The 70,218-nt window shown below is 45.1% G+C and overlaps 3 protein-coding genes across 11 annotated transcripts in view; 1 reads left to right on the forward strand and 2 right to left on the reverse strand.

Annotated features, from left to right (window-relative positions):
• Window positions 1-287: 287 nt before the first annotated feature.
• Window positions 288-7,204, reverse strand: DPH3 (diphthamide biosynthesis 3). Of its 2 annotated transcripts, XM_036078093.2 has the most exons (3): window positions 6,952-7,197; window positions 6,128-6,202; window positions 288-2,225 (listed from the first exon to the last, which is right to left on the reverse strand). In XM_036078093.2, exons 1-3 carry the CDS (start codon window positions 7,057-7,059, stop codon window positions 2,160-2,162), a joined length of 249 nt encoding a protein of 82 aa, XP_035933986.1. In that variant the 5' UTR covers window positions 7,060-7,197; the 3' UTR covers window positions 288-2,159. The 2 variants fall into 2 exon arrangements, with proteins under 2 accessions (XP_035933986.1, XP_035933987.1); XM_036078094.2 differs by lacking the exon at window positions 6,128-6,202 and having other exon boundaries at window positions 6,952-7,204.
• A 166-nt stretch (window positions 7,205-7,370) lies between these two features.
• OXNAD1 (oxidoreductase NAD binding domain containing 1) lies at window positions 7,371-48,329 on the forward strand. Of its 6 annotated transcripts, none has more exons than XM_036078085.2 (9): window positions 7,372-7,745; window positions 13,964-14,079; window positions 16,099-16,225; window positions 16,509-16,572; window positions 29,697-29,803; window positions 39,182-39,323; window positions 45,951-46,193; window positions 46,985-47,093; window positions 47,751-48,329. In XM_036078085.2, exons 3-9 carry the CDS (start codon window positions 16,107-16,109, stop codon window positions 47,903-47,905), a joined length of 939 nt encoding a protein of 312 aa, XP_035933978.1. In that variant the 5' UTR covers window positions 7,372-7,745; window positions 13,964-14,079; window positions 16,099-16,106; the 3' UTR covers window positions 47,906-48,329. The 6 variants fall into 6 exon arrangements, with proteins under 6 accessions (XP_035933979.1, XP_035933978.1, XP_035933977.1 ...); XM_036078084.2 differs by having other exon boundaries at window positions 14,027-14,079; XM_036078086.2 differs by lacking the exon at window positions 13,964-14,079 and having other exon boundaries at window positions 7,371-7,745.
• A 12,353-nt stretch (window positions 48,330-60,682) lies between these two features.
• The window catches only part of RFTN1 (raftlin, lipid raft linker 1), a 191,714-nt gene continuing 182,178 nt past the window's right edge, over window positions 60,683-70,218 (reverse strand). For all 3 annotated transcript variants that reach the window (XM_036078081.2, XM_036078080.2, XM_036078079.2), the window contains exons 9-10: window positions 67,999-68,080; window positions 60,683-62,060 (exon numbers count right to left, since the gene is read on the reverse strand). In XM_036078081.2, coding sequence (XP_035933974.1) covers window positions 61,665-62,060; window positions 67,999-68,080 — 478 coding nt within the window. In that variant the 3' untranslated portion in view covers window positions 60,683-61,664. The remainder of the gene's footprint in view (window positions 62,061-67,998; window positions 68,081-70,218) is intronic.

Raw genomic sequence — 70,218 nt, forward strand, 5'->3', positions numbered from 1 at the left:
AAAAACCGAATTACTCACCTAAGAATGTCAACTATCTTTGCCTTACTGCCACTTGACTCAAAGCTTTTTCCCCAGGAAAAATAAAAATACGGAATCAAAACCCATGTGGCCAAACTGTAGAAACAGTGGCAATTTCTTTACCATTTCAAAACTCTCCTGTTCATACCAGAAACCTACTTACAATTTTCCAAAACAGGTTAAAGACTTCTACCTCACATAAAATCACATCAAAACTTTTTAATACAAAAATGTTGGTATTTAGGGGAAGAAAACTACATGAAAACAAATTGATTTGAATTATGACTTTATTTAGTATGTCAATAATTTATTCTGGTAATAAATTAGTATGTACAGCAATCAAAAGTGTTGGGTGCTTCCCAGGAAAACTGCTTCTGAATGTGTACACTAAAATATAAGCAGAATTCCTTTAAATAGTTGACTTTATTTTCCAACTCAGAAGTGTGGTAACATCAAGTTACTAAAGAAGCATTGTCTTTCTCTGAATAGTTCATGATTTAGTTTTGAGTCTATAAAGGTTTCAATTACCATTTCGGCTCCTGCAAGTTATAAAGCCTGAAATTATAATACCGACAGTTTAAAAATCACCTGATTTGGTCTCCTAATTGTAGAGGTGACGAATCCACTGGCCTTGCCAAAGACTACAAAGCTAGTAAGAGACAGAGCCTGGATTACAGATCAGTTCTCAGAGGTGGTCTGAAATGTCTGGTAAGGTACACAAGGCACAGAATATTACACAGAACTCTAGTCATATCTGAAAGACCCTGATGTGAGACTGATAGCCTACCTTTATAATTCTTTTTCTCCAGGACAACATCTCTCTGTAAGAGTGCACGTCTGGTTCGGTTACAGCTTATAAACACTGGTTAGATGTGTCCCCAGGGACACATTTATTTAGAACAGGCATCTTATCTTCAAGTTCCTCCTCAGCAAGAGTTGTAGCAGCTCTACCTTTCAGGGCTGGTGACTCGATTCTGAGGTAACCGTGAGAGCGCTGCTGCCAGCCAGGAAGCCTTGACATGGAGCCTCCTCTCGAATGCCATTTCATTAGCCTTATCTAAACACAAGACCCACATACACAAATCTGATCTGCTCTGATCTGGCAAAGCCATTCATTCAATTTACTAAGCTGGCAAGTTTTTCTCTTGTTCTGCTTCCAACTTCACTTCCTTTGGCTGCTTTTCTTTTCATCTTGTCCCAATTTTCAAGGAACATGAAGAATATGGATAAGGAAACTCCTGATTCTTTGACCATTTCACTTTTTGACTTTTCTTTTTTTTTTTTTAAGGTTTTATTTATTTGACAGAGACACAGCGAGAGAGGGAACACAAACAGGGAGAGTCGGAGAGGGAGAAGCAGGCTTCCCGCCGAGCAGGGAGCCCGATGAGTGGCTCAATCCCAGGACCCTGGGACCATGGGACCTGAGCCAAAGGCAGACACTTAACAACTGAGCCACCCAGGTGCCCCGTGACTTTTCTTTCTTACTTTTAGCTCTGGAAAAATTGTGAGCTCAGTATATTTTCTCTGCAATACCATGACCAGAACTCAGTGTAGGAAATATAATGGAAATGGTATGCTACGCAGAACGGGAACTGAGTTCTAATGAATGCAAGACTGAGCACACTGGCTTGGTAAGGAAACTGAAAGCACAGTGGGGACAAAGCAACAAATTTGTTTAAGTTTAGAACGGCAAAGTGGGTGTCCAATTTCAAAGAAAGGACTAATTTTAATAATCTTAATAACTAAGCCAAAACATAATTCCCCTTTTTATTAAGGAATACTAATGACTTTGAGGTAGGTGATGCTGTTATCAGATGAGGAAGAAATCAGGTGTAAGACATAAAAATAATGATACCGAGAGAAAGAAAGCACTGATTTGAAATGATCTTCCTTTAAATTCACATGGAAAATTGAGAACACTTCAATTCAAAGTTCTAAGCACAAAATCCAGGCATGTCACGTCATGGACTTGCTTCTTTAATTGGAGATGAACTCAGCAGCCAATGGTAAGGAGCCACACACTAATGGCAGAGCCAACTACGGAATGGTTGTCCCCATGAAGGAAGCCAGTGACTTTGCATTTGATTTTTCCAGTTTGGCTCATTCCCAAATGTTCAGGATGTGGATTCCTAAAGTCCTCTTCAGCATTTAACTAATTCTTTGTGGGTGGAAGGGGCTGGCACTGTTTCTCCACACATAAACTGATCCTAAGACAGAATAAGAAATTATATTAATCATTGAGTGTGTCACAAATGCATCAATATTAGACTTTAGTTTTGTTGCAGAATCAATCTAGCTGTTAAGGTTTAAAAAAATTTTTTTTTCAAGGTTTATTTATTTTTTAGTAATCTCTACACCTAACGTAGGGCTCAAACTCACAAGCCCGAGATCAAGAGTCTCATGCTCTTCCAACTGAGCCAGCCAGGGGCCCCGCAGCTTTGTTTTTCATTGCTATATCACTTCGTCTTTGTTCAAAGAGTCAATGTCGGCACCAAAATTATAATCTTAAAAATGCTTCAGTTTTTAGTCCCGAATTCACACTTAAAGCACCTTATAAACAAGCATCCACTTGTCAAATATCACATTTGTAAAGATATATCACACCTTTTTTAAGTTTCTGTATTAATTGCTACACTAAAACTTCTCCACTTCAATATTCGGTCATTTGAATACCTGTCCTCCTCAAGGTAATTACTTTTCTAACTAAAAGGGATAGCTCTTTATGTTTCCTTACACAGATAATCTGCAGTGTCACCTACGTTGTAAAGGAAATCCAATCTCTTGATTATGTATCCTGGCTTCTGTCTGCTACCACAGGCCACCTCTGCCTTCCAGGTTACCCCTCATCTCGCACGCTCTGATCCCCAGCAGGGTCAGCCCATATTGTGTCCACACTCTCACACCCACCCAGCACCTGGAGCCTCCTCCCCGACCCCAACTTCCTCTTTGGAATTTATGGTCTGTTGATCAGCACACTGCTCCATATTCTCAACCTCTTCTTTAAAACATTCCTGCGCCTTCTTACTCTAACCCAGTGGTTCTCAAGAGGTGGTGGGAGAGGTGTGCTGATGTTGTCTCCAGGGGACACTTGGCAATATCTGGAGGCATTCTGAGGAAGGGCTACTGGCGTCTAATGGGTAGAGGCCAGGGATGCTACTAAGCACCCTACAATGCACTGGACAGCCCTGTACAACAAAGAGTTATTAAGCCCCAAATGCCCATAATGCTGAGTTTGAGAACAGGCTATCCCCTAAGGACACCATTTCCCTATAACCTCCTAAGTGGTGGTCCTGTGTTCTCTCAGAGTGCCGGTACCACAGAGACTGGAGGAGGGGCTGGCTGCTCCTTTCGGCCACTGTTCTCCTTCCCTCCCTGAAACCCACCAACTTTGACTCTTATGACATGACATGTATCATCACTGGTCCTCTCTGTGTTTTCTGAACCTAAAGTCCATGGTCAATTATCACAATCCCTCGTCTCTTACTCCCTCCTACCTACTTGACAAAACCACAACCCTGGTTAAATTTAACCTCCTGTGTCTATATTCACCCACGTAGCTGGATGTCTACCACCTTAAACCCTCTCCTGATCCTCTATCACCACCAGTTACTGCCCCATGTCTCTACGCCCCTTTGCAGCAAACTCCTTGAAAGAAACATCTATGCTTGCTGCTTCCTATTCTTCTCTTGTTCTCTCCAGTAAGCCTTCCACCAATCAGGCTCTGTCTCTATTACTTCATCAAAACTGCTCTTACCACCATCCAAATGGCCTCCCCATTAAAGCCAGTGGTTAATTTTCAGTTATCTATCAGTGGCATTTGATAAAGTTGTTCACTTCCTCCACCTTTTCTCATCTGGCTTCCAGGATATGGCACTGGTGGTTTCCTCCTCCTTCCTTTTCGTCCAGCTTTGCTGATTCCTCACTTCCCTCCCTGACCTTTAAATATGGGGAGCGACTGAGCTCAGTCCTTTCTTTTGTCCATCTCTATCTAGATTCACAGCCCTGGTGATCTCATCCAATCTCATGGCTCTAAATGTTATATATATATATGCTGATAATTCCCAAATGTACAGCACCAGCTGATCTCGCTCTTTGAACTCCAGACTTGCATATCCAATTGCTTTCTCACCTGCTCTCCAACTGGATCAAAAACAGACCTCCTGAGCTTAGTGTGTCCAACTCCTGCCCCTATACCTGCAGACACCTCCCCGTCAGGTGATGGTAAATGCATCCTTCCAGTTATGAAGACCACAGATGTTGAAATCATTTTTTATTCCTCTCATATCCTATATTCAATCAGTAAAAACAATCCTTATCCTTTAAAGTGTATCCAGAATCCAACCACTTCTCACTACCTCCAGTGCCACAGCTTGGTCACAGCCATCCATCTCCTCCTCTGGCTCGTCTAAGGGCCTCCTCCTGTTACCCTTGCTTTATTCCTACCCTTGCTTCCTCATAGTCTACTCTGAACACAGCAGCCCGAGGCACTCTGTTATAACTTAAGTTGGATTGTAGCGCTCCTTTGCTTGAGAATCCTTCAATGGTTCCCTAAGTCATTCACAGCAAAAGCCAAAGTCTTTAAAGTGACCCACAAACACCTCTGTGATCTGCCCCACGCCACTACTTTCCTCCTGGGCTACTCCCTCACCTTCATCCACTCTGCTCTGGTCACACTTGCTGTTCCTCAATAAAAACAGACACGTTCCTGCCTTAGGGTCTGTCCACTGAAAGTTCCCTTTGCTGGACTGCTTTTTATCCCCTAAGGCTCACTCCCTCACCTCTTTCAATCTTTGCTCAATAGGGCCTTTCTCAGTAAGGCCTACCCTGATCACCCTATTTAAAATTGCAACCTCTTCTCATACCAGCACTCCTAATCTCCCTTACCCTGTTCTCTTTTTGTTCCAGAACACATTTTGATATAAGAATAAATCTGTAAACTTCTAAATTATAGCATGCTTCTCCCATGAGACTAACTGCCTGGTGCTACCTGCCCTATACTCATTTTAGAGTTCATCCTTAAGAATGTTAAGCTCTGTTATATGTCAATCATATCTCAAAAAAAAAAAAAGGCGGGCGCCTGGGTGGCTCAGTCGTTGAGCGTCTGCCTTCAGCTCAGGTCATGGTCCCGGGGTCCTGGGATCGAGCCCCGCGTCGGGCTCCCTACTCCATGGGGAGTCTGCTTCTCCCTCTCCCACTCCCCCTGCTTGTGTTCCCTCTCTCGCTGTGTCTCTCTCTGTCAAATAAATAAATAAAATCTTAAAAAAAAAAAGGAAAAAATACTGTTAAGCTTCTTACTTTTAAGACTCCATTCAAAGTACTGACCAAAAGTTGGGGTAGAGGTGGGCAATAAGAACATTTGTTTTCTACTGTCAATATCCTTGAGTGAAAAACAGTAAGAAAATTAAAGACCAAAATGAAATTGTAAAATAGCAGCTATGACATATCTCAAAACAAGATAATGCAGAGTTCTATCTGTAGAAGCCAAGTAAGAAATACTATACAACTGTTCCCTCCAAAATAAGTCTAGGAGCTCTGAACAATTTTAATCACTTATTAAATAAAGGAGGAATACAGACTGCCAATTAAATAACCTTTATAATTATTTTTCTATTTAATAAGTAATCAATAATTTCCATTAATTACAGTGCAGTTTTCTTTTTTGCCTTCTCGACAGCTAAAATGAGTTAATTTGATTTTTAAAGTTGCAATTTACAATACAGCTGTTTATTAATAGTTTTATATATTTGTTTTAGGAGTGGGGGAAAAATTTGTTTAAAAAAATACATAGCACTCACCTAACACACTATTTTTTTTTTTTAAAGATTTTATTTATTTATTTATTTGAGAGAGAGAATGAGGAAGAGAGCACATGAGAGGGGGGAGGGTCAGAGGGAGAAGCAGACTCCCTGCTGAGCAGGGAGCCCGATGCGGGACTCCATCCAGCGACTCCAGGATCATGACCTGAGCCGAAAGCAGTCGCTTAACCAACTGAGCCACCCAGGCGCCCTCACCTAACACACTATTAAGAAACGTTCTCCAGCACTTACAGATTGCTCTAGGTCCTTGCCTTGCAACCCTCCCCCACACCTTTTAAAATTCAACTACTTACCTTGTCATAAATCACTTTTATAATGAGAGAGCAGCTAGGACACGTTGCCACGTCTTCCCCATTCTCCAAATCTTCCTACAACAAAATCAAAAGCCGTTAGGTATTGTCTTCCCTTTGCGATTTCCTCCTTCCAAACTCTTTCCACCTCTATGGGCAAGCTCCTTTGCAGCTCACGTCCCTACAAGGTATGCGAGGGCCAAAAAGGCCTGCCCAGAAAAATACCAACTCCATTTTTCCTGCCAAGCGGTACTTAAAAATACCCAGGAAGAGGGGCGCGTTGGTGGCTCAGTCGGTTAAGATCCAACTCTTAATTTCAGCTCAGGTCATGATCTCGGGGTCCTGAGATCGAGCCCCACCCCAGTTCCGTGCTGGGCCTGGAGCCTGCGTAAGATTCTCTCTCTCCTCCCTCTGCTCCTCTGCCGCACCTCCCACCCCCACCCCTTCTCTCTCTCTCTTAAGACCAGACCAGACCAGACCCGGGAAGGTTAGCCAAGGTTCATCGCCTCAAAACCCCTGAGAAGACAACAACGTGTCCCTGCCTCCAAAAAACTATCCCAGGAAAGGAAGTGGGACCCTAAGTGGGAAAGAATGGCAAGACTTAAGCTCCCGCCATCCAACCTTTCCCACGCCCACTCTCCACCCCTCGGCCGGACTAAAGGCCAGGACGATATGCCCACTGACAGATCAAAGAATCAACTTTATGGGGACTCAGAGACAGGATAAAGAGGGCGTGTGAGCCGCAAGGTGACGGAATGGCGGAAGGAACGAGGAAGAGCAAAAACGCGCCTGCTCCGACGAATGGCCGGGCGGGACTCTGAAGTTACCTTGGTAATGCAGAAGTTATCCCCACATGGGCAGGGGTAGAAATATGCCTCCGAGTCTTCGTCATATTGGAAGTCCTCGATCTCCACCTCGTCGTGAAACACCGCCATTGCCCCAGGGGCCAGCAGAGGTTTGGCGCCCCCGCCAGCCGACACAGCCCCGGGACGGTCTAACTTCGCGGGCACTAGTGCCAGCCGGGTGTCGTCAGCCCGCACCGGCTCGGGGGCTATCGCTTCCGGCGCATAGACAATGACGCAACCCCGGCCTCGGAGGCCAAATGGGTGACCGGGTAGCGGTCACCATGGAGATGGCGGAGCTTAGGGGGCGGAGACTCTGTCTGTGGCGGCTCGCGGCTTTGTACTGTGTTCCCGACTCCGGCTGTCGGAGGCACCGACCAATAAAATGTGGGGATAGCTCGCGCTGCTGTGACGTCATGCCACCGGAAGGTCTCCGGCGAGGGTGGCGGAGTTCCGCCAGGTCAGCTAGCTTAGGGTCTCGCGGCGCCGGCGGTGCCGAGGCCGCTTTTTGCGGCCGCCGTTCTCAAGTCCGCGGAGCTTAGAGAGGCCTGGAGCTGGGTCCGCGGAATCGGTGGCATCGACCCGGCCCTCGACGTCCTTGGGGAGAGGAGGGTGCTCCTTTGCTTGGTCTCAGGCGGCGGCCGGAGCAGCTCTGCCTCTTGGACCTCCCTTCCTGCGTCCCCGGTGACGGACGAAAAGTTCGCTTGGAATTTTGATTCACCGAGTGACCTTGAGCTCAGGGCGACGCATACCTTGTAGGGCTGCACTCGGCTATTCAGGTACATCCCTGGCTCTTCCTCACCCCGGGTTATCTTCAAATACCCTAAATTTTGTTGTCAAGAGGACCAAGAGAGTGAAGGCAGATTGAGTTCTAGTCCTATGTTTGCCAAGCATATACCATTATTAATGACAGTGATTTGTAAAATAGTAATAACATCACCTTTTATTATTGGGAGTTTGCTATGTACCAGGTATTGCGCTAAGAATGATTCTTACGTCAACCCTGGGAGTTTAGGTGCTATTCCATATTATTAATCTCCAGACTGAGATACAGAGAATTGGGTATCTTGACTAAAATCACCTATTTAGGAAATGAAGATCCTGTCTGTCCCCAAAGCCTCGAGACAAATTAATTTATTTGAACCACGGTTTCTTCTTTGTAAAAGGAATGGCATCAGCAGATATTACCATGAGGCCTCTGTATACGTTGAAACGAAATGCAAATAAAAGGTGGTTTGTCCTGAAAGCAATGCTAGTGCCTGTTTTAGTACAACCAGATTCCGTGGGGATATTGCTCCATCACCATGCATTTATTCAAATTTAGGTAGAGAAGGAATGCAGTGCACTGAAACAGACACTTTTGAGAAATAGATCTGAGGTCAGAATCTGAGTGTTGGGAACTAGCTCTGGGAGCTGGATATTTACATTTTTTTCCAAAGATTTTATTTATTAGGGGTGCCTGGGTGGCTCAGTCGTTAAGTGTCTGCCTTCGGCTCAGGTCATTATCCCAGGGTCCTGGGATTGAGCCCCATATCGGGCTCCTGGCTCAGCAGGAAGTCTGTTTCTCCCTCTCCCTTTGCCACTCCCCCTGCTTGTGCTCCCTCTCTTGCTATCAGAATAAATAAAATCTTAAAAAAGAAAAGATTTTATTTATTTATTTGAGAGAGAGAGCACACTAGCAGGGGTGAGAGGGAGAAGCAGTCTCCCCACTGAGCAGGGAGCCCAACGTGGGGCTCAATCCCAGAACCCTGGGATCAGGACTCCGAGCCAAAGGCAGACACTCAACAGACTGAGCCACCCAGGTGCCCCTGGATATTTACATTCTTTGGGCCTTATTTTCTCTTCTAACTAAAAAAGGGTTGGATTAGAGATGATACACACGATGACATACAGATCTAACTTTTGCATGGAAATTATGAGATTTACTGGGTTCACAATTATATATACCATATTTCTTTTATATTTACATGGTATGTTTCATGTAATACCTACATGTATACACATTCCTATGCTTATTTATGTACACATACTCAGGTTTGCATGAAGCTACCAATTTTGTGCATACTGAGTTGAAAGCTCCACCTGGTTTGAGGCTTGAAAACCTAAAGGCAGAGAGGAGTCTTTGGGAGAAAATCAAGAAGTTACATTTAAGAAGTTTGTGGAAGGTTATCCCAAAGGCCTCACATTTTGCATAATTGAAGACCTACCTGGCAGTTAGGAAACACTTGTTAAACTTGTTGAGGCTTAACTAGGATGATTTCCAGTGTGACTGGGCAGAGGAGAAATCCCAGCAAAGCCCACCCAGCTCCGTGGCTGCTCCTTGTATCTCTGTAGGCCCAGATACTCCCCAGGTAGTCCCTTGAAGACAGGAGAACAAGTGAGAGTCTTCCAGGGTCTGTTCTGTAGTCCTAGTGATCATTTTGAGGTTAGAAATCATCTTTAGTTCTTCAGTGTTTCTCAGCATAACTATCTACAAATTAAAGATGAGCCCTTTTTTGAATGTATAGAAATGAGTGCATTCATATTTGGTTCTTGGAAGTATGAATTGGTAGACCTTTTAGAAAGCAATTTGGACCTAGCAAAAACAATTTGCTGGGGAATTTTAAAATTTGAGGTTAATAGCCCTGGAAGTTACAGGAGTTGTTGGGTAAAATTTTTTTTATAATATTTTGTAATTTTCCAACTTTTTTGGAGTATGTATTACCTAAAATGGAAAAAGAAAAACTAGTGAACCACTTACTAATAATAATGGACACTATGTGTCCAGCACTCTATCAAATGTTTTCTATGCATGATGTCATTAAAACAGCCCAGTGAGGTATAGGTATCATTAGTCCCATCATCAACATTGGGAAACCAGGGGCTGAAGAACTTAGCTAAGGAGGCAAAGCTGGTAAGTGGCAGTAAATTATGGTGAGAACTCAGATCGGTGAGACGCCAGAACTTAGGCTCTTAAATAACTTTGATGTCATCTGTGATATGATGGTATTGAAGCAAAGCTAGATTAAACATAACAGCCCTGAAGCTCTGCAGACTGCTGAGATTGGCTGCTAGAACAGTGCTGGTGCCCTTGAAACCTAGATTTGGGAGTCTCCTTGGCTTTCCATACTGCTTTCATCCTGCCTCTGTGTGCCAGAGGTGATTCCCTGTATGGTTCTGCCCAGCTTGAGTTCATGCTGTGCTGAAGAAAGTAAAACCATAACCAAACATGTAATGCAGGGTTTTTTTTTTTACTCCACCCAACATTTTTTAATAAAGCATTACAATGACATTTTTTAATAAAGCATTACAATGACTACCCAACATTTTTTAATAAAGCATTACAATGACATTTTTTAATAAAGCATTACAATGACTACCCAACATTTTTTAATAAAGCATTACAATGACTACTAAAACTTTACTTTTACTCCTAAAAGGGAATGGAAGTGTTTTGTAACAGCCATTTTTGGACCTTGAGAGTATGACCAAAGCAGATTTACTAGTTGCTATAGGATCATTTGCAATCACAAACTTAAAATTCAAAAAGAAGTCAAGTCTGTTGAAATGCACCATGAGGCTTTGAGTGAGGCTCTTCTGGAGACAGCGCGGGCTTCTATGTCAAGAACGTATCTGTCAGAGATGTTCGGCGTGGCAGTGTGGCTGGTGACAGCAAAAATGACCCACCCGTGGAAGCAGCTGGCTTCAGGGGCTCAGGTGATTATCCTGAACCATCCAGGCCAAGTCAGTGCAGGATATGCACCTGTGCTGGATTGTCACACAGCTCACATTGCTTGCAAGTTTGCTGAGCTGAAGGAGAAGACAGATCGTCGTTCTGGAAGATGGTCCCAAGTTCTTGAAATCTGGTGATGCTGCCATCGTTGATATGGTTCCTGACAAGCCTATGTGTGTTGAGAGCTTCTCTGACTCCTCCTCTGGGCCGTTCTGCTGTTCGTGACATGAGACAGACGCTTGCTGTGGGTGTCATCAGAACAGTGGACAAGAAGGCATCTGGAACTGGCGAGGTCACCAGGTCTGCCCAGAAAGCTCAGAAGGCTAAATGAATAGTATCCCCAATACCTGCCACCCCAGTCTTAATCAGTGGTGGAAGAATGGCCTCAGAACTATTTGTATCAGTTGGCCATTTAAGTTTAATAGTAAAATGGTTAATGATACAATGCATCGTAAAACCTCCGGAAGGAAAGAAGAATGTTTTGCCGACCATTTGTGGTTTTTTGTGTATGTGGCAGTTTTAAGTTATTAGTTTTTAAAATCAGTACTTTTTAATGGAAACAACTTAATCAAAAATCTGTCACAGAATTTTGAGACCCACTAAAAGTCTAATGAGAGAAAAAAAAAATTCTTATTTTTATCATAAAATGTTAACACTGCTGATCTGGAAAGTAATAGTGACCAAAATTCTCAGCATGTGATCGAATTTAGAATTAGTTTGTAATTCTGAATAGAAACTGTGTTTTGTGAATGCTGTTGCATATCAGGCTGAGGGGAGTTCAAGCCACTGCGTCTCTAGGTTGTTCGGCGGGGAGCAGAAGGCAGGGGTTAATGGTATTGACTTGATTTTTAGTAACACTCCTGCGTGCCAGGCACTTGCATAGACATTTGTGCCTCTCAGCAATCCAGTGAAGTGGTATTGGCATTCACATTTAAACATTTTAAGAGGTGACTCGCCCAAGATGAAAAAGTAGGAAGGAGTCGGACCTGAGCCCAGTTCCACCGATTTCAGGTCAAGCACGATTTCAGGTCAAGCACTCCGTAACTTTGGTACCACTAGGGTTCCCTTACCAAATGCCAGATGCTGGGAGCCCCTTTCTTCCCTCACTGACACTTAGGGTTCTAAATCAACAGGTGCCATGATAGTTCTGTGAATTTATTTTATTTCAGTGTATAAATGCTCTTGGAGGCATTCTTGGTTTCTCGCTCCTCTCTCTTCTTTTTTTTTTAACTACTCTCACAACTCATCCAATCTGTTAGCAAATCATAAGGCTCTAATTCCAAAATATACTCCCTATTCATCTACTTCTGTCATCTCATAGCTTTATCCTGCTCTCATCTTAGACTGGAGCCTTCTTTTTTATTTTTTTATTTTTTTAGACTGGAGCCTTCTAACTGGAGACTCTTGCCCTCTGTGATCCATTCTTTACATAGTAGCTTGAGTGCTCCTTTAATGTAAATGTAAATTAGGTCATTGGGTCAAATGTAAATTAGACCCTTTAATGTAAACCTCTTCTGTCTTATTCAAACTCTTCAGTTGCTTCCCATTGCCCTTAGAATAAAGGCCATACTCTTTCCGTGGTCTGATGTGATCTGGCACTTGTCTACCTGCTGGACTTACCGCTTGTCACTGTCACCTAGCTCCCCGCTCTCCAGTCATACTGGCTGTGGTTCCTGTAACAGAGTAGGCTTGTTTCTGTGATTGGGCCTCTGCTGATGGCTCTGTCCTAACTGTCTGCTTTGCTGCCCCTTCCTCATCCTTCAGGTCTCAGCTCAGATATCTCTTGAGAGAGACCTTTCCTGATATTCCCCCATTCATTTCCTTTATCATACTCATTGTAATCTCTATTTGTCTCATTAATTATCTGTTTACTATCATTGGCTGGACACACTGTAATAAAAGCTTCATGATGACAAGGGCTTTGTGTCTAGTTCTTTAGTGTGTCTCCACAGCCTAAAATAGTGCCTGGCACCCCAGCAATTCTTAAATAAATTGAGTGTACTTATTGTACAGAAACCAGTATAGTTCGTTTTAAATCTTAATCTGTCGCCTGCAGTAATTTTTTTTACTGCTTAAGTGGATACGTTTTATTTATTTATCATAAGATAATTTTCTGTTTCAGAAATAGAGTTAAGTAAGAATTTTTTGGTTGAGGTAAGGCCTGTGAGGATAGAAACATTGATGGAATATTGTTTCCTGTATCATTTTAGAAAATCCTTAATGTGTGTTAATTTTCTATAGCTAATCAAGTACTTACATTGAATATATGAAACTATTGGATGTATTTCAAAAGATGGGTAGATTTTTGTCTTTTATTTTTGTTTTTAATACCTTATTGCTTTGGGGGGCCCTTTGAACACAATTTGATAAAAATACCCTTTATTTACCAGTAGGTGGCACTCTTGGTCATGGTTACTGGCATTCAAAAACCAGATTTTAGAATTTTAAAGAGAACAGCTTTTAAAAATTAACATTTCTTTCTTTTCTTTTTTTAAAGATTTTGTTTATTTATTTGAGAGAGAGCGCACGCACCGCCCGCACGGCAGGGAGGGGCAGAAGGAGAGAAGCAGACTCCCTGCTGAGCAGGGAGCCCAATGCAGGACTTGATCCCAGGACCCTGGGATCATGACCTGAGCCGAAGGCAGATGCTTAACCAACTGAACCACCCAGATGCCCCAACACTTCTTTATTTTCAAGTTCAGTTGAGCAGTAGACCCTTTAAACAGCATAATCACCAAAAAGTCTATCTTATTTGAGGACAATTTTTTTTAGCCACGGTCATCTAAAACACTGAGCAGAACAGTGTTACCATATTAACTATATATGAGTTCAATTTTGTCAGGGAACTTGGCCTTAAGTGACATGTAACTATATCATTCCAGCCATTGGTCTGGTCTTTTTTTTTTTTTTTTAAGATTTCATTTGAGAGAGAGAGAGAGCAGGAGCGGAGGGGATGGGCAGAGGGAGAAACAGACTCCCTGCTGAGCAGGGAGCCCGACATGGGGCTCGATCCCAGGACCCCAGGATCATGACCTGAGCAAAAGGCAGACACTTAACCAACTAAGCCACCCAGGTGCCCCTGCTCTGGTCTTTCATGGGGTGGGTATCATAAGGAACAAGAGTTAAAGACAGGCCAAGGAAGCTGAAAAAGGGAAGCAGTAAGAGAAACAATCAGAAGGGACAAGTGGAAACACAAGGGGGAAGAATTGATGGGAAGGAGGTAGTGAAGAGTAGACTTGCTGTGAGGTGATGCTTGCTGATTATAATGAGCCTTTCCTTTTACAGCCGAGAGTGCCTTTTCACTGTTTCCCAGAACATGGTTCTTACATGTCGTCTCTGCCATTGCAGGAACTTTGTGAGAATTTCAGTATATGACTCCTAAAATCTCATGGACTTCTAAAGTAAGTTTCGCCTTCCTTCTTTCAACAATGAATGCACCATTTTTGGTTTAGTACATTTAAAGGAGAGAAACTACATTTAGTAGTCATACATGAGGTGAAAGGTCTCATGTTTTTTTCATTTACTAGAGAGAAAAATGGTGAGCAGCGTGTTTACCCACAATAGTGCTACGACATACTATGATAGGAAATAGATCTCTTAGTTAGAAAGCAGTGCCTTTTGATATGACTTGGTTATAACTGACTTTATCATCACTTGATTATTTACTTTTATTTGTTTTCTGTCTCTTTTTTTTTTTTTTTTAAAGATTTTATTTATTTGTTTGAGAGAGAATGAGAGACAGAGAGCATGAGAGGGAGGAGGGTCAGAGGGAGAAGCAGACTCCCTGCCGAGCAGGGAGCCCGATGCGGGACTCGATCCCGGGACTCCAGGATCATGACCTGAGCAGAAGGCAGTTGCTTAACCAACTGAGCCACCCAGGCGCCCTCTGTCTCTATCTTCTAAAACGTTAGCTCCCTAAGAAGGTCTTTGTTTCGTTTATGTCTGTATCCCCAGTATCTGCAACATAATGGACTCTTAATAAATATTTGTCAGATGAAGGACTAAACGAACAAATATGGAGTAGGAATGTAAGCACACTTAGCTTGAATTTTTCTAACATGAAATTTCTTACAATTAATTTATATAGTTCCTTCCAAAGAGTTCAGAAAAAAGGGTGTGTACATACATTTTCATCTATTCTCTAACTAATATAGGACAGCTATATATGGCAATGTAATGTGTTAAATGTGACCATCTGAGAGAAATAGTCAAAAATTGGCAGAGGATAACAGAATGGTAGGAATCAAAAAAATGTATCATCTGACTCACCGTCAGTGCTTTTTTTTGATAAACCTATAGGTTTTAGAATTTAAATGTCGGGTAATCTTTCTGGTTTTTCTTTTTTTTTTTTTTTTAACGTTTTATTGAAACAGAAGTACATAAATCCTTGGAGGACAGCTTGATTAATTTTTTTAAGACTTAATTTTTTTTTTTTAGAGCATTTCTAAGTTTACAGTGAAATTGAGGGGTACGTACAGAGATTTTTCCATGTATTCCCTGCCTCCACACATGGGTAGCTTCCCCATTATCGGTGTCCCCCACCAGAGTGGTACATCTGTTACGGCTGATGAGCTGCACTGACACATCATAATCACCCAGAATCTGTAGTTTACTTCCCTCTTAGTGTGGAGTGTTCTGTGGATTTAGACAAATGTATAATGACATGTATCTATCACTATCACTATGGTATCATGCAGAGTATCTTTAATACCCTAAAAATCTTCTGTGGTTCGATGAATTTTTACAAAATGAAAATACCCATGCAGTCAGCATTCAGATGAAGAAACAGCATTGCCGCTGTTACCTCCCCAAGGGTAACTGCTAACTTGATTTCTAACGTGGGAGATTAAGTTAGTCTGTTTTTATACTTTTTATGACTGGACTCATACAATATATGCTTTTTTTGAGTCTGGCTTTCACTCTTTTCATTCAGTGTGATATTAGTGATGCTCATCTGTGTGACTGCACGCAGTTGCCGTTGGTTTATCCACATGGCCGTGAACCTCGGACAGTTTGCTGCTTGCGCTTTATCTAGCAAGAAATACTAAAGACTTACGTGGTGCTCGTTGGGTGGAATACAATTATTAGGCAGTTATAAAATCTCTCCTCTCCTCTAATAGTGTAAGATCAGTCACATGAGCTTGGTTAGTGATTTTGGAAACTAACAGAGGGTAAGGATATTTGATGGCACCACTAAGTACGTAGGTATGTACTATGGGGGTCGGGTGAGTCAGCTCTAAATAGTGGCAGAAATTTTGTCAGGGTGGAGTTAGGCCTTTTAATTGCTTTGTTTGTTTTGTTAGAGCAGCTCATATGGCTACCAACAAAAATCCAAACTCTTCTTCATTGGCCCCTGAAATTGTCTGATATTTCCCTGCCTTTTCTTAAAGTATTTTAACTTCAGTTTTATGTTTGCGCAGGAGGCACCATGGTCTGTGCTGCTGTCGCGGTCCCTGGGCTGTTGCGAAGCTCTGCTGGGACCGTCTGCACTCCGGCTGCCTCGCTGAGGCTGACAGCCAGCGCTTTGCGCCACCTGACTCTAGCGAGGTGGGTTTCTGGCCCTCAGTGTCATTTGAGGTGATTCACAGACCTGACCTGCTGATGGGCGTGGGAGGCTCATCAGACTCCTGAAGGCGTATCAGAACATCTTGCCTAAATAGGCATGCCATCTGGAGACCGTTAAACTTGAGTTAGATGTGCAGGTTTTCACTGACCACTTCCTAGGCTCCGTAATGTTAGAGTGTACTATGAATAGTCATGATATTATAGGGGAAACTAATTATTTTTATGAGGATAATACATAATAATCTAATTTTGCTTTCTATTAAAGCATAATGAAATCCAAAAGGAAAACTGATCACTTGGAGAGAACTGCCAGTGTCGTTCGTCGGGAGGTTTGTATCTTTGGGCTGTGGCAAGCTTTTCTAGGCTGGACAGTGTACACAGTAATGACCGGCTCATGGAGAAGGCCACAGATGAGTTCGATCCCTTTGAAGGACAATCCGGGGAAGTTTGTTATTTTTTTGTTTAGAACTTTTCGGATAGGACTTTGAAAAGATGACAGCAAAATACTCACATTTTTCCTTTAAAACAGAATAAATGGATTAATTTTTTTTTTTAAGATTTTATTTATTTGACAGAGAGAGAGACAGCGAGAGAGGGAACACAAGCAGGGGGAGTGGGAGAGGGAGAAGCAGGCTTCCCGCGGAGCAGGGAGCCTGATGCGGGGCTCGATCCCAGGATCGAGCCGAAGGCAGACGCTTAACGACTGAGCCATCCAGGCGCCCCTAAATGGATTAATTTTTGATGAAGGGAGTATAGCAGCAACTGAGGGACCTACCCTCACATGTGTAATGTTTAGAGTTATATTTTAAGGATAGAACTTTGACAGCCTACATTTTATGAGTAGCTTACCTTTTCCTTTCTTTCTAAATTTTTTATTTGTTTCTTTTGGCATCATGTCTCAAAGTCCTTGTTCTTATCCCTACTTTAGAACAACTTCTTATTTCATCAAAGGAGAAAGCACTAACATCTGAGAAAGGAAGGTGGATGAGCTCTTGTTACCCTTCCCATGTGCAGATTTTTTTCCACCATATTCAGACCCTAGAAAGCTAACCTACCACTGAAGGGCTGTCAAGGGCTGGGAAATAAAGGATCCTCACCCTTTACCTCAGTGAGTAATCCCATTTTCTTTTACAAACATAAATTGGATATTGGATTTTGCTTTTTGAGTGATTCTTCACATATTTAGATATATTTAGCTTAGTGTTACAGTACATTCAAACTAACAGTAAGAAAACTATTATACACTTCTGTAAACATGGTCAGACATCTCATTGTTGCAGGAATTTAATTTTTAGTATTAATAGTAAGATATACTTTAATGTAAAAGACTATTGTGTAGGCTCCATTTTTCAAGCTAATACTAAAGAAAATTGCTTTGAGATCAAGAGTCATGTGTTTGTGGATTCAGTTTTAGACCAATATTTTTTTGAGATGTCTGTGTAAAATTAGTTCAGCATAATAGATTTATGGATGTGGAGGAAAATATACTTTTCCCAGTGATGATAAATCTGAAAGTACTTTTTTTCTTTTTGGTTTGCTCAACATACAAAAATGCTCATTCTGTAAATGTGTGATTTTTTAGGATTTCTTTTTAAAAAGTGAAATCTTAGGACGCCTGGATGGCTCAGTCAGTTAAGTGTCTACCTTTGGCTCAGGGTCCTGGGATCGAGTCCCGCATCAGGCTTCTTGCTCAGCGGGGAGCCTGCTTCTCCATCTGCCTGCCACTCCCCGTTTGTGCGCGCACCTCTCTCTCTCTCTCTGACAAATAAATAAAATCTTTTTTAAAAAATTAAAAAAATAAAAAGTGACACCTTGCTGGTTTTGAAGAAAAAGCAGTTTATTTAACAAACTTGGACTACACTCTTTTCTGTTGTATTTTGAGGCAGGTAGAATTAGAACAGGGTTTGGTATACTTTCTGTAAAAGGTCAGTAAGTATTTTACTCTTCATGGGCCATGTTGTCTTAGTTACAACTACAAAATTCTGCCTTTGTAGTGTGAAATAGTCATACGTAACACATAAGCAAATCTGAGCAACTCTGTTCCAATAAAACATTATTTATCAAAATACCCAGATTTGGCCTGTGGATCATAGTTTGCCAATCCCTGAATTAGAGTAGCATTTCAGAATTTCTAGGACAAAATTATTGAGGCTGTTGGGGGTTATTTTGAGTGAAGTTTTTTGTTTTTTGTTTTTTTTAAAGATTTTATTTATTTGAGAGAGGGAGAGAGAGTATACAAGCAGGGGGAGGGGCAGAGGCAGAAGTGGACTCCTCCCCGAGCAGGGAGCCTGATGCCAGGACCCTGGGATCATGATCTGAGCCGAAGGCAGATGCTTAACCAACTGAGCCACCCAGGGGTCCCTGAGTAAAGTTTTAAAAAAAACTACACAGGAAGTTAATGTAAACTCTAATAGTGTGATTGCAAAGTTAAGAATTGTAATGCCCAGAAGTCAGAAAATGCACCTATGGTATGACCTTGGCAGAAGAATTTTCCAATTGCAATTCTTTTTTTCTTTGTTTCTGATTTCCTCTCGTCTCCCAAACAGAATGGGAACTGGGAGCCAGGAAGAGCTGGATAAAGCCAGATGATGTCTGGGCTACAGCTTCAGAGGATATAAGGTCACCCTCTGAAGGGTGGGCTCACCCCAGCTCCTCAGAGGATAGCTCCTAGCCATAGAGCAGGAACCTAACCTTGGACTTGCCGAAATGAACAGCACCTCAGCTTGGGCCATAATGGAACTGGATCACCGTCTCATAACTCTCTTGCCTTTAATTTGTATTGCAAGTATACTTTATAGAAAGGACTCCCAGCATGTCACTTGCTCTTCAGTTCAAGTCTGTGAAGTAGCCTCAGAACAGGATGGTATCTGCATTTTATGAAAGAGGAAGCAGAGCCCAGGAGATAAGCTAGTGGCTCTCCCTGGGCCAGAGGGAAGCTCCAGCCCCATTTCTGACTCCTAGGCCTAAGGACCCTGCTGCCCCTCCTGGAGTGGGCAAAGAATAGAGCACTCACCCACCCAGAAATGTTTTTCCCTTGTTAGGGCTTGAGTTTCCTCTGAAGAATTTATTGAATGACCATATCATGATGTTAATGCTTCTTTCTTATCTGGGGCTATAAATGTAACCAGCCTGAGGTCATGTTGATGCAGGAAGCTGAGGTCTGAATTGGATGACATTTGACTGTTTGTGTTCAAGTTCACATTTTTTTCTTAAGGATCAAAGAATAAGCAGTCTGGGTAACCTTAGAAATGTCACGGAGATAAAAGTAAGATTATGTAATGCTGTAAGGATTGTTGAAGCCAGACTAAGATTTCACTGGAGGGGTCACTCCATGCTTGGCCTCTAGAAGGCCGGCCCACTGAGCAAGATGGACTCGTCCTTCAGTTCGGTGGCAGAGTTTGGTAAGGAAAGCATTTTTTAAATGACGAATTCATATGCATTTATTTGGAAATATGCCAGACACTAGGCTAGGTTAGGGTTGCAGCCCTGAGCATGATACATAAAGTCCTTGACCTCAGTTCTAGTTGGACTCTGATCAGAAGAGACTGATTTTATGCACCTAATTCATTGTGGAGAAACCACTAATCCTTTTTCAATTCTACTAGTTTGCTTCTTCTAGAAGCCTAAGCCTTATCCAAAAATGCCTTATGTGAATCATTACCTTTTTGTTGACAAAGCACTCTATTATATCAATTTGCTACTTGATTGTCACAACCACCCTGGGGGGGTGAAGGGATCCTCACCGCATTTCACGGATGAGGAAGTTAAGATTTCAGAGATTTAGATGCAGTGACGCTGCTTCCTGATTTGCCCAGGCTAGCATCCCATTTCACTCTCACAGGTGCCCTGTTTGGGATGAAAATTACGCTGTGGCCTACATTTAAAGGACTTGTTTAGTAAGTGGGGATCTCAGGTCTTGAATTCAGATCTTTGATATCAAATTGGTTTCTCTTTCTACTACAACAGAACAATGTGACACTTGATTGAGACCAAGTTTACTTGAGCAACACAATGGAAGATAAATTTCACATATCCTCATCTCTGTTCCAAATCAAAACTTGACTGTGGAGAGAGTTGGGGCTGGTACAGTAGTTAATAAAGTCAAATGGCTTGGCTCCTGGGACAGAGACCTTTGGGGGCCCTATGGGCCCCGTGCTGACTATTGAGTGCTAATAGTCTGCTTGATTTGTGGTTTTGCGGAGGCTTGGGTTTGAGTGGGATGAGCTGCTTAGCTAGAGATCTGGACCGTGTCCTGAGTTGAAGCCTTACAATTCTCTGCTAGTCATCACCTACCCATTCTGGGCAGATTGTATGCTGGAATGGCCTTCAATTTGGGGGCCTATGTGGCAGGCATCTCTTTAATATGGAATGTTTCTAACAGTTGGAGACCAGTTTGCTGTGCTTGTTGGAGTCTGATAGCCTTTGAGAGATTATCCAGCCTAGGATGAACAGTAGTTGGCATTCCAGCCTTACCACACTGTCAGCTCCGACAGCAGAGCATGGTGGGGAGAAACCTCCAGCGGCCACCACCAAGAGGTAGCTGTGTGGCTTGTGGAGGGCCTGGGCCCAGTCTTTTGGTGAGACTCCCAGGGAGGTGTAGTGTGATGGCCAGGCAGCTGGCCTGGGGCTCCTCAGGATGCACAAGTCAGTCCACTCAGGATGGAAGCCTGCAGAGAGCGGGGCTTGTTGGTGGAAGGCCCGGCACAGCCAGGCTGTAGCCGTAGTACCCAGCACAGTGCCGATGTGGTACTGAGTCGCATAAACAAGTGTTAATGCCACCTCTGTGGCTGATTACCTGAACTGCCTTGGATGAGTGACTTTAAAGTAGGAACGGTGACGGCCTCCATCTCAAGAGATGAGGTGATAATGCGAGTGTACTATATGGATCTATAGAGGTAGAGCTGTGAAAAATGAGGACTTGCCTATACTGCTACTTTCTAGCAATGCCCAGAACTTGTTAATGTCTAAAATGTGTAGGGAACGCCTGGGTGGCTCAGTCAGTTAAGCATCTGCCTTCAGCTCGGGTCATGATCCCGGGGTCCTGGGATTGAGCCCCACGTCGGGCTCCCCACTCAGCAGGGGGTCTGCTTCTCCCTCTCCCTCTGACCCCCACCCCTGTTCATGCTCTCTCTCTCTCTCTCTCTCCCTCTCTCTCAAATGAATAAATAAAAATAAAAAATAGAATGTGTAGTGTCAGTGCTTTTCACAGACACACTTTTGTTCAATAAATTAAGCCATTTGAAAGGCCAGGCCCTTTTCTGTTTTTCCCCTAGGGGATCCAATCCGATGAAATAGATGTTATTTTTGATCCAGCAGTCCTGTTCTGAGTACCTGTTCCAGGTGCAGGCCCTGCAGCAGTGCCCGAAGCAGGCAGAGCCGCTGCTCTATGTGGGGCTTCATTCTGGTGCAGATCAACCAGAGAGTGTCAGATGTCATACATCCTTGAAGGCAGTAAAACAGGGCGGAGTCATGGGAGGCCAGAATGGCTGGGGGCAGGGGTGCTGTTCTAAACTGGTGTGTAACACTGGAGCCAAGACAACAGGGGAAAAGAGCCAGCCACATGCACAGCATTTCTGGTAGAGGAACAGACAAGAGCCAAGGCTTCGTGGCAGAAATGAGCTTGGTGTGTTCAGAGGAAGGTGGTAGGATGAGAATTAGGCAGGGCCCAGGTTGTATAAACTATTACGGGCTTGTATAAGGGGTTGGGATTTTATTCTGAGGGGGATGAAAGGTTTTTTCTTTTTTTTTTTAAAGGTTTTATTTATTTATTCATGAAAGTCAGAGAGAGAGAGAGAGGCAGAGGCAGAGGGAGAAGCAGGCTCCCCGCCTAGCAGGGAGCCTGATGCGGGACTCAATCCCAGGACCCTGGGATCATGACCTGAGCCGAAGGCAGACGCTTAACCATCTGAGCCACCCAGGCTCCCGGGATGAAAGGTTTTAAGCAGGGAAATGCCATATGATTGGGCATATGGGTGACCCATTGGGTGAAATGGGTCACCTTTTTGCTCGGTAGAACACGGCTTTTGTTGGGCTTTGACACCAGCTAGAGGCTAAGGACACAGTCCCAGGAGAAGTGATGGAGGCTCAGAGTAGGGTGGTAGTGGTGGGGATGGGGAACAGTGGGTGGAGCTAAGACGGAGGGCTGATGGGATGCACAGATTGGGGGTGGAACGGCTGTAGTGGGTGCGATAGGAGCAGAAACCAAGAGACTTCTAGCTTTGGGGTTTGAATAATCTGAGTAGATTAGGATGGTGGTATATATTTGCTAAGATGGAGAACAAGTTGGAGGAGGGGAAACAAAGTGCTCAATTTTGGAATAATCCGGGGTGGGAAGGTGGAGTGTGGGTAGAGTTATAGATGAAACAAGATTAGCCATGAGTTTCATCGGCTCATATCGACTGTTGAATCTGGGTCATGGGTACAATGGAGATTCATTATACTATTTCTTTCTTTTTTTTTTTTTTTTAAAGATTTTATTTATTTATTTGACAGAGAGATAGAGAGAGAACACAAGTAGGCAGAGAAGCAGGCAGAGGGAGAGGGAGAAGCAGGCTCCCCGCAGAGCAGGGAGCCCGATGCGGGACTCGATCCCAGGACCCTGGGATCATGACCTGAGCCGAAGGCAGCCGCTTAACCGACTGAGCCACCCAGGCGCCCCTCATTATACTATTTCTATTAGTTTTGTATATGTTTCAATTTCCCATAATAATAAAAAGGAAGAAAATTGGGGAGATAAAAGAGTTTTGTAGTTGGATGTGTCATTTGAAATGGAAATTCAAATCAGCAGTTGGACATGAGTTTGGAGTTCACTGCTGGAAATAAAAGGTTTTAGCCGTGTGGAGAGTAGGGGGAAGGGAGCCCGTGACTCAGCCCTGGGGTGTGTCAATATTTAGAGGTGCAGCAGAAGAGAGGGACAGCAAGGCCAGAGGGAAATCAGCAGGGTATTGGGGAGGCCAGGAAAAAGTGTTTCAAGGGGGGAGGGGCCAACTGTTGAACTCTGCGCTGAGAGGCATCACTGGATGTAGCAAAATGGGTGGTGGTGACCAGAATGACCGGTAGTGCATTGCGGAGAGTAAAAGCCTGACTGGACTGTGTTGGGGGGAGAAGGGGAGAGAAGAAAGCAGAGCCAGGGCCATATATAACTTTTGAAAATGTTTTATGTGAATGGGAGCAGAGAAATGGCCAGACAGCTGGATTAAGGGAGAGGCTTGTTTTGTTTTTCTTTGGAGAAGTAGCAAAGCACCGCAGCCAGATGCCTGGATTTGAATCTCTGCTTTGCCACTTATTGGCCTTGGGAGCTCAGTTTTGTAATATATAAAATGGGAATGATGGGCACCTGGGTGGTGCAGTCGGTTAAGCCTCCGACTCTCGGTTTTGGCTCAGGTCATGATCTTGGGGTCTGGGATTGAGCCCCTCGTTGGGCTCCGATCTCGGCATAGAGTCTGCCTGAGATTTCTCTTTGTTCCTCTCCCTCTGCCCCTCCCGCTTGTGCTCTCTTTCTCTCTAAAATAAATAAACAAATAAATAAATAAATCTTTTCCAAAAAATGGGAATGACAATAATAATGCCTGCTTTCTAGAGTTGTTGCAAAGAATGCATGAATGAGTGTATGGGAAGGGCCTGGAGCATGTTAAGTCATACATAGGTGTTCGCAGCTGACGTTACGTAAGGTGGAAGACCCAAGTGCTCGCGTGTGTCTCGTGGAGAGGGGAGGGGGGGGATATGTGAGAGAGGGTACTGCTGGAGAAAGCAGAGAGGAAACTCAGCCCAAGTGGACGGGTTGGCCTTTGGTAGGAGCAAGGAGAATCCGTTTGTCATGCCAGGATGAGGTGTGGACAGGCAGAAGCTACTTACAAAGTTGTCCAGTTGACAGGAATTTGTGGTCTTTCCTTGTCAATAAATCACTTCAGTTAAACCAGTTTCTTTTAGTCAGATTCCTACTCATCAGATTGGTTTTCTGCCACAATTTAATAATGTCTCTGGGCCTTGATCTCCTTATGTGTAAAATGATATACTATTTTGGACAATGACTAAATTTTCCTTTGACTCTGAAATTCTCTGTGCCCTAACGGTATTTTTGTTTAAGGTTATCTCTAATCCTGGCTTTGTCTAAATTTTTAAACAGCAAACGAATGAATGGGAGTGAACAGAGGAAGCCAGCTAGGTTTCCCAAAGAAAGACCTATTTCCTGCACAGAGAGTTTTGCAGCAACAGTAACAACAAAATACCCTACTTAAAACCATTTTTTAAAATCAGTATGATGGAATTTCCTTTTAGATGCTGACTCCGTCAAACCATTAAAAATGTGTGCTAGTAAAAGTTGGCAAATGTATTGTTATTTTATTGAACAGTAGAAGAGTCTAAATGTTATTTTATGGAAAACTTCATTTCCTGCCATGTGTTTTAACTTAGGACATGGCTAGTTGAGGTTTCAGTTGTGAAATCTTTTGATCCATTAAGCATGAGAACAAGTACAAATGGTAAAACGTATAGTTTCTCCATCATGTTTTCTTTACTCATAAAAGTAAAGAAAGAATGGCATATAACAAGGGCCGTGATTACAGATCTTAATTATATGAAACTAGCTCCAGAATAAAATAAGATGTGGCCTTCAAAAAGATTTTGCTAATGTTTTTAATCCACTTTACTAGAAATCTTTATATAGTATGTAGATTTGCATTAATTGAATAAAATAAAGTGTTAATAGGAAGGCATATCTTTAAAAATCATGAATCATGCAACATATTTTGTGTGACCCATTAGAGCAGTTTTGCCCAGATCATTAGGACTAATAGCAACAGGTGTATTACCGTTTGTATTAATAGCAATAAGCATAAAGCACCTGTGAACATTTTTGTTCATAGAGACTATCTAAATGAAAATATGACTTTTTAACAGAAAGTGTAATTTCTTTCTTCATTGAATTTTATTTTTGAACATTAGCAAATGGTTGTTGATTTCATTTTACATAGTCTAGCATTTGATTGTGAAGCATGCTCACCTTCCAGCTGAAATTCGGTGTCCCTCTGCCTGGCTCCCCCTCAGTGATTGTGAATGTTGGTTTCCCTGCCACCAGGTGACTCTTGAAGATGTTTTTAAAGCTATTTAGTTTTATCAATGAATCCGACAGATGCCAGTTAAACTGTTATAAATGAAATAATCTAGCTCTTGGCTATGTTTTTACAGATTATTATGTTGAAGGAAAATAATGAATGTTTATAAAATAAACTTTTTTTTTGGTAAATCTAAGAAAAATGAGAGTAATAACATAATGGAGAGTCCTCTGATGAATCTTATTACTTGTTTTTGTAATAAGATATTTAAAATAGAGTGTCTGGCGGGATACCTGGGTGTCTCAGTCGTTAAGCGTCTGCCTTTGGCTCAGGTCATGATCCCAGAGTCCTGGGATCAAGTCCCGAGTCGGGCTCCCTGCTCAGCGGGAAGCCTGCTTCTCCTTCTGCCTGCCCCTCCCCCTGCTTGTGTTCTCTCTCTCTCTCTCTCTCTGGCAAATGAATAAATAAAAAATCTTTAAAATAGAGTCTGGCAAATGATGGAAGAGTCCTGTTCTACTGAAGAAATCCCACTTTCCCTTACCTCTCTCACCGTATTAAGCATGAATCTAGATTTTCTGTAGTGGTTACTCCTACCCTTCCTTTTCTTCTTAAATAACAAAAGTCTCCTGAACTTCTACTAATTTTTGTTCAGGAAACTAACTTTTAAGTGACTTTAAACTAGAGTTTTCATTCATTCTGCAAATATTTACTGAATCTTCACCATGAGTTGAGCCCTGTGCTTGATCTAGGGAGTTGATATAGATGTAGATTCTACCCTATACCTGACCTCGGGAGGCTTGTGGTCTTGTGTGGTGGAAGAGACACGTTCATGAGGATTGATGGTTACATTAATATGTGCTAAGTATGATAAGAAGACAAACATTTTATTGGTAGAGTTGAGGGGATAGGGAGAAGCAGAAAAACGTCAGGCAGGGATTAGTCTTTGAGCAGGGACTGAAAGGGTGGGTAGGAGGTTGATGGACAGGGTTGAGAGTGTGGTGCGTGCCGAATAACCGAGGCAGGGTTTTGGGAGGCCGGCAAATGTCAGGTGCCTTTGAGAACCAACAAATTGTCCAGTTTGTCTGGTAAACCACTAGCATAGGGATATAGGAGAGGTCAAGCTACAAAGGCCTTTTAGCATTTTTTTTTTTTTTCCAAGTTGAATGTTAGCCCTTGAAGTTTTTTGAGCTAGAGGGTAACTCAGTGAGGTCAGAATACTAGCAGTATTTACCTGTTGGCTGCTTTGAGAGAGACAAGAAGGAGGCTAAGGCAGCAGTTCAAGTGAGAAGAAATTCTTGGCTTAGGATGCTGGAGGGTGAGCATGGGGAGGAGAAGACATGAGCTGAATTTGTGGAACTTGTTCACGTTAGGGACAGGATGCCTGGAAGAGAGTCAAAGATTCTGTGTGCGTGTGTGTGCATGTGCGTGTGTGTGTGCGTGTGTGTGTGTGTGTACACTTAAACCAGTTGAAAATGGATTTGACTCTCTGGAGTCCAAGATGAGTCCTGAAGGGAAATCCTGGTGATGGAAAGCACCTGATTCTGTGGGGCTCCCTGTGGGCAGGAGCAGTCTTCTGCATCTCTGAGTCTCCAGTGCCAGGCAGCACATGCTGAAGGAATGTTTGTGGAAGGGATGAATATGGTAGATTTAGTTGGACACATAAGTGAGCTTACCATTGGGATGGGACAATCAAGTGATTAAGGGCACACCTAGGTTTGAATCCTGACTCAGCCATTCCTGAGTGCTCTTGAGCAAGTTACTAAACCTTTCCGTTTCCTCATGTGCAGAATGGAGGATAATAACAGTGTCTGTTGGGATATACTATGATTATTCATATGAACTGAATGAATTGGTGTACATGAGACTCTTAAGCCCGCGCCTAGAATATACCTGAGATAAAGGCTCCTCAGTCATTGGCTCTTGTCACTCACAGGGGAGCGTAGATGTGGGTCTGATTGGCAGAAAAGTAACTGATGAGTTGGGGTGGGGGTTAGTAGCTTTGCGAATGCCTGAGAGCCTTGGCCTAGAGGTGGGAGAGGGCGTGGGAGTGAGGCAGTTTAGAGAGAGCACCCATTGAGGAAGTGCGAGGAGGAAAGGTAAAGGAGCAAGGACCAGGCTGGAGAGGCAGGAGGAGACCTGGAAAGTTCCACGTCAGCTCTCCCAGGCAAGGAGAATGTTTCAGGAGGGAAGGGGAGTAAAAAGTATGGAACGCAGGGAGCTCAGGGAGGGGGAGAGCTGAGCCTGGGCATTTGAGTTTGGTTGTTTGGGCAGGCATCCACTCACCTTAGAAGTTGTTGCTGGAGAGCAGAAGCCAGGTTACCTGTGTTTACCGAGAGTGTCAAGGACAGAGAGAAGATTCTGTCGGATAAAGAAGTAGAGGCAGAGATTAAAGGCAAGGTTTCTAAAATAGTTTAAAGACAGTATGGCTTTTAAGTTTGTTCTAGCAAATAGCTAGGATGTGGTACAGAGACCACTGTACTTTACAGATCCTTAGTGTTGTCCATGAGAATAGGCCCCCGGGGGTGTGCAGTGCTCAGTCTGTGAGGTCCTGCGTGGTAGCACTGGGGTGGTTTTGCATAGATAACAATATATGAATAAAGTGTAATGTATAATGTAATAAATATTAATAAGCTAATTATAATGAATGCAGTAAGATACATTATAACTGACACTTAATGGGTATTTACTATGAGCCAGCAGCATTATAAGTGCTTTGCACGTATTTCATTTAATTCCCCCCCCCCAGCAGCTCTGAGATACAAGTGTTGTTGATCTTATTTTATAGCCGAGGGGGGACTAGGTAATATGCCCAGAGTCCCACAGTGGGTAAGTGTGTGCTGGGGCCACGATTACATACCAGGCAGTGTGGTTACAGAGCCCGGGCTGTTGGCAGCCACGCTATGCTGCTGCTTTTTATTTTGCTGCTGAGCTGTTTAGGACAGGCAAATGGCAGTAGGTATCACGTCTGACAAACAGGAGGTCTAAGGAGAGGAACCGTGACCCCGAAGGAAGGGGCCGGTGAGAGTGGGTGCAGCACCAAAGGAAGGGGCCGCTGGGAGTGGGTGCAGCACTGGTTCAGAGAGGGAGGGCAAGCCTAGAACCAGAGGCTCAGGAAGAGAGTCGGTGTGGAAACCAACCCACTTGCTCTCAGGGAGAGGAGAAAGAGGACTGGCAAAAATCCAGAGGATGAGAGGCAAGGGATTTTATGGGAGCAAGAGAAGGGTAAGACATTTTCAGAGAGGTTTTGAGTCAATAAGGGAGACCACCATCCATCTGGAGAACTTTGCAGTGGGTTTTTAAGAGTGGTCTCCCACTGGTAGTTTGGTTAGACCTAGTCCTGTGGGAGAAAGGGGCTGAAGGAGCCAGCTTTAGGGTGTGAGGTTCATTGATCTTGACAGCTTTCCAAGGCACCCTTCGGTGGAGCCGTGAAGCTAACTCCATCCAAGGAGAATGACTGTATTTTGGTCACCTGCTGCTGCTTTCATTTGCTTCCAGAAGTGGAGTTGAATGGCAGTCGGAGGTTGAGGAAAGAGTCATATTGTCTTTTTTCCCCTGTTGTGAAAATGTCCCAGATTTCAGGAGGAAGAAAAACCCAAAGGTAGAAGAAACAAAACAAGAAGGAAGTAGAGGCATTTTGAATTTGAGGGATGCTGAGGTGTGGATGACACTGAGGAGTGCCTAGCTCACACCTTAGGATTTTCTAGAAACCAGATACGTTGTTTAGAATAGTGCCTCTTAAGCTATCTGTAGCAAAGGGCCCTTTTTAATACTGTTCAAAGGTTGTAGACTGTTTATGTTTTGTCAAATATAATCAACACTGAATTAGAAAAAATAAAGAAAACAAAAACAGGGAATACAAACCCAATTTGTTGTCTATAATTAGATTCAACAGACTCTGTGAAATTGCTAAAAAAAAGTTTCTAAGTGCTTGCTTGTAATTTCTGAAATTTGCGAGTCATGGACTTCTTGCAGGCTCAGAACAAACACAGGCTCGTACCTAACAGTGGGTTTCAGTTTATGTCATACATACACCTGCCAGGCAGGTGGTTCACAGGGCTCCCGTTCCCCCAGGCTCTTTCCAGATTACCCAGCCTGGTGTGTGGAACATACTAGATGCTCAGCAAATAAACACTTATTAAACCAGCCCCTCTAAGAGATGATTTTTGTATGCAGAATAAAACTCAATTAATATGATAGCAAGTCTCTCAACAGTAAGATAATTAAATTTGTTCATCAGGTAGTAGGCAGCATCTTAAAGCAGAGTGTGCTTTATCTTGTTTTTTAATTTTCAAAAATCACATCTTTGTAGCTTTCAAAAAACCTTAGTTACCAGAAAGCCACAGTTTGTTCGTGATGTGTAGACACACTAACCTCAGCCACAGTTCATCTTTTGGCTCTAGATGGTGTCGGCTGCTAAGGTGTGTGGGGCCGCTGATGAGTCGCCATCAGTGAAGAGACTCCGCCTGCGTGTTGCTGATAAAGACTTTTCTTTTAAAGCTGGCCAGTGGTAAGTGGCTTTTCTGATTCCTTGGTGTTGTGTGTTCAAGGTGCTGTCAAAAAGAAGGACTACGGTGGCCAGCTGTTTCTCCTGAGGAATAGGAATTCTAGACCATCCCCATTCAGGGGGAGCCTTCTTTTGGCATGGAGAATCCTATTCCTTTCCTCGCCTCAGAGCTCACCTTGCTTCTGAGCCCTTGACCTTCTCAGGCATGTATGAAAATTGCTGCCTTGAGTTTTGTAGATTGAAACAAAGCTTAGTTCTGAGCCACGGACCTGATCATTATGCTCTTCAGAAATGGTTGCTCTGATGGAATGCACTGGAATAATCTAATCTGCTTGATTGATACATTTTAAAAAATTAGTCGTTCTGTCAAATACAGAGTAAACACAGCAGTCTGGAAAGAAGAATACCCAGTTAGGTCGCAGAGCTGAGCACCCTCTCAACAATTCCTGCATCACTTGTCTGAGTTGAGTTTAAATATTTTGCTGAATTTATTATCAGGATCCCCCAATCAGGCCCAGCCTGCACCACACCCCTGATTCTGCCCGATTTGACACTGAGGACTAGTCAGAATACTGACAGAGTAACAGCCCAGCTGTCCCACTGTTCCTGCGAATGCCTTCACTGAGTTGCAATTCAAGTGGAATTGTAAATAAAGCAGCTCGTATTTCCTTAGGAAAGGTGTGTTTGGGTGTATGTTTCCTTTATTTAAATAAAGCATTCATTTCTAAGTGAATTTCTGGCATGTCAATCTTGTAGTATTTCTTAGGAGTCACTTGACTAATTTTGGCAGTCCATCTGGAAATGTGGTTTTGTTAGAAGGAGGATGTGTGATAATAGCAAGAGTTAGCAGTCTTGTGTTAATAGTTTGCCTTTGAATTTAGAACTAGAAAACAAGATGCTGATTGCAATAATTTGCGTTTGTGAAGCAATTTACTGCAATCTTTGCACATGTTCAGTGATACATATTAAATGCATTTGGGCTGTTTTAGGGGGGCGGGCAACATTTTTACCCTTCAAAAATAGTTTAGCAGTTATTACATTGAAAAGTGGAAACTTTTTAATTGTAATGATCTGTCTTTCCGTATTTCCCTTCTGTGGAAGTGTTTGGGTCCTGTGCGCAGCATTGTCTCTGGGCCTCCAACTCTGATTTGCGCCAAGACTCCTGATTAGAGAAAGCCCGTGCACTGGTTTATAATGCTGCTACCTTGGTGTGCCTGCAAGTATATTAGCACTTGCAAACTGTAGTTACCTGATCAGAAAAGTATATCGTGGTATTTCTAGTGATATACAAAGAAATAGGGTTCCCTTGTGATCCTCAAGGTAAAATTTTTCAGGGTAGGTGTTACATATCCCATATCGATGAATGGATTTGTAATCTCACTGATGTCAGGACTGGTTTTAGAATGCGCCTGACTCCTGCTGCAGAGGGCAGACGTCGGGGTGGTCATCTCTGGCTATTTAGTATTGACCTTTCCCTGCCAGGTGTCCATCAGCACTCCTTCCTGGCATCAGAACCTTCCCTTTTAAAAGATTGCTCCCTTACCACTGACTTACTGTAATGGCTCCGGGGGTTGTAAGTTCCTTTGGATATTTGACTTCTTGATTAGAGAATGGCCATTTGCTTAGGTTGGTGATGTCTGCATCTTTGGTGCTGTTGCTGGGATGGCTTTTGTTCTGTGCTCTGTTAGAGCATCAGCTTGGTAGTAAGCACCATGTGGCATTCTAGGGAAGAGGGCAAGGATTAGGGAGAGGGAGTGTATGGGTGTGGCTGCCGTGCAGTTTGTATAGTTAGGATTATCAGAGTGGGGTGCTGCTAGAGATAAGAGAATTGTTCTTGGGCTTATCTTTGGGGTCAGAGATTGGGCCATGATCCCATATCTTTGAATTCCTGACCACTGGCCTCCTCTGACACCTGCCGAACTGAGAGGGAGGCTCTAGATGGGCCTCTAAATAAATGAATAAATGCTCTGGAGCTTTGAGCACAGAGCTCCAGGTAGGCACTTTCACTATAGAGCAGAGATCAGCCTCTGGGGCTCTTCCTGTGCTATACAGAGGGGACTAGTTCCTGTACTGGGAAACCAGTTCCAAGAACTCAAGAAATCCAATCTAAAGAGAAAGGTCAAAAGAGGGTACTCCCTCAAAACCATTATTCCCAGGAGCAGGGCTAAACCTTTTAGGCTTCTATCACCGGTAGATCCACTGCCTACCACCTAGCTCCTTGGTGAGTCCCACTCTTGACCTTCTCAGAAGTTCTCCTTCCTGATGATAGAAAGATTGGGATTATCTCTTGGGGCTAGAGTGTGCCACCAACAGTCCTCTTGTAATGTGTGAGTGCCTGAAGTTGGCAGATTCAGTGTTCCTTGTGGCACTCACTGCTGTGGGCTGGGTCCATCCCCTGAGGGAGTCTCTACCACAGTGTCACATGCCTAGTGCTCTGGAGACTGCATGACTCACCTGGGGGCTTTTCTAGCTCTGTGATGTGGGAGTTTCTTTCTTTCTCTGGGCTTCAGTTTCCATGTCTTTAAAGAGGGAATAGTAACATTCCTTTGTCTTGGGATATGTCAAGTGTTTAACACAATGCCTAATGTTTAACTTTATTAGTTTGCTTTTGCTTTTTGTTATAGCTACTGTTTCACTCATTTAAGTCATCTGTGTTGGTGAGGCCCAGGGGACAGATTCCAATACTTAGTTCCTTGGCGGGTTTCCCTGCTGTTGTTTGGAAGAGCAGCAGGCCAAGTAGGAGTGGATGAGTACGCATCTCCACTATGATGGCGCCCCTCCTGCCTAGTCATTACTACTCGTTCCACACTTGGGCTTGCCAGGACTGAGGGGAAGCAAGGCCAAAGCATTTTTGGAAAGAGCAAGGTGTGTCTCTGATTTCATGTAAGGTAACATAAGTTTTCATGTTTGAAAGTGACTAAGAGAAGGACTCCAAGAAGTAATAGAGAAGAGGAGTAAGATTAGAGAAAGCAGACTCTACCCTTCCCTCTAGCAGGGCCACTGCATTGTAGACAGTATCTAACCTACATGGCTGTGTTCGGCAGCCCTGCCTCTCGAGTGACCACACATAGAGAGTGCTGCATTCCTTGGTGTCCTCGTTCAGACTGTGTTCTCCATGCTTGTCTGGTGAGTGCTGTGTGTCTTTTAAGACTCCTCTGTGAAGTTTTTGTTAATCCTTCCACGCCTGGTAGAATTGACTGCTTCTTCCTCTGCTTTCCTCCCCTCCAAGCAGACTTTTAAAAAAATAAAATAGTGGTTTTATTAGTATTTTCCTGATGAAATCAGAATCACATATGTTGGAGCTATGAAGAAATCTATGCTAAGTACCAGTTCTTCCAGACAGGTCTCAAATGATGGGCGTTTTCTCTCCTCTAAGCAGATTTTATCATAGTCCATGTAATTGTATTTATTTGTTAGTTTTCCTCCCATTAGGGTGAGTTTGTTGAGGGCAGGAGTCCAGACATCCTTGGCATCTTTACCTCCAGCACTGACGCCAGGGCCTGTACGTGGGAAACAGGAGGCGTCTGTGGTGTTTGCACAAGGGATGAGGGAGGGGCTCAAAGCCCTCGAGCTGAGGACTAAAGAGTTTTAGGATCTCACGGTAAAACATCGACATTCGGCCACGATTTGTGTGTGTGCTCTGTGCCGGGCACCGGGGCTGCGTCTGTGGGCAGGACACGGCTGCCTGGGGTGTCACAGCTGGATATGGGTATGTGGCTTCGCTACCGAATTAGGCTCTTCCTCCCAGTTCTTCTTACATTCGCTCATATGAGAGTGCAGTAGGTGCCTTGGCTCTTGGCTTCAAGAGGGCATTTTTAAGTGTGTGTGTGTATGTTTAAAACTTAATTTTTTCTTGGACAGATGCTTTATTAAATATGTATCGTGCATATTTTCTTAAATCTATTCAGATGAAGTTTTCATGTCATTTGAATTCTGTAGCATTTAAGGAAGGAGTCCTTTTTTTTTTAAAGGTTGCTTTCCAAAGTTACTTAGAGATTCCCTTTCCCTGCGAGAACGGTCTTTATCAACATCAAGCAGCAGAGGGCACTATAGTTCAGGAGATGAAGCTGCAAAAGTAGTTCATTGATTAACTTTTTTTTTTAAACATGGAAGCTGTGGAGATGCTATTATACTTCTCTGAAAGCATAACAGCAACTGTGTTAATAAATAACAACTGTAGTCTTTATATATTTATGTCTTGTCTGAAATGAGAAGGAAATAAAAGTATTGATGGAAAAGAATCAAGTGAATATAGACAAAAATAGGCTGGGGACCTTTTCTGGAGCACTTCCAATCCAGACTCAGGTTTTTTAAGACTCAAAAAATGTCCAGATGTGTAAGGCCAAAGATCAGAAGAGAACATCTTTTAAGGTCATAAATCAAATCAGTAGGGAACATAGTGTGCTTTTCATGGAAGCCTCCTGGGGATAAATAATGGGGATAAATGATACTTTTGCTCTTTGATGGCTGAAAAACATCTAGATTGGATGTTTGTTTTCTAGACATTGGTAGGAGAATTTTTTGTGGACCCAGGTTCTAATAAATGTTTCTTTCCTTGGTACATAACTAGGTTTGTTGCATTTCCTAGAATCCCTACCAAAAAAGATTTTCTCTGGCATAGAAGTATCAAAGGCTTGAAACTTGCAAGAGTTCTAGACTATAGGAGTATGGTTAGAAGAAAAGGAAATATAAGAGTTTTGGAACTTAGAACGTCACATCAGCATTTTAATTTGTCAAATGCCAGTGAAAAAGTTTTTGTTGCCCCCCCCCTTTTTTTTACACTTTTAGAAAACTGTCTTATTGGGATATACTGTACATATTATAAAATTCACCCATTTATGGTTTACAATTCAGTGGTTTTTAGTATTTTTACAGAATTGTGCAGCCATCAACAGAACAAAATTTTACAACATTCTCATCATCCCAAAAAGAAACCTTGTAATTATCATTCATTCCCCATCCTCACCTGCTTTGACAACCACTGTTCTACTTTCTGTCTTTATGGATTGGCCTATTCTGGACATTTCATATCAATGGAATTATACAATAGGTGGTCCTTTTTGTGACTGACCTCTTTCTCTTTTTCTTTTTATTATTATGTTATGTTAATCACCATACATTACATCATTAGTTTTTGATGTAGTGTTCCATGATTCATTGTTTGCGTATAACACCCAGTGCTCCATGCAGAATGTGCCCTCTTTAATACCCATCACCAGGCTAACCCATCCTCCCACCCCCCTCCCCTCTAGAACCCTCAGTTTGTTTTTCAGAGTCCATAGTCTCTCATGGTTCGTCTCTCCCTCTGATATCCCCCTTCATTCTTTCCCTCCTGCTATCTTTTTTTTTTTTTTAACATATGATGTATTGTTTCAGAGGTACAGATCTGTGATTCAACAGTCTTACACAATTCACAGCACTCACCATAGCACATACCCTCCCCAATGTCTATCACCCAGCCACCCCATCCCTCCCACCCCCCCACCACTCCAGCAACCCTCAGTTTGTTTCCTGAGATTAAGAATTCCTTATATCAGTGAGGTCATATGATACATGTCTTTCTCTGATTGACTTATTTCGCTCAGCATAACACCCTCCAGTTCCATCCATGTCATTGCAAATGGCAAGATTTCATTCCGTTTGATGGCTGCATAATATTCCATTGTATGTGTATACAATGGAATTTATATATATATAAAATATGCAAACTATTTTCCAAAGTGGCTTGCATATACACATATATACCACATCTTCTTTATCCATTCATCTGTCGATGGACATCTTGGCTCTTTCCACAGTTTGGCTATTGTGGACATTGCTGCTATAAATATCGGGGTGCACATACCCCTTCGGATCGCTACATTTGTATCTTTGGGGTATATACCCAGTAGTGCAATTGCTGGATCGTATGGTAGCTCTATTTTCAACTTTTTGAGGAACCTCCATACTGTTTTCCAGAGTGGCTGCACAGCTTGCATTCCCACCAACAGTGTAGGAGGGTTCCCCTTTCTCCGCATCCCTGCCAACATCTGTCGTTCCCTGACTTGTTAATTTTAGCCATTCTGACTGGTGTGAGGTGATATCTCACTGAAGTTTTGATTTGGATTTCCCTGATTCTGAGCAATGTTGAGCACTTTTTCATGTGTCTGTTGGCCATTTGGATGTCTTCTTTGGAAAAATGTCTGTTCATGTCTTCTGCCCATTTCTTGATTGGATCATTTGTTCTTTGGGTGTTGAGTTTAAGAAGTTCTTTATAGATTTTGCATACTAGCCCTTTATCTGATATGTCATTTGCAAATATCTTCTCCCATTCTGTCGGTTGTCTTTTGGTTTTGTTGACTGTTTCCTTTGCTTTGCAAAAGCTTTTTATCTTGATGAGGTCCCAATAGTTCATTTTTGCCCTTGCTTCCCTTGCCTTTGGCGATGTTTCTAGGGAGAAGTTGCCGCGGCTGAGGTCGAAGAGGTTGCTGCCTGTGTTTTCCTTTAGGATTTTGATGGACTCCTGTCTCACATTTAGGTCTTTCAACCATTTTGAGTCTATTTTTGTGTGTGGTATAAAGAAATGGTCCAGTTTCATTCTTCTGCATGTGGCTGTCTAATTTTCCCAACACCATTTGTTGAAGAGACTGTCTTTTTTTCCATTGGACATTCTTTCCTGCTTTGTCAAGGATTAGTTGACCATAGAGTTGAGGGTCCATTTCTGGGCTCTCTATTCTGTTCCATTGATCTATGTGTCTGTTTTTGTGCCAGTACCATACTGTCTTGATGATGACAGCTTTGTAATAGAGCTTGAAGTCCGGAATTGTGATGCCGCCAGCTTTGCTTTTCTTTTTCAACATTTCTTTTTCAACAGTTCTCTCCCATTCCTCTGGGTGACTGACCTCTTTCTATTAACATAATTTTAATGTTCATCTATGTTGTGGCATGTATCAGTACTTCATTCCATTGTGGATATACCATATTTTGTTTATACATTCATGAATTGATGAAAATTTAGATTGTTTTCACTTTTAGGCTATTATCAATAATGCTGCTATGAATATTCATGTACGTGTTTTTGAATGGACAAATATTTTAATTTCTCTTGGGTATATATTTAAGAGTGGAGTTGATGGTCATATGGTAACTCTGTTTAACATTTTGAGACACTGCAAACTATTTTCCAAAGTGGCTGCGCCATTTTACATTCCCACCAGCAGTGTAGAAGGGTTCTGGTTTCTCAGGATCCTTACTAGTACTACTGTTGGTTTAATTAGCCATCAATCCTAGTTGAGTATGAAGTGATAGCTCTTGTGATTTTGATTTGCATTTTCCTAATAACTAATGATGTTGAGCAACTTTTTACATGCTTATTTGCCATTTACATATCTTTGGAGAAATGTTTATACAAATCCTTTGCCCATATTTTGAGTTGTCTTAATTATTGAATTGTAAAAGTTCTTTATATTTTCTATATACAAATTCCTTATCAGATATTTGATTTGAAAGTATTCTCTCCCATTCTGTAGGTTACCTTTTAATGATGGTATCTTAATTTTGTTGCAGGCTAGTTTCTCCATTTTTTCTTTGACTTTTGTGTTTGGTATCCTATCTAAGTAACCATTGCCATGAAGAGTTACTCCTGTGTGAGTCTTCTAAGAGTTTATAATTTTAGTTCTTACCTCTAAGTCTGTGACCCATTTTGAGTTAATTTTTGTATATGGTGTGAGGTAGGGGTCCAACTTCGTTCTTTTTACATGTGGATATCCAGTTGTTCTGGCACAGTTCATTGAAAAGACTGTTCTTTTGCCATGAATTGTGTTGGTACCCTTGTCAAAAATCAACTGACCACATATTTAAGAGTTTACTTCTGGACTTGCAGTTCTTTATCATTGATTTATGTGCCTGTCCTAATGCCAGTACTACAGTGTCTTCATTACTGTAGCTTTATAGTAAGTTTTGAAATCAGAATGTGTGAGTCCTCTAAATTTGTTGGTTTTTTTCCAAATTGTTTTGATGATTCTGGGTTCCTTGAATTTCCATATTAATTTTATGATCAACTTGTCAGTTTCAGCAAAGAAACCATCTGGAGTTTTGATAGGTATTGCATTGAATCTATAGATTAATTTGGAGAGTATTGCCATCTTAATATTATTAAGTCTTTCAGTCTGTGAACATTAGGTGTCTTTTTATTTATTTAGACCTTCTTTGATTTTTCTCCATAATGTTTTGTAGCTTTCAGTATGCAAGTCTTATATACTTCTTTTGTTAAATTTATTCCCAGTTGTTTTAATCTTTTTTATGTTATTATAAATAAAATTATTTTTCTCAATTTCACATTTAGATTGTTAACTGCTAGTGTATAGAAATACAATTGATTTTTATCAATCTTGTATTCTGCAGCATCATTTGAACTTGCTTATTAGTTCTAATATCCTTATAGTAGATTCCTTAGGATTTTCTATATACAACATCATGTCATCTGCAATTTCTTCCTCTCTAATCTTGATACCTTTTATTTAATTTTCTTGCTTAATTGCCTTGGCTAGAACCTCTAGTACAATGTTAAAAAGAGGTGGTAGGAACAGACATCCTTGTCTTGTTTCTGTCTTTAGGGGAGAAACTTGTAGCTTTTCACCATTGAATGTTGGATATTTTGTAGATGTCCTTTATTAGATTGAGGAAGTTCCCAGTTATTCGTAGTTAGTTGAGTATTTTTATTATGTAAGGGTCTTAAATATTGCCAAATGCCTTTTCTGCATCTGTTGAGATGATACCTGGGTTTTGTCCATTATTCTACTAAGTGGTGTTTTTCACTGATTGATTTTCAGATGTTAAACCAACCTAATATTCCTGGGATTTTTGCATCTATATTCACAAGGGATATTGAACTTAGTTTCTTTTCTTGTTATATCTTTGTCTGGTTTTGGTAGCAGGGTAATACTGGCCTTATAAATGAGTTGGCAAATGTTCTTTTCTGGTTTTTGGGAAGAGTTTGTAAAAGATTAGCGTTCTTTAAATCCTTGGTAGAATTCACTAGTGATGCCTATCCTTTTTTTTTCTAGAAGTTTTGAAATTACTAAAACTATTTACTTGTTAGGGGCCTGTTCAGATTTTCTGTTTCTTCTTGAGTCCAATTTGGTAATTTCTGTCTTTCTAGGAACATATCCATTTCATTTAAGTTATCTCAATTTTTGTCATACAGTCGTTCATGGAATTCCTGTAATAATCTTTTCTATTTTTGTAAGCTTGGTGATGATGTCCCCTCTTCCATTCTTGATTTTACTAATTTTCTCTTTTCTCTTTTTTTCCTTAACTAGCTTAAAGTTTATCAGTTTTACTTATCTTGTTGCCCACTTTTAAAATTGCTTCAACAAAAAGTTTATTTGCCTTTCTTTTTAGGATTGATTTCTTTATCCCAGGAGTCTCTGTGGTTGGTGGGTTCTCAATATGCTCCAGCCCCAGACTACTAGAACAAGAGAGAATGATAGAATTGGCAGTGAAATATGCGAACCACCCTCCTGCTCTCTGGATTCACAATCAGGTGAGCAAACCTGTTTAAACTTGGAGCTCTGGGCATCTCTGCCTACCCACAAAATTTGTGTGCAGCTCACTTAATGCACCTAAGAAACCAAGGCTTGAGTGGGAAGGGTACATGCTCACAAAGAGCTCCCCCACATCCAGAATTCAGACTCCAGAATGGTCAAAGAAGCAGAATCTTTTTGATGCATTAGGGAAGACTCAAAGATATTTTGGGATCTGAAAATACCTTCTGGGTTACTAGTGTTCAGTTGAGCACTACTTTAGTATTGAAACATTTTACTTTATATGTAAGTTTTTTTAAATTGGCTCTCTGTCTGTGTGTCTTATAAATGGTAAACCTATAAATCAGATTATTTTGTCCTAACTATCCTAAATAAAAGGAATTAAACTATTATTCTGTCATTTGGAAAGGAAGTGATTTTTTTTTTTTTTTTAAAGATTTTATTTATTTGACAGAGAGAGCACAAGTAGGTAGACAGGCAGGCAGAGGGAGAGGGAGACGCAGGCTCCCTGCTGAGCGCGGAGCCTGATGTAGGGCTCAATCCCAGGACTCTGGGATCATGACCTGAGCCAAAAGCAGACGCTTAACCGACTGAGCCACCTGGGCGCCCCAAGGAAGTGATTTCTCATTCTATCCCGCTTGTGCCTAGAGCTGAGCGCTCCTAAATCCACGGTGCCATTGCCTCTGGAGAGCTCTTCACATGGGATCCTGAGAGGGAATCCACGTTTGCAGCTAATAACTCATGTTTCACTAAGGGACTCAACACAATTCTACATAAGCTGACTCTTCAGTACCTCTGAGAACTCTGATAACAAAGAATGAGCTCCGCACAAATCAATTGTCTGTCTTCTTAGTTTTTGACCATCCCTTTTATTTCTAGAGTGCCTTCTATATTTACCAACAACTTTTATCCCATCCCAGACATTTTCTTATCTCCTTTGCCAGAAAGGAATGTACCAGTATAAATATTGTAGCTATAAACTGATTTTAAAATTTATATGGAAGGGCAAAGGGACTACAATAGCTAAAACAGTTTTGAAGAAGAATAAAGTGGCAAGTATCACATTGCTCAAATTTAAGATTAAAATACAGCTATGGTAATCAAATTAGTGTGGTATTGGTGAAGGGATGGACACATAAATTGATGGAACAGAATAAAGAATTCAGAATTGGATCCAACACACATATGGCCATTTGATTTTTGACGACAGTGCTAAAGAAATTCAGTGGCGAAAGGATAACCTTTCCAACATATATACAGTGCTGGGACAGTTGTTTATCCATATGCAAAGAAACAACTTTGTCCTAAGTGTCCTACTTTATGTTGAAAATTTCCACAAAATAGGTTATAGATGTAAGTAGAAAACACAACCATAACAATTTTAGAAGAAAACATAAGAAGTATTCTGAACTTGAGGGTAGGTGTGTTAGGACATGACACCAAAAGCCAGATCCATAAAAGAGGAGATTGATATATAGGACTTAATCAAAATTAAAAACGTTTTTCTGCAAAAGACACTGCTACAGATTCGATGAAAGGTATTTGCACATTAGATATCCAACAATGGATATGTAATATCCAGAATATATAAAGAACTCTCAAAAGTCAGCAGAAAGAAAACAAGCATAATTTAAAAATGGGCAAAAGCCTGAATAGACACTTCACTAAAAAGGATATAAGGACAGCTAGTAAGCAATGACAAGATGTTGACCATCATTAGGGAAATGCAGATTAAAACTGGATATAGGGGGATATCTCTACACACCTATTAGGATGACTAAAATTAAAAGTTCTGACAATACCAAGTGCTGGTAAGGATGTGGAGTGACTGGAACTCTCTTCTATAGCTTATATTGCTAGCAGGAATGCGAGATACTGCTGCCAATCTGGAAGACATTTTGGTAGTTTTGTATGAAATGAAACAATCATTTATCGTAAGTCCTAGTAATACTGCTCCTGGATCTTTATTCTAGAGAAACAGAAAGCTCTGTTCATATAAAAACCTGTACGTGAAACATTTATAGTGGTTCTATTCATAATTGTCAAAAACTGGAAACAACCCAAATGTCCCTCAAAAGGTGAACAGATAAACAAATTGTGATCCATTCATACAATATATTGTTATTCAGCAGTAAAAATGGATGAACCATTGATGCCCTCCACTTGGGTGAGTCTTAAAGGCCACATATTGAGTGAAAAAAGCCAGTCTCAAAGGTTATGTACTCTATAATCCCATTTTTGTCGCACTCTGGAAGACAGAAATACAATGATGGAAAACAGATGAGTGGTTAACAAGGGTTAGGGGGTAGGGAAAGGTGTGAGCATAGAGGGAAAGCAGAGGGAGGTTTTGGGGGTGATGAAACTGTTCTGTATCTTGGTTTTGGTGGTGATGGAACTGTTCTGTATCTTGGTTTTGGTGGTAGTTAGGCAGATCTGTGTGTATGTGTTAAAATCCACAGAACTATACTCCCTCCCCCACTCCCCCCAAAAAAGTTTTACTGTAAGATAATTAAAAAAAAAATAAAAGGTTTTTAAATCTATAGGGGCATAAAAAAAAAAGTCTCTTCTAATTATGGCTTCCATGTCAAGTTGTATCTGTTCAGAATAAGGCAGCTGCTTGCCTTAGCATTTCCATTCTCAATGTATCCTGTCACATTTTTACCCTCCGACCTTCTGAGTCATTCCTTCCATGTGTCCTCAGCTGCCTCATTCCTTTTTAGATTCTCTTTGGATTTCCCACCCATTACTGTCTGTAGGCTGTATCCTGAATCTCTAAAAAATGCCGTGGGGGTGGGACCGGCAAGGTTTCCATGTGCCCCTTGCCCAGGGTTACAGTGAGCTTGGCCATCTCGGCTCCAAGTGCCATGAGTTCCCTCCCGTTATCTGCCTCCCACGTGACCTGACCTGGTCCTGCTCCACAGCTCCCTTCTTGGTTTCATGCCTCATTGGCATTTCAATGAAGGAACTTACTCTTAGAGGCTGTAGAAAATCTCCAAGTGGCATTGCTTGAATGCACATTTTAATTGTAGTGCCGGCTCCACTCTGCCCGGTGGGAGTTGCAAACAGCCTTTATGAAGTCAGGTTTGTCTTGGAACCATTCTCAGGTGGCTGTTTTCCTCCTGAGGGGTTTGTCTTATTAAGCTATTAGAGTGGACAATGGAGGCACGTGAGTGTCTGGGTGGCAGCAGGCTGCTCTGTTGGGACATGGGATAAAGTGCCATAAATGTCTTCCTTTATTTTATCTGCTTTGGCTCAGGCTCCTGGCAGGGTAAAGGGTTCTAGACAGCTATTGTGTGCTGGGCTCCAGCTGCTGTGGAAAAGTTGTTTATATTTCACAAGTAGAAAATCTGTACCCAAAACATGGCTGCATAATCGAAGGTAATGTCCTTTTACTCACTTCCGTATTATAGGGTGCAGTACTTGGAGTGTTGTGTTCATGCTACCTTGGCAGCTTTTATTGATCAGTAAAAGACAAAGATGGCTTTTCATTCTTTCCAGATGCTAGCAAATGAGAAGATAGATCTATTTAAGATTATTTTGTCACTAAGGAGATGGTAGGCACATTTTTTTTTCTTTCTTTCTCTTTTTGCCAACTTCAGGGTTTTGAAAATACTGTCTCAAAAACAGTACCCTAAAGGCTTTGTTGTAATTATTAATCCTGCTAAAGATGACCGTTGGAGAAAATGATTTCTCTCTCATTTCTTAGTCTCTTTTACTCTTTGATTCTTAGTGATAAAGAGAGAGGTGTACAGGCAAGCAAGATGGGGAGGGAAGGGACAGAGAGATTCAGTCTTTTGGCATCATTAGGCAGAACTTCTTGTACCATAGCTTCTGTTTCTGAGACTTGAAAAGGAAGGGCATTTTAAAGCACTTTGGTGGCCAGTGTAGTAAGTCCTAGATTGTACTTATTCCTAACAGAATGCTCCCTTGCTGCTCATTTCTTTTGTCGAAAATAAAAACCCACTTATCACCCTTCATGTCAAAATGGCCTACATATTTAAAATTGTTTAGTTTAGATGTTTTTCTTTTCCCTCAGAGAAAGGATTTCCCTTCATTTGATAGTTCTTTACCAGAAGGGACCTCTTTTGTGAATGAAAATAATTATCGTTTTTTCTTACATTTCTCTGAGACTAACTCCTCTTTAAGATTTAACTTCTTCTTTAAGTTGTAAAGCCCCAAATTAAATTCATTTCAAAAAGTACTTAACTGGGGGCGCCTGGGTGGCTCAGTCAGTTAAGCGTCTGCCTTCGGCTCAGGTCATGATCCCGGGGTCCTGGGATCAAGCCCCGCGTCGGGCTCCCTGCACAGCGGAGACCTCTTTCTCCCTCTCCCTCTGCTGCTCTCCCTGCTTGTGCTCTCTCTCTTAAATAAATACATAAAATCTTAAAAAAAAATTTAAAAAAATAAGTACTTAACGGCCTACCTGCCATGCAGGGCTCCAAGGAGTGAATGTTGAGGATTTGGAATTTAAAAAGCACATGATAACTTATTGCTTCTTAGGAGGGAGTTCATTTTGTTGATTTACATCAGGAACATGTAATGGAGCCAACTTTTGCTCTTCATATAAATTTCTTTAGTTCTGGGTTGCCTTTTAGTGGCAGGGAAGAAAGGAGCAGGCACCCCCAGCACTTTTTCTTCCCTGGCAGCTTCAGTGACTAAAACCCCCTCCTGTAATAGAGCTAGATGGCAGCAGCCCAGCAGGGAATTCTTCCCCGCCGGGTATCCCGTGATGGCCACCACAGCCCTGTGAGGTGAGCAGGACAGGTGTTGGTACCCATTTAACAGATGCGGCAGCAGAGGCTCAGGGGAATGAAGGAACTTGATGGATTTCATAGGCTGTGATTAAAATTCAGTCTTCTGACTCCTACATCAGTACATTTTATCCAAACTAGAGGTCTCAACCCTATCAGATCCGCTGCCCTCTTTCTAGAACTATCCTGAAATGAAATTCAAAGTTAATGTAATCAACACATGGAATATTTTTTTTTTTTTTGGTGACATAATTCTCTAAATGTAATGCCAAGGAGAAATTAAAAAAAGGAGGGGGGATTCCTAGTCACAGACTGTGTATTTCACTAGATCAGTGGTTGGGCAGAGCTTAACTAGAAGAGAGAATGAAGTAGTCAGACGGCTGTTCCTCAGCGTGGAATCGGCGTGAGTACACCGTCTACAGGTGCAGATGGTGCTGCCTGTTGCCTGGTGACGGGAGAACCACACGTGCATGTTACCAGCTGGGATGTGGCTGGCCAGAACAGTGAGCATACTTGGTAATGTTCTGGATACAATAGAGTACAGTCTGGAACATTCGGACTCCACTAGATCTGTCCGTACACAGTGCTTTGGGTTTTTTGTAAATGAGTTAGGATCTAGTCTCAGATCATTACAAACCAGTTTTCACCTCCATGTATGTCCCATGGGCCATTCAGAAGTTTCTGCAGGGCAATCCTGTGCTGCTAAACTGGCTGAGTACAAAAAGTCGTGATTTGCAGCATTTGCTGATTTCTGTGTTGCAGATACTCCCTCAGTGGCTGAATTCAAACTACCAGTAGGAAGTGGTTCACGTGGCGCCTGGGTGGCTCAGTCGGTTAAGCGGCTGCCTTCGGCTCAAGTCATGATCCCAGGGTCTTGGGATCGAGCCCCGCATCGGGCTCCCTGCTCAGTGGGGGAGTCTCCCTCTCCCTCTCCCTCTGCTTGCTGCTCCCCCTGCTTGTGCTGTCTCTCTGTCAAATAAATAAATAAAATCTTTAAAAAAAACCCCAACCAAACCTGGTTCACGAAATTCCTCAAAATTTAACCATCAGCTGAGTGGGAGCCAGCTCCAGGGCACTGCTAACTGCACAAGACATCTAGCTAGCATCTCTGGTCCTGACCTCTAAATGCCAGTTGGGTTTTCCAAACCATCGTGACAATAAAAAAGTATCACCACGTGTTTCCAAAACACCTCCTTTTGGGGTCTCTGTCACCCTCATGGAGAACCAGTGCATTCAGCTCTGATGGTCGTTCGGGTCTAAGTGACCTCACCCACTAGGTGCTTTGCTGGGTCGGGGGTGTGGTAGTCGCCCCCCGGTGAGTGAAGCCTCTGTGCCTGTCCTTGCTGCTCTGGGGAGAAGCGCACAGCACCGACCAGCACCGTGGGGCCGGCCTCAAGCCTGCGCAGCAGAGCTCTGGCTGTGCCCTGCTGGTGGCCCGGAGGGGGCCCCCCGGTACCCAGAGTGTTCTCTGACAAGCCCTGGGCAGCCGCAGCGTAATGACACCTGCCCCAGCCTGCCTGTTTCAGCTCCATGGCTTCGAGCCGAAAAGGAAACTCATGCTTCAGAGCTGTGCCCTGAGTCCAGTGCCTGTTGCACAGCCCGGCTCATCGCCTAAGAAGTGAGCAAGTGGCAAAATGACCGAAGGGAGTCCCCCTCTCCTGGGTTCTGGAGCTGCTAGGCGGTACGGATCACAAAGGCAGAGCAGTGAATGGCCTGTGTGATGGGCGAGTGGGACAAGTGGGAGCCGGCGGTGAAAACAGTCCTCAGCACGGATAAAAATGCAGGAGGCAGAGGTAGTCCGCTTTCTTGAAGAAGAGCGGGAGGTGTAAGGCCTGTGCCCCAAAGGACTCACGGATCTTTTCTTTCCTGCCGTAGTGTACACTTGACTCTGAAGTGGCCGTGAGAGTGGGTGGAGAGTTCTTCTTTGACCCGCAGCCTGCAGATGCCTCTAGAAACCTCGTGCTGATTGCAGGAGGGGTCGGAATTAACCCCCTGCTCTCCATCCTGCGGCACGCGGCCGACCTCCACAGAGAACGGGCCCACAGAGGGAGCGGCTACGAGATGGGGACGACAAAGCTGTTCTACAGTGCCCAGAATACCAGTGAGCTCCTGTTTAAGGTAGGGGAGAGACGGACACTTGCTAGCGTGCCCTGAGCAAACTCGTGGCGGGGTGGGAGTCGTCTCCGGAACTTTCTTCCGTTACTCTGTCTTCTCTACGAGAGTTCGTTGCAACAGAAGGCTTGACGTTAATCATGTTCAGATGGGGAATTAACCACCACTTCTTAGGACAGAAAAACAGCTTGTGTTGAGGGGCTCCCGGTGAAGTGACAGGACAGGCCAGGACGGGTTTGGTGGGCCTGAATCTGGAGGCCGATGAACAGAAAGGTGGCCACAGCCCCGAGCATCCGCGGAGTCAGGAGACCTACAGGTGGGCTCGCGGGTTATATAACAGAGGAGGTGAGGCGCGCGGAGTTCGGCCCCCGCCGGGTGACGGAAACCCCCCTCGGCTGCATCTGTTGAAAGGAAGTACACTTGACAGGAGAAGGCTTTCACTCTGGATTGCCTTGCAGCTGCAGGGATGAACAAAAGAACAGAAACAGTTAAAAGACACAACTGTGGTCAGTGAAACTGCTGCTTAATTGCCACTGCTTGAGAAAAAGGGAAAAGAAAAAACTCCCGGAGAGTTAGTAATATGCTTGTTAGCATATTCAGATTTCAATTAAAGCCAACTAGCCCTCTGTACTGTGAATGCTCCGGCCTGCGAGGCTGCAAACAATATGTCTCTAAGTAGAGAGGAAGAGAGTGGCAGACGTGTGCAGACTGGGAGTCGGGGTTCAGCGGCAGTGGCTGTGCACATCTGTTTTGATTTTTTAAAATTGTAGTGTGACCAAATACGTTTGACATTCCAGAAAAATATCCTCGATTTAGTAAATGAATTTCCTGAGAAGATTGCGTGCAGTTTGCATGTTACGAAACAGACAGCCCAAATCAGTACAGAACTCAAGCCATACATCACGGGTGAGTCTCCCAGAGATATTTTGACTATGTCCACGTGGCTGTTTGGTGGCACGGGCCGCTGGTGGAGGGTAGTTGCTTTACTGGGATGTTACTACCTGGGGAACTGGGAGGTGATTCATCATGGAAAAACGAGAGATTTGGTTGGATTTCCTTATTATATATGGGGTTCTTACTGCCCATGTTAAAAATTTATTTTCCACATATTTTAAGGGGACCTTTGTGTCATCACTGTAGTATACATCCAAAGATTTTATGTTCCAGCCTCGACTGAATTGATGCCGTTTGCCATTAATGGCATTTGAATTACCCGTGGTTTCCCCTGCTTGGAAAGATTTTTTTCACCAGTTTATTTACTTTGCTGAAGCCAGTTCTGAATCTCTGCCAGAGATCAGGAAGCTAACTGGCCCTGTCTGAAGAGTGCATGATGGTTAGCTCCCCACTTTGCTCGCCGTAAGCTTAGGGAACCTGGTGATGCATTCTCTGCTTGGGTCTGGCGTCTGGTGCTGCCACCAGGAGCCATTGTGTGAACGAGTCCACACTAGACGCCCTGAGCTTGGGTTACTGGAAATAAACCCCGTTGCTGAGTTGTAGTTAGTCCTTCCTCATTTCAGTACAGGCGTGTCTGGCTTATTTGGTTTTTATTCTGTTTTTTGGTAGAAGGAAGAATAACGGAGAAGGAGATAAGAGATCATATTTCACAAGAGACTTTGTTCTATATTTGTGGCCCACCTCCCATGACAGACTTTTTCTCCAAGCAACTGGAAAACAGCCACGTTCCCAAAGAACACATTTGCTTTGAGAAGTGGTGGTAGGGAGCGGGCAAAGATAGAAAAGAGAAAGCTGTGAAATCTACCCAGGACAGCAACAGAGCTATGATTTGTGGCACGACAAATTTACCTCTGCTCAGCTTTTTTTTTTTTTTTTTAAGGTTGAACTAAGTGACCAGCTGGAGCATAAAAGAAAAACCAGCTGACAGACTTAGATGATAAATTTTTTACAAAGACTTCATTGATTCAATTATTTTTTACTTTATTGATTTTCTTTTATTAATAACTGTTTATCTCATGATATATCTTGAATTGGTCAATATAGGTTTTCTTTCCTCTTAGGGTAAAAAGAGACATAGACTTAAATTTAATCATATAAGAATGCTGTTTTGTGTGTAAAATGTAAGCTATCTTCATTTGATAGCAACCTTTATATCTTATGCTCAATAAACTTATAATTTAAACACGGTCCTAATCATTTTACTTTGAAAATTCTTTATATTTAATGCCTTCATTCACCTCCCTGTAGCCCGAAGCCTTGCTTCTTCAGACCATCATAGGTGGGTTTGGAAATGGAAGATTATGAGGAAAACTGCTTTAGGGAATTGAGTGTCTGGCATGTTTGCTTAATGTTAATGAATGTCCTAAGTGCATTATCCTGACTAATTGTTAGTTTCTTCTCAAACGAAACCCTTCCTGTGCTCTGTGTCTTGGCCGCCTGCCTTCACACTCTCTGCAGGGGGCGGTTCCTTGTTTGGGACAAAGGCCCTGGTGACTGCTGCATTGCATGTCGGATCTGCCTTCAATGACTAGGCTGGCTGGCTCTAAAAATGTGGTGAGGATTGATTAGGGGGTACAGAGCCACTTCCAAATCCTGTCTTTCAGTCTTTTATTTCGTTTCTTTGCCAGATTTCTTCTTGGCACCAGCAGATCTTCGACACGTACTTGTTGAATGACTGAAAGAAAGCAACTGACATGCACCTCCTTGCTAAGCCCAGGGTTTGGGAGGCAGTCCCCAGGATGGGTAGAGACAATGGTGGAGCCTCATCCCAAGGCTGCTCTAATGAAACTGCTAGAAAGCAGACTGCTGTTCTTGCCTTCCTTTAGATTTTTAGAAAATCCAAAAGGAGTGCATAGGTTGAGGCCAGGCCATTCTGTGACACACAGTGTCGGGCCCAAGGCTACCAGCTTGGAGAACTGGTAGCCTTACTGTGAGGGTAAGGGGAGTCTGGGAAGAAGGAAAGATCAGTTCTGGAGACACAGGAGCCCCAGTTGGGATTCTGTTCCTGAGCTGTTGGGAAAAGACAGCTTGTACCTTGTCATCTCTGTGGCTGCAGGCCTCACGGTGTGAGGACTTCGGAGCTTAAACACAGAATTGATTTATGGGGACTGATGATGGCTGGCACCAGGATTTTAGCCTCTGCCCCGTTTTGAATTTTGTCAAGTTTTAAGCAAAGATCATTTGTCAACTGTTTCAATCCCAGATTCGAATTCAGCAGGAGGAAGGGGCGGGGGGGGGGTGTTGCCTTGATGGGCATTTCAAAGTTTACTCAAGGCAGAGGTCATCAGCGTTTCAGAGGTGAGGGGAATATGCGAAGCTCTGGCTACTGTAAGGAGCCCTGGCTCAGCAACTGGCCCCAAAGGGCCCAGGCCCAAGGGCTGGGCTTGAGAGCTGAGTACTCAAGAGGCATGGGAGAATTAGCACCATGAGATTCAGGGGTGTGGGAGCAGCAGGGGGGTCCTTCTGCTGACTGGCAAAGGCAGCCAGCGGGGAAGGGGACACAAGGTACAGAGCAAGTGGCCACCCAGGCCTTTCTGCACGGGGAGTGGAGGTGTAGGGCGAGCATCTTGAGCGCAGCATGAGATGATGGGAGCCCAGGGGGGTGCCAGGCACCGCCTCCGTCCACCCACCGCCACAGCCCGTCTGCCTGTCTGTCTGCTGTTGTCGCCGAGCAAGGTCCACCTGTCCTGCCCGCCCCCCCTGCCGGTGACTCCCTGTCACCATCTGTAACCTGCTGAGACAGGCCAGGTCATGACCTTTGCCTGGACTGTCGTTCTTCCAGCTCTGTGTCGTTTCGGGTGCCGAGGGCTGGACAGCATTTCTGGTCTGCTGGCCGAGAATGGCCCGTTGCCCTTGTTTGCCAGGCTAGTCCACATCTCCAGCCAGGGCGCCTTGAATTTATAGTGTGGTGGCTGAGAATGCAGACTGGAGAGAGCCCTTGCTGGGTTCATACTGCTCACTAGATAGATGACCTTGAGCGAGTCACTCAACTGTGGCATGCCTCAGTTTGTAATTACACACATGCGTGCGCACACTTGCAAGTGCATAGAAAGCAGAGATAATACTACATACCTCCTAGGGCTGTTACAGGGATTAAATGTGATAAAACATATAAAGTGCCTGGTAGAGCACTGCTGGAGTGTGGTATTAATTTGCTATTCCTTGTCCTCTTAAGAAAGGATTTTAAGAGGCTGGATGACTTAGGTTTAGTCCACTGACCTTTAACCTCCATGCAGGTAGGGCCCTGTCTTGTTCAGCGGTGTGCTTCGCACATGACAGGTGCTTTAAGGAATATTTCTCACGTGGCTGAAAGGACCTGCCCAGAGCTGATGAGCTGTGTTAAAGGGATTCTTAAAAGATCCTTCTGGCCCAATGAGTCTGTGGAAAGCTGTTTCTTCTTGTGACAGGAGACCCTTTTCCAGTCTACGCAAGAGATGGGTTAAGCTGATGTCCGAGTCTTCCTCAAACTTGAAGTGTTGCTGTGAGCATCAGCGCTCTCCAGAAAATGGATCAAATACTTGGTCTTTCCCAAATCGTCTACCATTCCTCACCAACAGGGTGTCTGCAGGTGGATGTGGAACTCTGAGATGAAGATGTTCTCTGGAACCCTGGTTGTGGTCGGTAGCCTCTACTTAAAAAGATCTTGTTATAAAAATGATGAAACACAGAATCAGTGCTTGATTCTTGCCCTTTATCAATTGGCCTAGTAAGAGTTGCTGCCCTAGCAACCTCCAAAGATGGTCACCAGTGAGATTTTTTTAAGTATCATTATGAACTCATGACTTTCTGTACATTTGACTGTACCCATTGTGGCCAATTTTCCAACACTCAGCTTGTTTGGGGGGCGACCCCTGTTGTGTTGGTTGTGTGGGTTGATGAGGGTTGGGGCTCTCAGAGGTGCCAACAGTGCTCTAACAAGCAGGAAGGAGGAAAAGGAGGTGAGTGTGGTGTCAAGAAGCTGTCTCAAGGAGCACAGACTGGCCAGCTGTGTCATGTTGCTGGTAGGACAGGAAAGATGAGTTCCCATGAGCGGCTATTGATTTAGCGACTGGAAGGTCACTGGCGATCTCCATAAGATGGGTGTAATCAAGGAAAGCATACGAAGAAGGAAAACCTATTGGAGTGGGTTTAGGAACAACTGGGAGAAAAATTGTAACGAGTGGGTATAGATAATAGTTTCAAAGAATTTTACTATAAAAGGAAGGAAAAAGATAGGAAAGGCAAGTAGAGTCAAGAGAACTCCCCCGTTTTTTTAATTCATTTTTTAAAATTTGTTTTGTTTTAAAACTTTTTATTTTGAAATAATTTTAGGTTTATAGAAGAGTTGCAAAGGGTTCCCATTTATGTTTTACCCAGCTTCTCTGAATATCAACATCTTACATAACTCTGGTGCATTTAGCCCAAACTAGGAAGTCAACAGTACAGGTAAATTGGTACAGTACTATTGACTAAACCACAGTATTTTTAAGATGAGAGAGATAACAGCCTGAAAAACTATGAAAGAATCATTCAGGGGGATACCAGTTGGGGAGGTGAGGACTTTTTCTGGAGGATGATAACTCGGTTAAGTGTGATTTATTGAGCATCTAGTATGTGCAGTCACCGGGCTAGAAACTGAAGATAGGAAAATATAAGGTTGTCTTGAGCAAGTTAAGGAGTTTGGAAAACTTTTTTTTTTTTTTTCTGTGATTGGAAGTGGAAATGCTTTGGAGAGAAAAGTGGTTTTTTTTTGCACCTGTCACCCGTGGAAAGAGAAGCTGTAGAAGGCGGCTGGCTGGGCGAGTCACTGGAGGATGACATCCTGTGGGTGGAGGCGCGGGGGAGGCCGTGGGAGGGGCTGTGCCCACACTCTAGAGCTCAGGAGAGTTGTTCTACAGGGATGCACAGCTGCTGCACGTATGTGCACATGCACTTGTGTGAGCGCAGTATGTGCGTGCTTGCGGCATTGTCCGGTGTCGTGCTCCCCTGCCTGAGGTTTTTTTTTTCTTTCTGGATGGAAAACAGCAATTTCCTTCATTCCTGGGTACTGCAGATGATCGTGTGCTGATAATTTAACCCAAGCGCTGTTCTTTCATTTTATTTTAAATGAAACTCAAAGACGTCTTCTATTCTCATCTTAGAGAAATAGATGCCTCGTCTTTCATATTATTCTTTCCTAATATGTGCCTCCGCAGCAAGCGTGGTGATGACTTTTAGGAAGATACCTCCTAATCCACCATCAGCTCGAGGCATGCATTGAAAAGTGTTTGTGTTCAGGAATCCAGACTTCCTCATTGTCAAGCAGCCATCTTGGTCCAGTCTGTTCCGGGTTCTTAATAACCCTGCAGGAGCCCATAAGTCTGACCTCGTCTCTTCCGTCTCATACCCAGGTCCCAGTTCACTCTGCTTCAGCTTACCAAGATTCTGTCTCTTCCTTTGTCCTTTTTTAATTACTTGATAAATATGATTGTAAACAATCAAATAATATGAAAGTATGTACACCAAAATGCCAAAGTTTTCTTCTCTCCCATCCCATTCCCTGGCCTACAATGAACTTCTATATAAAGAGATTGCTAGGTATTAGACATTTTACAGTATATTCACCTTGTATACATACACAGATTTGTGTGCTTGTGAATTTCAGTCTTCTCGCACACTCCACACTGTGGGCATATGCCGTAATGTACGTAACTGTGTCTCTATGATGAAAATCTAGTTGTTCCCAGTCTGGGCCTATTACAAACAGTATTGTGGTGAACAAACTTTTTTTGTGTAATTTTTGTGCATGTATTCCTGTGGAATTACTAGAAGTGTCATTTCTGGATCAAAAGTTGGCTGGTATTGCCCAATTGCCCTGTGAAATGCCTAGTTGACTTATATTCTAGTAGAGTAAGAAAGTACCCATTTCTCTACCTTCTGGCAACACTGGATTGTCTAAGTCTTTAAAGTGTATTTGCCTCGTCGGTTGAGTCAAAGATGACTTTTGAAAAAAATGCCAGGAGATAGCTAAAGTATTTTAGCCATTTTTTTTTAGAATGGTGTGTTTACACTTCATGTCCATTTTGATGTCTGATTTGTAAGTCTTTATAAAATAGAATGAATGCTAATCTTTTGCCTGTATATGTGTTGCAAATGTTTTTTCCTAGTCTATTATTTGTCCCTGAGTTCTGTTTGTTATAACTTAACACCAAAGTTTTATATTTATATATAATCAAATATATCCATCTTTTCCCTCAGCTTTTATGCATATATTGTCTTCTGATACTTTTGCAGGTCTTTAACCCATTGGGAATTAATTTTTGTGCTTGACGGGGGATAGGCATCTGATCTTTTCATATGGCTCTCCAGTTGCCCACCACCATTTATCCAATATTCCACACTTTCCCCAATGATTTGAAATGCTTCCTTTATCACATATGAAATTCCCACCTACAGATGGATTTTTTTCCCCTAGATTCTCTGTTCCATAGGTTTACTTATTTGTTCCTACTCTGGTATAACACTGTTTTAATTATTCTAGCTTTTTAGTATATTCTGTATTTTCTTTACCTCCTTTTTTTCATCTCCAGGTTATTTAAACACAAAGATCTAATGCATAGTGGTATAGGTTCCTTTTCACAGGTAAGTGATAGAGGAGAAGTGAGGGGAAATAGTAACTTAGGGGTTAACCTGAATTCACTGGTGGTCTAGATTTTGGTTAGAGTTCTATTTTCAAGTGAATCCTACAGAAGTATTGACATTTGACTCTAGTTTGTTTTATCTCATTAAATTATCCACATTTATGTGCAGTACGCAGGGGCATCAGGGTGATGACGCCATCCCATCTTACCAATAAGGGAAATGAGACTGCGTGGTTAGACGGCTTGCCCAGGCGCACATGGCTGGGAGCGACAAAGCTAGAACTATGGGACTGGGACTTGTTCTCCTTCCTCTCCTTTTAGAGGGCTTTCTGCCCCACAGACTCATCCTTGAGCTTGTTCCAAAAGCCTTCCCACCATTAACAGGGTAGACTGGCCGCCATTTTTTTTTTTTTTTAAGAGAGAGACTCATGTCACCAGAACAGCCCATTGCCAGAGCATTCCAGTTAGTGAGATTTTTTAAAAATCCAACTAAGCCTCTCTGTTCTTAGGGACTGTAGGAGCCTAGAGAGAAGAAACAAAGAATAGGACAAGTTTAGTTGGCTGTTTAGTAGGATGGAGAGAACAGGGTGCCTGGCACGGAGAGACCTAAATCATCCCTGTTCTACAGCTTGCTTCCTGCATGACTCACCATCCCTCCATGCCCTGCTCTCCTGATCTGTCAAGTGGGTAGGACTACCTAACTGACCATCCCTTTCGGCATGACCATTCTGCAATTTCCTGATGGAAAAAATGGGCCTTAGAGATCGGTGGGGGGCGGGGGGGGAATGGAGGTTGGCCATTCCGATGAGAGATGACTAAGGAGGGTCTTAGCTGTCTTCAGATCTTTGATTCACTGTTGCAGTTGCCCTTGTTTGCATCTCCAGTGTCGACAGAAGAAGAAGAAACTGCCTTGGACTGAAGCAAGGGAAAAGTTTGGTTTGACGTAGAGGACTTTTGCACTGTAGTGCTGATTAAATTCTGGAGCTGGGGCTCAGGAGAAATGGTGGATTCACCATTAATAAGAAAGAAAACTGACAACATTTGCCTGTTGGGGCTTAAGGTGGGCCGGACTGAGACAGCAGCTGAATGGATAGCTCCCTGGCTTCGTGAGAAGTTAGAGTTGTCGGTGGTTAGTAACTTAGGCATTTCGTGGAGCCAGAAACCGGCAAGCCTGCCAGTTGTCCTTCCTTCCAAGATGATTTTCTTGTTCTTTTTGTTGAAGAATCAACAAGAGCGGAGGTACCCAGAAAGGTTCATAGAGCTTCATTGCAGGAAGAATTTTAATACTCACCCCGATAAGTGAAATCTGTTTCTCACCTTCATTAAGCGTTTATATTATTTAGAGGAAGCAGAAAAAATCCCAAGCCATACTGAACTAGTGAGCAGCACATTTAAATACAGAAGTGTTTATTACTAAAGACTGCATTCGTTACAGGGTGGAAAGCCTGCTTTCTTTTACCAATCAACCAACGTGGGATCCATGTCTTTAAATTGTCTCTGGATTGAATGAATCCCTTTACTCCATTTCTTTTCTTTTTTTTTTTCCTTTTAAGATTGATTGATTGATTGATTGATTGATTGATTTGAGAGAGAGCGAGTGCACAAGTTGGGGAGGGGCAGAGGGAGAGGGAGACTCCCCACTGAGGATGGAGCCTGACGTGGGGCTAGATCTCACAACCCTGAGATCATGACCTGAGCTGAATCCAAGAGTTGGACCCTCAACCAACCGTGCCACCAAGGCTCCCCCACCCCAACCTTCACTCCATTTCTAAGAGACAGTCCCCACCGTGGACAGCCGTGGCTATAATTGTCAGCATCGCCATAAAAAATCTTTTGGGGCAAAACTTAGGCTCTGTCCTTCCGACCCAAGACACAGAGTTGTGGTCGCACAACCACATGCCTTACCCATGGTACCTCCCCACCAGCCACTTCTGTTTGCCAACAACTCCCTCCCTCCAGAAATTAAAGACATATTCTTTGGGTCTTAAGGAAACTGTCAAGACTTACGTTTTAGTAACTTTGTAGAATAGTCATTCAGATCCTTAAAACTAATCTGTGACAGAGAGAGGTGCTAGAAAAGTTTTTGAGCAATGGCAGTCTCACTGGGGTATTTATTATTCCGAGGAAATAACTTCTAATAAGGACAGTACTCCTCGGTTTCCAGTGTGGCTGGTCGCTGCAATACTCCCTCACTCTCCAGTCAGTTGCAAGCTCCAGTCTGTGCTCCTAAGTGACTCTCAAGGCTGTCCCCTTCCTTCCTGCTTCACCGAGGTGCAAACCATCCACACTGCCACCTGGACTGAAACACTGGGCTCACTTACACCTCGGCCCCTCCCTGGACGCCCTGCACAACTTTCTCCTCCAGCGGCCAGAGAGACCTTTTAAAAATACAAATTTAATGTCATTTCCCTACTTAAAACTGATCAACGGCCCCCCTTTACTCCTGCCTCAGGCCCTGGCCCATCCATCTCTGCTCTCCTCGCTGCTACTCCCCACCCCTACACACACACGCACGCACACACACACACACACACATTCTGCAAACCCACTTTCATAGATTTCTTTCAGTTACTTGAACAGAAGCTTTCTTCAGAGCCTGCCCTCAAATTCTTCCTTTTCAGTCTTGCTTCCCCGTTGCTAACATTTACATAGCACTTACGGTGCGCCACATGTCCTCGAAGCACTTTGCATGTATTCATTTAATTCTCACAACTTTTCTCTCCATTTTACAGACAAGGTGACCGAGGCACAGAGGCCACACGCTGGTAAGTGGCAGAGTCAGGATTCCAGCCGGGCAGCGTGGCTCCAGAGTCCATGCTCTGAGCTGCGAGGCCCACTGCCCCCCCGTGGACCGCTCCCCTGATGGCTGGTGGCTCAGCAAGCCTTCCCTGAGCATGTTCTCGCTCCCTGCCCAGGCCTTCCTGGCAGCCGGCCCTTCTCCACGCAGCCCCCCAATTACAGAGCCTGGTGCCGTCACCTAGCGTGTGCTGGGAGCCCCGAGGGAGCCAGGACTGGCTCTGGCCCGTTCATTGCGGTCTTCCCAGCACCTGGCACAGTGGTGTAGGAGTTAAAAACTCCGGATGTCTATGGAGACCCAGCTGATCCCTCGTGCCCGTAGAAACACACAGGCCGGCCACGGCGCCGGCCACCTCTGCAGGGAAACGCCACAGCCCACCGTCTTGCAGGGGCTGGGGCAGCAAGCACCTGCTGGGTTCGGAGAGCAGCTCTCTGCAACCCGGGGTAGTTTTCTTAACTGGCCACAGAAACGATCGCGCTCAACAGGAAGCTGTGATACCCATTTGCTTTGCCTCCTTCTCTGGCCAGTCACCTCAGAAATCCCAGCCAAAGGCTTGTTGGGTCTCGTCCTTAGATCTACTGTCCACGTACTTCCCAGTGCCAAACTCTGGGGACCGGGTCCAGGAAAGGCCGACCCTGCCGGGAGGCTGCACAACTCATTTAGGCAGGTCTACGAGCAGGCAGAGTGCGCGTCACCAGGGGCCACCGTGCGCGTCACCAGGGGCCACTGTGCAGCGCTCACGCAGTGGCTGCAGTACGTCTGCGGGGCTGTTGGAGCCGGAGCCGCTGGGACAGCTGGGGGGTCAGTGCTGAGCCACCGCCAGGCCGCTGCCGACGCGCAATCCTCCTTTGTCCTGCTCCCTCTCATCCACCCCTGCACCAGTCCATCTTACTCCCAGCAGCTGCTCTTGGCCTCCTCGCGATGGGAGCCCAGACTGTGCTGTCCCCCGGGGTCCCTCCCAGGGTCAGCAAGACCCCGCACAACTGAAATAGGTTGCCTGAGTGATGAGTTTTGGATGAAGACGAACCTCCTAATGAGCACTGCTACATCCGAGGGCTAGGCCCCAAAGCGAACCGGCCATGATGAATATGCTTAGAGTACTGATAAAATGTGCCCCATAAGAAATGAATTAGAACGTCTCGTCCTCATGTTTTCTTGAAGCTGGTCCCATCAAGCATAACTCCAGTGAAGTATAATCAGTTTAGAGATGTGAAAAAATTCAGACAAGGACTGGACTAACGGTGGCCGTCTTGTTACTTATAAACCACTAACAAATAGGGGGGCCCGCGTGGCACAGTCAGTTAAGCGTCCGGACTCTTGCTTTCCGAAAGCTCAGGTCGTGATCTCGGGGGTGCAAGGTGGAGCCCTGCATTGGCCTCTGCGCTCAGCGTGGAGTCTGCTGGAGATTCTCTCCTTCTGCCTCTGCCCTTCCCCTGCTCACACACTCTCGGAATAAATAAATAAAATCTTTTTAAAAAAACCACTAACAAATACATTAAGACATTATAAACTAAATTATTAAAGTATTTCTGTTAGGATGGCTATGCTGTGCTTCCATAACAGATAAACCTCACATTCCCAGTGGTTTAGCATATAGCTCATTTTGTTGCACCCTCATGTCGTGGTCCTTCTTGAACTCTGCCAAGGGTGTTGGGGAAGAGAGCGCAGAGGTAGCATGCGGTGCTTTGTAAAGTTCGGTCCCACCTGCTCCTGTCCCGTTGGCCAGAACCCAGTCACAGGGCCCCAGACTGCTAGAGGGGCCGGAAGTAGAGGAGAGGGAGGGCACTGGCTGAACACTGACCGCCTCTGCCACGTGTGTTACCTGGCAGCATTAGGATTACCTGCCCCCCAACACCAAGCCCTTTGCGTACATCGTTTGCATCCAAAAATCTGATGAGGTGGGTATCAGCCCCATTTCATACATGGGGACACTGGTACTTGGAGATGTGAAGAAATTAACTTGCGATTACCTGCACAGGTTAGCATCCTAACCAGCTGATTCCCAAACCCTCTGGGCTTTTTCTACTGCACGGAGCCCAGTATCAAACAGGCTCCCGCTTCCTTAACATGGGTGTCCTCTGGCTCTTCATGTGTCAGTTCCTTGACCTTGTGCCCAGGTGCACTTGAGAGCACTACACCTGCATCTCATGAAGCGGAATAAGATTTCCTCCCCATGCACTCCCCTCCCCTGAGCCCCTCTGGAGGTGGTGAGGAGGTCTTGGAAATACTTTCCTAGCCAGAGACTCAGAATTCAGCCACAGCTTCAGAAGAACTTTTGTTCCTGGGGGAAGTTTTTCTTCCCTCTCCAAAAACCTCTTTCCACAGGCGAACGATTGAGCCAAAGAACGACCAGAAACCTCTATAGCAGTCGCTCAGTCCCTCCCGTGAGGCTGGATGTGGCCTCCCCTGATGGCCGTACCTCTGACTCCCCGGAATGCCCCGTCGGGCTGCATGGTGGTGGCGGCAGGACCATCGAAGTCACTTAGGTCCCCACTTAAGTCAGCTGATCACACCCAGACTCCCCATTCCTTCCAGACCTGCTGACAGGTGCAGCCCCAAAGACTGACTGCGTGCACAAACCTAGAGCCTAACATTCCAAGCCTCTACAGACTCTCCTGGTCACGGGGCCTTGTCAGTGCCAACGACGGCCTTTTACCCCATAGGCCACCACGGGAGAATACAATTTCCTTCAGGAATCCCGCCACTTGAAATGCACATGTAGGATGCTGGGATTGTTAGGGCCCTGGTTACCTACCTTTTGGAAAAAGCATTTCATTTCACAAGGGACAAGCTGTGAGTCAACTCATAGCAACCCTGCGGCCGGTGGCTCTCAGCCTGGGCTGTACCTGGAATCCCCGGGGGGCTTACAAACCTGGTGCCTGGGCCACTCCCTAGAGCGACCACTCGAGTCTCGGATGAGACCCAGGTAGCAGGAATGTTTCCAGCTCCCCCGGGGATTCTAAGGCCAGCCAATTTCAGAACCACCTCAGGTAGACTGATATTTTGCCAGATAGCAGGAAGGTGTGGAGAAGTGGGAAAAAAGCAAGACCTTCAGGAATTACTTGTTAGCCTGGCGTTGGGGCCAAACTCCCAGAGGAATTCAAATTAGCTACAGTCACCTTTAATTTTTTTTCCCATAACACAGGCAGCCAACATAAATGTCATTTAATTATTGAAAAATGTACCCACTGCTGAGTGATGTAGGCCATCCACCTGAAGACTGCAACCTGGGACCAAATGCTTTCCAAAGTTTTAAGAGATGGGCATTGTTTTTGTCCCAGGCTCTGCTAACTAGCATTATTTTTAAAAAGCCATGATCCTCTAAGATACAGCCTAAGAGATAATCTTTTAAATCAATGCTGTATAGATATTCTTGAGTATAATTGTGGAAAATGTCAATTTTAAACAGTTGTCTTCTCTTTGAACAGGCCTTCAACCTTTTTAGGGAAGCTCTAGGGCTGGGTGGGGGGAAGTTTGCTCAAAAATCAAGAGAAAAACAACTGTACAATGTGGCTTACAAGGGTCTTTAATACTGCCCTATAAAAATATAGTACAAATGTGTTTATTTTAGCAAAACTTGCAAACAAGGAAGAGACTTGCTTCATGGAATAATTTACTTAAAAGTCTGGTAACGGGCGCCTGGGTGGCTCAGTCGGTTAAGCATCTGACTGGTGATTTCGGCTCAGGTCATGACCCCTTGGGTCCTAGGATTGAGCCCTGCATCCTGCTCCGCATTCAGTGGGGAGTCTGCTTGGGATTTTCTCTCTCTCTGCCCCTGCCACCACTAGCGTGTGTGCGCACTCTCTCCCTCTCTAAAATAAAATCTTAAAAAAAAAAAAAAAAGTCTGGAAACATGCAAAGAAACCGATGTAGGGCTTTTTGTTTGTTTTTAAACGGTGTTTGTCTCTTCCACCTCGGGGCCACGGGAGGTGGCTGCGCCCTGCCTTAGCTGGTGACACCTGAATCCCACTTCCCACCTTTCTACAAATGACAGGAAAGCAGTGTGCTTTGCTGGCTCTGCTATTTTCCACAGGAACTTCATTTTCTTCTCCAAAATCATCATGCCCCCAGGAGTCAGAAACTTACCGAGCCTTTGGACATCAGGCGAGGACTTTTCACTGTGACACAATACTCAGGACTCAGAATGCACTAAACTCATAGATGATTTATTGCTTTAAGTAACTAAACAAGAAAGAGAAGAGACAGGCTGTTGTTTGGATCAAGACAATCGGCATTCTCTCTCCACCGTTTGCCAGTTGCATCTACTTAAAGCCTTAACAATACTTTCTGGACAATATAAACACGTGATAGCATACATGGAAACAACTTGGCCAATGATACACTGATTTAAATAGCACATAACAAGGGCTCCCAACTGGCCGGGTTGCCCCGAAACGACAGAAAGAACGTGTGTTCGTATGATGTGCTGAGTACAAAACCCTTAAAAAAGTTTTTGGCATGAATACTAATACAGAGTACTTTCTCGGACATTCTGCAAGAGCAGGGGCACACACAAAATTACCTCTTCGTTTCCAGATTACCAGTATCTATGGGAATACTTCAAGAAAAGCCGGGAGGTGGGACACCTCCCCTCCCCACTGTCATTTTCTTTGCTGAAGCAGCAGGTCTGTGGGGTTGAGACGGAGCAGGGCCCCTGATGGCCTCCAGGCGTTGTCACATCACCCGGTAACTGCAGAGAGCAGCAGGGGATGGACAGTGCCCCAGCAAGGGCGGTGGGGGTGGGACGGAAGGAACAACAGACAGCCTTGGTTTGTAGCCAGGGAGGCCCAAGGATGGACTTGACTCAAGTGCTCCCTGGAGGCCCTGGGGGTGGCCACAGGCACTGGCTGGCCCAGTCCCTCCCGTGGGACTGGGAGACGGAGGAAGAAATAACTTGACCTCTTGTATTCTAACACTGGGGCATTACGACACATTTCTAATGGATGTGCGGAGACCAACACGGTCAGGGACGCAGCCCTCGGAGGGCCCGGGTGAACTCACAAGAAGAGGTCAGGCCAAGCCAAAGGGTAACACGGGACAATGGGGCAAACTGGCCCCCAACCCGGATGCCGGCACGGAGCCTCGGGTCTGCCGGCTCATCAGGCTTTCAACACCAATGCTCTAGACTCAATTGTCTTCCACCGTGGTGGGCTCCGCGGCCACCTCCCCGGCACCTCCCTCCCTGGCATCCTCCCCGGAATGGGAGTGCCCAGTGCAGCCCCCCTCGGGGGCCCTACAGGGCCCAGCTGGGCCATTTTGCACAACCTCGCCCTCCACGCAGAAGCGGTCGGGACACTGCTTTCCTTCTGTGACCTCCTGGATGGGGACCTTCAACTCCTCGGAGGCCTCGTCCTCCTGACACAGGCCTGGCACACAGTTTCCCACGTCTCCGGCTTTGGAAAACTGGTCTTCTAAATTCTTCTCGTTTTCTTCTGCTTGTCGCTTTTCTCTGGCACTCAGTTTACCTTTGGATTTCCTCATCTGCCTGCTGTGCATGTCTTCTCGGGAGAATCGCCACTGGAACTAGGAATCAGAGAGGAGAGGGATAAATAAATGCAGTCTCCGTGAACCAAGAGCTTCACCTGATCGTCTGCTTTTATTTGCACCCATGTCACTTTTTTGGAGCAAGACACACAATTCCCCGTGTTCCTGGAGCAGAGCATTACCAGCGCCAAACTTGAATCATGGCCCAAACACATCACACCCACGGCAAGAGCCTGCCCGATGCCTTCCATGAGGTGGATCTCAGATGGGAAGTTCAGGGGTCTCTGCGGACAAGGGAGTATGTCTTTCAATTGGCTCTGGGAAAGGAGGTCCTGACATCCTATCACTTGGAGAAGCAGGATGGGAGAAGAGACGTGGGGCTGCCCCTCGTGAGAGCCACGGCACGGGCTGCTCGCTGCCATTCTGAGCGGGCTGTGCGTTACCAAGCCCTGGGCCTGCATTCTCTTACCAGATGACCGGAGTCAGAAGGGCACAGAACCTGGCCCGGCGCTGTGCTGCGCGCCCCACCCCCCTGTCCCAACTCAGGCCAACTTAAATGGCCATCCGGGCTCCAGGGTTCCCCGGGGGGGGCTGGCTAATAAAGCCACTGCTGTGACTGCCTCACAGCCCAGCTTCTCCCCCTGCCCACTCCTGTGCCCTCCTTTCCCCACAGGTGTTCCCGGGGGCACTGCCCCTAAAAATGTCCTCCACCCAAACCTATCCGAGGCTGCTTCCTGGGGAGCTGCCCGGCAACTAAGCATTTCCCCATGAGACAGGGAGGTCAACAGAGGCTTAGCGAGGACAAGGTTGCCCAGTCAGTAATGGAGCTGGGCAAGAACGGGTCATGTTGGAGCTATGAGGTGAGACAGGGCACCAAGAGGCCCCATGATCGGGCGGTGCCCACGGGCCATAGACGTTGCTGTTGGGGGCGGCGGCAGTGGTGCTGAGGTCCGAAGGCAGCGTCCGGCCCGGACGGTATGGGGCCTCGAGACGCCGGCCTGGCAGCCTCTGCTAAGGGATCTGACGCATCGCCTTGCGGCACCGGGATCCCGTGGTTGGAACTCAGGGCGTGGGTAGAGGAAGCTCAAACTATCCCAGAGGAAAGTTAGCTGTCCGTCCTTGGGCAAGTTATTAATCTCTCCGAGTCTCACATTCCTGATCTCTCCAATAGTCGTCTGCCCCCAGGGCTGTGCTGCCCCTCTGGGGCCCGTTCCTGTTGTCGCGGGTGCAGAGAGCGCCCCCTGCGGTCGGGCGGTGTACAACCGTGGACGAGTCGGCCTGTGCCCGATTCTATCCTGGACTCTTATTTCTAAAGCAAACCCAGCTCGTCTCTCAGGGACTGCTCTTGCTAACGAAGCAGAACTTCCGTGCGTCCTCTGCAAGCCCAGCCATCTCTAGTTTCATGTAGAAGACCACATTTTGTTGATGTGATATAATCCACCAGGAGAACACACCAGCCACTTTCTCCAGGGACCCGCCGGGCTGCCGGGCAGAGGATTTGGGGCTGTGAGCACCGAGCTGGTGGGAACTATCCCAGGCAACGTTTTCTGTCCTTCTTAGTCACCACACGGAAATCTGTCAAGCCATATGCTTTCTAGGACTACACGGTCTTCTGTTCGTCAGACGGGCCATGGTGATGTCACTCACTCCCCCTGCTGCCCGGGGGGCCCCCAATCCCCCCACAGCTGTCACGGGTGCTGCAGCCAAGCACTGAGGAGGCCCTGACTCAACTCTCCCTTTTCCTCCTCCTCTCTCTCCCAGAGGCATTCTCCTGAAGCAGGGAAACAGCAGGGGCCCAAACCCAGGATCTGTACCATCTGAAAGCAAAATGCTCCAGAGTGTGAAAGCAGACTGCCTGCAGATACTTGCCTGGGAAGGAAAAAGCCCACACCAAGGTGCCTACCATGTCCTTCACACTGTGGCAAGGTCTCCCATTTCCCTGAATCTCCAAAGCAGTACTCTCACTAGTCATGGTTACCATGATTTTACAGATGAGCGCATAGAGGTTCAGACAGATTGAGTAACTTGCCCAAAGTCACACAGCTAGAAAAGAGCATGCTGGAATGCAGACACAGGTGTCTGGCTCCACACAACCTCATTCTTGGTGGATGAGAGGCTTTAGGCTCTCGCCCTAGCGGCAAGGGAAGAGAGGAAACTAAGGGAGAGGCCAGGCACCTTTGGAAGGGCTCAGCCCAACACATAAGCACCTCACCTTTCAGACTATGATGTGAAGTTGCTAGGCCAAGTGGTCAGCTAATGGAAATCCAGATTTAACTGCCATTAAAGATACTTTGGTTTGGCTTATTTAAAAAAAGATCTACGCCGAAGCCTCCCTGACAGGCCCATTTAAAAAAAAAAAAAAATCAATAATGATAAAATTTGAACGGCAGTCCACAGCTGAGCCAAGAAATGACCCTACACTATTTAATGAAAACACTGGCCCTCAGACTTGAGTGGGCATCACAATCATCCGGAGGGCTCCTGAAACACATCACTCACCCTGTCCCAGGGTTTCTGACTCAGTGCAACCTGGGGAGTGGAGGGAAACTTTGCATTTTTAACAAACTCCCAGGTAAGGCCCATACTGCTAGTCCACGGGCCCCAGTGTGAGAAGCACTGAGCTAAGAGAAAGACACCCGTGGCCCTCCTGCAGCCCCCCGCTCTGCCCCTCATGGAGGGGCTGTCTTGCCTCCCTCCCATCCTCACACCCAGTCCCTTCACCACTCCCTTCTCCTCCTCCTTTAAACGGAGGACAGTTGGGGGTTTTAACAAACAACAATTGTTCCAGATCCCAAGGCTCAACAAGGCAACGTCTCAGAAAGCAAGATGAGGGGAAGCAGAGACACAGCCACCCCTGGGACCATGACAGCTTTTGGGGCTGAGGCTCCGAGGGGAGGTCTGTAACATCCACACGCTTAAAGGCAGGCGGCCCAGCCGGGAGGAGGGAGGACGGGAGGACGAGGCGCTGCCTCATCTGGAGTGGTACCAGGGAGAGTCTGTGAACAAATCAGGCCGCCCGCACCAATGCCGGGGCCTTCCCCAGCCAGCGTGTCTGTGGCACCCGGGTGCGCCGCTGGCGCCCACACCAGGAAAGGTTCCCACTAGCCGTCCATGTCAGAAAGAAGCGTGGAAAAGAAAAAAATCCTTCCCTCGACAGCAGTGTGGGTCCAGAGTGCCATGTCGGCAAGGGCTAAAGGATTTAATTCCCACATTTTAAAAACTGTCCGTTACCTGCCTCCACTTCAAGGAGTGTAGCTGGAAGGAAGACTTTGGTGTGGGAGAAATCATCTACTACCTTGGAAGGAGTTTAATTATTTGCTTTGAAAGCCCCACTCACGTGCACACACAGAGGTTTCCTTCAAATGCTGAGAAGTCTTGATGGGAGAATTTTCTCCACTTTGCTGATTAAAAGAGGCCTCAACGTGCTGTGTCCTTGGGTCCAGCCTTGCGGTCCCTTTTCTTAGATTTCAATCCAGACATAATACGAATGTCCTGGGCTCACACGTTTCATTACTCATACACACAAAGGAAAGGAAGAGAGTGTCTGAGGCAGAGGGCACAGCCAGAGCAAAGGCCCTGCGGCAAGAAGGGACACAGAAGTAGCTGGAATGCAGAAAATGGGGACGGAGGCAGAAGAACCAAGAGGGGCCAGACCACACATGGCCTTGTGGATCCCGTGCAGACTCCCATCTTTATCTTAAGAACCACAAAACGCTTTAGAACCATTTTAAGCCGTGGGGTGACATGATTCAGTGTGCTTTTGTAAAAGATTCCCTTGGCTCCTAGTGGAGAACGTATTTGAAGGGGAGACCTGTTACCAGAGGATTAGAGTTGTGGAGGCACAGGATGGCGGCGAGAAGTGGAGGGAAGAAAGCTCCTAGGACCTAAAATAGACAGGTCTTGAGGATAGAGTGACCGTGGCAGTGAGGAGATGGGGAGTCAAGGGTGAGCCCTGGGTGGGTGGGTGCCTCTGGATGGTGGTGGTGCCCTTGTTCTAGATTTCCCGTACTGAAAATGCAGGTGTGGGAGTCATCAACTCAGGTGGTCAGATGTCTCATTCCGGGGATGAATGAGATTTTCTAAGGAAGAGGCCAAAGACTGAGAGAGAAACGGGGCTGGGTCTGAACAACCTGCTGGAAAACCAGGACAGTGTGGGGCCAGAGCCAAGAGAAAAAGGTGCTTCAAGAGGCAGAGGGCGGTCAACAGTGTCAGTCCTGCGGGGGCTGAGGCATGGTGAGGACTTGATGGAGTCGGCCACCAGGGTACCCATGGCTCATGGGAGCAGGCTGCCAACCTGAGTCAGCGGCAGAGCCATCGGCCAGGACGGGGAGAGGGAGACAAGCCATCTGGCTGTGAAGTCCCCCTCTCTGGGACTCCACCAGTGAGCGAGGTGACCTCTCCAGGTCACAAAGGAAACCTGTGCTCGACGGGAGCCAACCCTATGAATGGGCAGGAGATAAATAAGGAGAAAACAGCCACCCGCTTTAGTACAGCTGATTGCGGTTGGAAGGGTCTACCGATCAGCAAATAGACGACCCCATCCTCTCAATTCTCCCTGAGGGAAGTCGGTCCACCTCCTTACAGCAGCTTTAAAACACTACCTCTAAGATCTCCTGCTTGTCCTCCTCCGGGAGCCGCACAGCCTTCGTACCAAAATCAAACCCCACGTCAGCACGGCCTCCTTCTCTTTATTAAAGGCAGAGCTGGTGTGTTCTGGCGTCTGATGGCAGCCTGGCCAGTGCTGTTGTTGAATGTCACTGTGAATGCACGTGGTCCCCAGGAGCCTAGGGCCAAGCTGCCGCTAACAGTGGTCCCGGGAAGATCCATCTTCCAGCCGGTGGCTGACTGCCCCTGGTGGTTAATGGTGACTTCAGCGGTTGCCTTCTGGCCCTCTGCTGCTGGCACCTGTCACATTAGCATCTTGGAGCTGAGACAGAGACCTTCCTCTGCATTCTACACCATCTGGCTTCAGGTCGCCATATCCTTGGCGTTCCTCCCAGGAGCCCCCCCGCCACCCCCTGGGTTTGCCGGCTGGCGAGGGGCTGCTACAATCTGTTCACTTGCTTGTTGCTCCTGTCCAGGCTCCGTGTCCAGACAACATGAGGGGCTAAGAGGGGAGTATGGGGAGGGGCCAAGCATGAGGAGAGGAGCAGGTGCATCAGGCTCTGCAAGAGAGCGCTGTCTTGGCCATCAAAGGTGGCTCAGGATGGCTTCAGGTGACACCTGACTTGGGCTTTCGCAAGTTCCCCAGACTCCCTCATCTCTTCCCGAGCAAATGGTGACTCGCCCACAGGAGAATCACCCACCAGCTGCAAAGTCATCTAATGCAAGGGAAGGACTTGGGTTTGACTTCCGGAAATGTGGAGAAATATCTCAGAGCGGACCACAGTCTCTTGGCACGACTGTGTTTTCCAAGCCTGGTCGTGTGCCGTCCAGTGAGGGGAGGAAGGCCCCCGGCACCCCCCAGGGCAGCCTGGCCTCCGTCCATACCAGCCACTGTCACTGAGAGGCCTTCGGGTCGGGGCATGCCAAGAAGGAGATCTGGCCGGGTCTCTGTGCCAAGATCACCAAACTTCTGATGTCCCGAGGGATCCAACGGGATGCAACCAGAGCTTGTCATGAGATTAAGATGCAGAGAAGCTGGGCACAAACTCAAGCCATCGCACCCCCGGGTCAGAGGGCAGCTGACTTCATGCCCCCCATTTTTAGTTCAGTGGGGATATCTGGTCTACGTGAGTGTCCGACAGAACGGTTCTACTCTGCTCTCTGTTCTGACAGACAAGACCCCCCTGGCACCCCCCAGCGCCCCCATCTGTTTTCGGCAGCCTCAGGTGTGATTCCGTCTGCCAAGGGGCTCAGGTGTTCCTCTGAGAGCCCTTGGAAGTTGGAGCTGGCTGCCCACTCAACTGCTATAGAAAATCCAGCTGTAGATGGAGCCCTGCGAAGAAAACTGAGGAAGGCAATCAAGGTCGCTTACCTTTGATTCCTTCTTCTTGACTTTCTGAGGTAGGCACGGTCTCTGAAGAAAGACAATCTGCTTGGTGGATACATTCCCCTCCCTGTAACACATTCGGAGCTGAGAATGAGCTGTTCCCCCCGGGGGAGCCCCAAACCTCGCCGATGTGTCTGTCCATCCCTAAGGCTGCTGAGGCTGAGCACCCACAGAAAGGAAGCTGCCACAAACAGTGAGAGGTCAGAAATCAAGAAGCACTCCCCCCAACCCAGGCCATCCCCGCCCTTGCCTTCCAGGGGCTCTGCTAGGGGCTCAACCAAAGCTTTGTGGGCATCTCTGCCAAGCCAGCTTCATAGCTGGAAGCTCCCCTTTCCCTCCATGTGAAATAATAGCTGGCATCTTGGCCAAATGATGATAAACTGGCTTCTTTAGTGAATCTCAAGAGGTGGAAGGCCTCTTCCAAATCTGTCTTTGGTAATGAGCCAAGGAGAGGTCAGACGGGCCCAGCATAGGTGGTGAGCCTGCCCATCAGCCTCTGCAGAAGGCTGGCTGAGCACCGGGGTGTGGCCACCCTCACGGGCCCGAGGCAGCCTGGCTCCTGCAGGCACAGGGGAGGGGAGCTCAGGAGCGCTGCTCATTTTTCTGGCACAGTGAGTGCGCTTTCCCCTCGGCCCCCACAGAGCTGCCTTTAAAGATGGCAGAAATATTTGTGAAGGAGATCATTGTCTTCTCTGCTGAGGCAAGTGCCACTGCAAGGAATGTCAGAGGGAAGGGCGGCGGGGAGAAAATGAACATATTTTGTGCTGGGGCTGGGCTGGGTGATTTCACACATCATGGCTCATTTAAGCCTCAACCACAGAGCTCCGGGGAGTGGGACCATGGCCTGTCTGTAAAGACAGGAGACAGGAGGTCATTTAAGGAGCAGGCTTGGGATCACACGGTGAAGATTCGAGCTCAAACCTGCCTGGTTCCACGCGATCTCCACTCCACCCCGAGGCAGCGTGCATGGCACAGGGAAGCGGAGGGTTGGGGGGAATTACTGAGCAGGTATGAGATCTGAGAGGGAGACAGAGACACCTGTCTGTACTCTCTGGGTTTAGAGAGCTCAAAACGAGCTGGGGCTTCACATTCAAATCCATTCTCATCGTGACTCTTATCCTTGGGAGTGGGTCATGGAGCAGGCATTCCTCCAACTTACGGACAAGGAAACGGATTCAGAGAAGCTATAGGACTTGACCAGGACGGACAGTTAGCAAGTGGAAGGGTCTGGACTTGGGTTCAAGTCTGCAGGTCCCAAATCCAGGGTTCTTTCCACCCCTCCGCATCACCCCATACCCACAGAAGTCTCGGCTACGAGGCAGCTTGGAGGCTCCCAATGGCCCGGGGCCCAAAGGTGGCTGCAGACTGGTGCCGGTAGTATGCAGACCCGCTGTGGCCCAGTGTCAGGAGGGAGACACTTGAGAGCCCAGACGGCCTCATGGAGGGACCCAGGAAGGCACGGATCATCCCCATCATTCTCCACCCTCAGTTTGGGCTCTGCGGCTGCACCACCCTGCCGTTCCCCCAGATCACCAGCCTCGCCTCATGCTGGCCATCACCCCACAATGGTGAGCATGCAAGAGGACTTGGGGAAGGTGGAATACAGGGGGCCATGGGAGGGGGCATCCCTGCAGGTCGGTGAGGAGGCTGCCTGAGTGGGAGGAGCACCTGACTCTGGAGACTGAGGTTCTAATCCCAGTTCTGCCACTTACTGGCTGTGTGGCCTCAGTTATGTGACAGAGCCTCTCTGAGCCTCAGTTTTCTCATCTATAAAATGGGAATTCATATCTATGCTTATAACCCCACAGCATAGTAAGGAGGATTTGTTTACATAAACCCGAAATACGGATGGAAGGCCTTTCAGGGTTGGTATGACTGGCACACGCCCACGAGGTCAAGGGATGGTGGGCCGAGCTAAGGTGGACAAACGCCCCTAAACGTGAAACCATAAGGAGTGCCACAAGCCAGGGCCAAGACTGCAGGTCTTTACATCCTCTTTGTGGGACTATTGACCAGGGCCATGATCTTGGGTGACTCCGTCAACCTCCCTGGCCATACGTTCCTCAGCTGTAAAATAGGTTTATTAAAGATTCCACCTTGTAGGATTTTTTTCGAGGACTAAATGAAATTTTACATGCAAGGTACCTACCCAGGCCCACACAGGGCACATAGTAGGGGCTCAATTTCTTTTGTACCTGAGAGCCC

The sequence above is a fragment of the Halichoerus grypus genome, chromosome 1, assembly GCF_964656455.1.
Source record: "Halichoerus grypus chromosome 1, mHalGry1.hap1.1, whole genome shotgun sequence".
NCBI lineage: Eukaryota > Metazoa > Chordata > Mammalia > Carnivora > Phocidae > Halichoerus > Halichoerus grypus.

Coding starts and splice junctions, on each gene's coding strand:
- DPH3 (XM_036078093.2), bottom strand. CDS start 7,059: ATGGCGGTGTTTCACGACGAGGTGGAGATCGAGGACTTCCAATATGAC. Junction 6,203..6,951: donor ATAACTTCTGCATTACCAAG/GTAACTTCAGAG, acceptor ATTTTGTTGTAG/GAAGATTTGGAGAATGGGGA. Junction 2,226..6,127: donor TAAAAGTGATTTATGACAAG/GTAAGTAGTTGA, acceptor ATTCTGTCTTAG/GATCAGTTTATGTGTGGAGA.
- OXNAD1 (XM_036078086.2), top strand. CDS start 16,107: ATGGTCTGTGCTGCTGTCGCGGTCCCTGGGCTGTTGCGAAGCTCTGCT. Junction 46,194..46,984: donor CCAGTGAGCTCCTGTTTAAG/GTAGGGGAGAGA, acceptor TTGACATTCCAG/AAAAATATCCTCGATTTAGT. Junction 47,094..47,750: donor ACTCAAGCCATACATCACGG/GTGAGTCTCCCA, acceptor GTTTTTTGGTAG/AAGGAAGAATAACGGAGAAG.